The sequence below is a fragment of the Miniopterus natalensis genome, chromosome 18, assembly GCF_054644295.1.
Source record: "Miniopterus natalensis isolate mMinNat1 chromosome 18, mMinNat1.hap1, whole genome shotgun sequence".
NCBI lineage: Eukaryota > Metazoa > Chordata > Mammalia > Chiroptera > Miniopteridae > Miniopterus > Miniopterus natalensis.
Window position 1 is genome coordinate 38050434 of NC_142098.1, and position 68831 is coordinate 38119264.

General features: G+C 49.5%; 5 protein-coding genes across 6 annotated transcripts; 3 read left to right on the forward strand and 2 right to left on the reverse strand.

The window, feature by feature from the left end:
* Positions 1-4160: 4160 nt before the first annotated feature.
* Positions 4161-6401, forward strand: CRX (cone-rod homeobox). Its single transcript, XM_016216715.2, has 3 exons — positions 4161-4272; positions 4648-4799; positions 5757-6401. Exons 1-3 carry the CDS (start codon positions 4173-4175, stop codon positions 6399-6401), a joined length of 897 nt encoding a protein of 298 aa, XP_016072201.2. The 5' UTR covers positions 4161-4172.
* Positions 6402-11780: 5379 nt separating this feature from the next.
* On the forward strand, positions 11781-13890 carry TPRX2 (tetrapeptide repeat homeobox 2). Its single transcript, XM_087827444.1, has 3 exons — positions 11781-11835; positions 12784-12953; positions 13447-13890. Exons 1-3 carry the CDS (start codon positions 11781-11783, stop codon positions 13888-13890), a joined length of 669 nt encoding a protein of 222 aa, XP_087683570.1.
* A 5045-nt stretch (positions 13891-18935) lies between these two features.
* Positions 18936-27362, reverse strand: SULT2A1 (sulfotransferase family 2A member 1). 2 transcript variants are annotated; one of them, XM_087827278.1, is made up of 7 exons: positions 27227-27362; positions 25909-26117; positions 24227-24353; positions 22073-22167; positions 20934-21093; positions 20344-20364; positions 18936-19294 (listed from the first exon to the last, which is right to left on the reverse strand). In XM_087827278.1, exons 1-7 carry the CDS (start codon positions 27360-27362, stop codon positions 19182-19184), a joined length of 861 nt encoding a protein of 286 aa, XP_087683404.1. In that variant the 3' UTR covers positions 18936-19181. The 2 variants fall into 2 exon arrangements, with proteins under 2 accessions (XP_087683404.1, XP_016072211.2); XM_016216725.2 differs by lacking the exon at positions 20344-20364 and having other exon boundaries at positions 20916-21093.
* An 18678-nt stretch (positions 27363-46040) lies between these two features.
* BSPH1 (binder of sperm protein homolog 1) lies at positions 46041-51181 on the reverse strand. The gene is made up of 5 exons (XM_087827445.1): positions 51100-51181; positions 50176-50193; positions 48863-48892; positions 47180-47311; positions 46041-46786 (listed from the first exon to the last, which is right to left on the reverse strand). The coding sequence occupies exons 1-5, from the start codon at positions 51179-51181 to the stop codon at positions 46647-46649; spliced, it is 402 nt and encodes a 133-aa protein (XP_087683571.1). The 3' UTR covers positions 46041-46646.
* A 5470-nt stretch (positions 51182-56651) lies between these two features.
* Positions 56652-65284, forward strand: ELSPBP1 (epididymal sperm binding protein 1). Its single transcript, XM_016216728.2, has 6 exons — positions 56652-56721; positions 59447-59454; positions 59558-59687; positions 60910-61056; positions 64304-64462; positions 65127-65284. The coding sequence occupies exons 1-6, from the start codon at positions 56652-56654 to the stop codon at positions 65282-65284; spliced, it is 672 nt and encodes a 223-aa protein (XP_016072214.2).
* The last annotated feature ends 3547 nt before the right edge of the window (positions 65285-68831 follow it).

Below are 68831 nucleotides of genomic sequence, written 5' to 3' on the forward strand. Positions count from 1 at the left end.
GCGGCCGAGGACGCCCAACGAACCGAGCCACACGGGCCAGGGAGGGATTTTTTTAAAGCTCATCACCCCTGAAACCTTCCCATCAGTTGTGCGTTTCCCCACTAATTGCCCGTCTCCCCACCGAGCCTTGACTTCCTCCCATGCCTGGCAAGTGGTCGGGATGCCTGAATATTTGTCGAATAGATGGATGGATGACAGAAATAGAGTTGAGGCGACACACACCGAGGGCCAAGGTTTGGGGGCCGCAGCGGGAGGGAGGAAAGAGAGACAGACTGACAGCCCAAGGGGACTGGGAAATGGACGGTCACAGTGCTGGGAATTGATTTCGTGGGGACCTCGCTGCTCCCAGAGGCTCTGGCTTTCCCCTGTCCCATCTCATTGTCCCACTGCATGGAGGAGCCCCCCAGGGCCACCGAGATCTGACAAAGCAGGACCTTGAATGAGGCTGAGCTGGGAGCCTTGCCAAGGCTGACGTGGAGCTACGGAGTATGTGTTTAAAACTGCCCTTGCTCGCCATGCGGCCTCGGGCCCTTCACGGGACCTTTCTGAGCCTCAGTTTTCTCATCTTCGAAGTGGGGACAATGGTAAATTGTCACGATGATTCAGTCAGATGAGCCACAGCAAGCTCGTGTCACGGGAGGGGGCTGGCCTCATCCCACTTTGGGAGAAACCTGGGTAGACTTGAGGGTCAAGGCCAGGGCTCTGGGGCCTGAGATATCTGGGTTCTATTCCTGGCTGTGCCACACACACCTCGTGTGACCTTAAGAATTGACAGACAGACAGCCTCAGTTTCCTTATCTGAGAAATGGACATCCAGGCTCCGTGGAGCCGTGGTGAGTGCCCTAAGAGGCCACACAGCTTGGTGATCAGGAAGGCACAGGCTCGGGGGACAGGTGCTGGCTCAGGGGACTTTCCTCTGAACCCCGGTTTCCTCCTCGTGATATGGAATGATAACAGGAAGTTTTCACTGGGTCCCCGAGATCTTGTTCCGAGGCCCCGGGGACAGTATCTGAGCGCTTGGGAATCCCAACTGGAGGTCGTTCTGGTTGTCAGCTGCCTGACCTGGGGTGGGCACCTTCCTCCCCATCCCTCAGGCTGTTTCCTCACCTGTAGAATTTAATTTTATTGATTGATTTTAGAGAGAGAAACACTGATTTCTGGTTCCACCTATTTATGCCTCATTGGCTGAGTCTTGTATGTGCCCCGGCCCGGGATCCAAGCCCCAGCCTTCGTGTATCGGGACTATGGTCTAACCACCTGGCCAGGGCTTGTTACTCTCTGCTCCAATCTTCCCTTCCTGTCACTGTCTGAGGAGTGGCAAACCCTGGGCCCTGGAGGCCACTATCATTATCAACTGCTCAGCCTGGAGCTAACACTCTCCCCCCCAGGCTCTGATTCCCAGCCGTAGGCCGGATCGCCCAGGGAGAGAGCCGTAGTCTTTCCGGAGGCCAGTGCTTAGCAGGGTCACCTGGCGCCTCCGCAGTTTCCATGCCGAGGACGCCGGACGTGGATGCTTTTGTCCTGGGTGCTGCAAATTGTCCCAAGCAGGACACGTTCAGATTCTCTCCGTTTCCACCCTCTCCGGAGGTTCCGATGGGACATCATCGCTCCCTGGAGAAGAGAGAGGACACAGGGAACCCCGGCTGGGGCTGGGAGAAAGGGCCGTCAGGAGTCCTCCAGGAATCCTGGGTCCTCGCTTACAGCCTGTGTGTGACCCTGGGCAAGTCCCGGAGCCTGAGCCCAAAGATGTTCTCATCTGTAAAATGGGAACATAATAGTAAGACCGTCTCTACCTCCCTAGGCTGTGCTGAGGGCTCAATCTGCACAGAGAAGTCTTGGGTGTGAGTGATCTATGGCTGTGCAACAAATGACCCCCAAGCTTGGAAGCTTAAAACAGTAAATGTGCGCGATGGCATACAGCTTCTGGGAGACAAGAGTCCCCGAGCAGCATGACTGCGTGATTCAGGCTCAGGGTGTCTCATGCTGCCGTATTCAGATGTCGACCAGGGCAGTGGTTTCAGGCTTGACCGGGGGCTCATTCCCATGGCTGTTGGCAGGAGGCCTCAGTCCCTCGCCGCGCAGACCTCTCCATAGGATGGCTTGAGCACTGTCACTTCGGTGATGTCCTGTTGGTTGTCCACGTCAGCTCTGCTCAGTGGGAAGGACAATTCAAGTGTGGGAAGACTAGGGTGAAGATGATTGGGCACTGCCTCGGGCACCAATAGATTCTCAGGGGTTAATGTTTTTGCTTTTATTACTATTATTATCAGCACTGAGCTTCCCCATGACCTTCCTATAGGGTCCTACGTAATCTTAGTCTGCTTCCCCCCGTGATTACTTGTTCCAGTCACACTGGATTCCTTGTTTCTCCTACAAGAAAAACACACACAATTCCAGCCTCCAGGCCTTTACACCTGCTGTTCCCTCTGCCTGGAAAAGCCTGGACCCTGAGACCTTGCCTTGGCCGATACCAAGTCCTCCACTTGGCAGCTCCAAGGTCACCTCCTGACTGAGGACCCTTATGTTATTACCCTCATTTAATTTTCCTCAGGGTTCTTGAAACTCTTTTGGATTTTCTAAAAACATTTGAATTTTCTAAAAAAATCTGCTTCCTTGTTCACAGCCTGTTTCTCTGACTTGATGCTGGACAGAGATCCTGTGCGTGTAATTTCTTGTTACATCCCTAGTTCCTAGAGCACAGGAAACTGTCGAAAAATATCTGCCTCGATTTATAATAAGCAGAACTCTCCCGTCCAAGTGAGAGAGGAGACGGACGGGCGGTGAGAGGCGGCTGACAGAGCTGGGGACAGCCTTGCAGTGTGTCGTGTTCAGTAGGTGCACAGTCCTGCCCAGGCGCCGCCAGCTGCCGAGGGGCCTTTGAACCGGGGACGGGGTTCCTGGCTCAGGACAGCTCTTGCTGGTGTCCGGAGGAGCTGCGAGCTTTTCTGAGGCATCTTAGTGAGGACAAGAGGGGCCCTTGGAAAGGTCCTCATGTTTTTATCTTCCTTTTCTTGATTTTTTAATGTTTTAATTAATTAAATTTTTTTTTTTTTTTTAGAGAGAGAGCGACTTGCTGTTCCCATCATTGGCTGGTGCTTGTATGTGCCCTGACGGAGGATCAAACCCACAACCTTGGCCAATCGGATGGAGCTCTAACCAACTGAGCTACCCGGCCAGGGCAATGTTTTGGGAGTTTTTTGGGTTTTTTTAGAGTTTATTGTTTTTGTTTTTGAAAAGGTTACACGTATTTATGGTTAAAAAGTTATCCAAACTGTAAAAACAAGAGGCAGCCACTTTTACCCTCTCTGTGCCCCTCCTGGAAATGTCTTACACATAGACCAGCCTAAATAATAATAATAATAATAATAATAATAATAATAATATATAATCATTGCCTGTTTTAAAAATCACAAATGGCTATGTTGTACACCTGAAACCAATATATTGAATGTCAATTATAACTGAAAATTTTTTCAAGATTTTAAATTAAAGTAAAATAATAAAAATCACAAATAGCATGCTCAACACCATATTTTTTCTTTGAATATAAAAATATATATTGTATATATTATATACTTTATGTTATATATAACGAGGTAGTTTATGGTCTCTAAAACACACATACACACACAAAATTATAAATTTTAAATTGCAATTTAAAAATATTTCTTTCTTTTTAAAGAATAGTTTATTGATTTTTAGAGTGAGGGAGAGAAGCATCGATGTGAGAGCGAGACATCAATCGGCTGCCTCTTGCATGTCCCCCACCAGGGATCAAGCCCACAACCTGGGCATGTGCTCTGATCAGGGATCGAACCGGCGACCTTTTGGTGTCGGGGCCAATGCCCGACCGACTGAGCCACACCAGCCAGGGCAGGATCAGATTTTTTAAGGCACAGAATAGAAGAAGGGCTTTTATTTGTGGCGTCCGCTACAGCTTCAGCTCTGCTCTACAGACAGAGTCTCAGTGAAGCTTTGAGGACCCTTAGCAGTGGGCCATTTTTATAGCTGGGGAAACTGAGGCACAGAGGCCTAAGGTCACATAGCTAAGAGGCTGAGGCAGGATTTGAACCTAATCTTCCTGTCACCATGAGGTAGCTGGGGAGTGTCTGAGCCCTGCCCGCCCTTCTCTTGCAGGCCCACCGACCTGGGCCCCAGAGGCCCCGAAGATCATGATGGCGTATATGAACCCGGGGCCCCACTATTCCGTCAACGCCTTGGCTCTGAGTGGCCCCAGTGTGGACCTGATGCACCAAGCTGTGTCCTATCCAAGTGAGTACAGTCTCCCCCACCACCCCAGATGACTCCCATCGGTGGGGCCTCTGGGGCCCCTTGTCCTTAGGAAGAAGATGGCAGTCACAGGGGTGACATCAGGGCCATACACAAATGCAAAACACTCCTGCATGCCACTTGGAGGGAAGCATATGGACGTTCATAGAAATTCAGGATGGTGGTTCCTTCTGGGGTGAGGGAGTGGGGAGCGTTCTGGAAGGGGGACCCATTCCCTGGGGGGCAGAGTGAGGTCTAGAAGGTCAGGGCAGATGAGCACCCAGAAAGGGCTCCGTGGGGTCCCACATGCCCTCGGGGCCACACGCCAATGGGAGGCCCCGGTCACCAGGGAGTCCCATCTTCCTGTCCCCCACCCAGGCGCCCCGAGAAAGCAGCGGCGGGAGCGGACCACCTTCACCCGGAGCCAGCTGGAGGAGCTGGAGGCGCTGTTTGCCAAGACCCAGTACCCGGATGTGTATGCCCGCGAGGAGGTGGCTCTGAAGATCAACCTGCCTGAGTCCAGGGTTCAGGTGGGGTATCTGCTCCCTGGGCCCTCCCACCCCTTCCTGGGACCCAGAGTGGCGGGAGGAAGGAGAGGTCACAGAGTGGCAGCCAGTCACAGAGGGCCCTAAAAACCCTTCACCCCCCGCCCCACACACTATTCACTGGCCTTGTCTCTACCACTCTCACTCCACTTCAGCCCACTGGCCCCTGTCCTTCCTCTAACATGCCTGCCAAGCCCACTCCTGCCTCAGGACCTTTGCACTCTCTGTTCCCTCTACCTGAACGTTTATCCCCCATCACCCCGTTCAAGATCTTCACCAACCAACCTAGTCACCGTGCCAGTCAAGGAGACCTATACCGACGGTTGAATTGGAAGTTGCGATCTCTCCCCATCCCCCAACTCACTGCCCCCCCATCCTGCTCCATTGGTTCTTCCCCAGTATTTATCACCCTCTCAAATACTGTGTGATTTACTGGCTTCCTGTTTATTTACAATCTCTCTCTCTCAACTAAAGTGTCACCTTCACCGACGTAGAAGACGGTTAATGCGTGTTTATTAACTGATTGGATGAATGTATATGTGTGTGTGTGTTTGTATGACTATGTATGCACACATGATCGGATGGATATATGTGTGTATGTATGTACAGTTATATATATAGGCGTATGATTGTGTGTATGTATTGATGGATGAATGTATTTATGTGCATATAAATGACTGGCTGGGTGGATGGATGGATATATGTGTGTTTGCACGAATGTATATATACAGTTGTGTGTATGAATGATGATGGATGGACGGACGGACGGACGGACGGACGGACGGATGGATGGATGGAATGCCCCCGGCTGACTGTGAAGTGGAGAGGCGTGACTGGCACGTCTCAGCAATAAGCGGCATCATTCCTGGGCACCATGAGGGCTCTCCTGGGTCCCCTCCCCGCTCACCCCCCCCCCCACCCCGCTCTCTCCTCTGCCCCCAGGTGTGGTTCAAGAACCGCAGGGCTAAATGCCGCCAGCAGCGACAGCAACAGCAGCAGCAGCAGCCGCCAGGGCCACAGGCCAAGGCTCGCCCGGCCAAGAGGAAGGCAGGCGCGCCCCCGCGGCCCTCTGCTGACGTCTGCCCAGACCCCCTGGGCATCTCGGATTCCTACAGCCCCCCTCTGCCCGGGCCCTCCGGCTCCCCCAGCGCGGCGGTGGCCACCGTGTCCATCTGGAGCCCAGCCTCACCGTCCCCTTTGCCCGAGGCCCAGCGGGCTGGGCTAGTGGCCTCAGGGCCTTCTCTGACCTCGGCGCCCTACGCCATGACTTATGCCCCAGCCCCTGCTTTCTGCTCTTCCCCCTCAGCCTATGGGTCTCCCAGCTCCTTCTTCAGTGGCCTGGATCCCTACCTTTCTCCCATGGTGCCCCAGCTGGGGGGCCCAGCTCTCAGCCCCCTTTCCGGCCCCTCCGTGGGACCCGCCCTGGCCCAGTCCCCCGCCTCCCTGTCAGGCCAGAGCTATGGCGCCTACAGCCCTGTGGACAGCTTGGAATTCAAGGACCCCACAGGCACCTGGAAATTTGCCTACAACCCCATGGATCCTCTGGACTACAAGGATCAGAGTGCCTGGAAGTTTCAGATCTTATAGAAGCAACTGTCCATCTCCCTCCACCTCTTGCTTAAATCCGCCTCCCTGAAGCTTAGATACCGGGTTGGCAGCTCCGAGAAAGCAGCAGGAGCCAGCCATCCTGCCAAAGGCTGTGGCCGCTTCCATTTCCCGAGCAGCTTAACCCAACACAGCCCACCCCTTTCCTCCCTGGGGGGGCTCCTCCCTTCCCTGGGGCAGCTCAGCAGGGCTTGGTAATTCCCTCAACCCAGCACCATCTCGTACTGATTCAAACTGGCATTTTAAACCATGAGCCCCAGACTGGTGTTGAGAACTTGCCCCCAAACTAAATGAAACCAAACTTGCGCTTGACTTGGGGGTAATATTTAGGTTGGAATCGAGATGCCCTTGAACAAACAAGTAGGGAGAATCAATTCCTTTACTTTTCATGTGAGACACGTCTTTAGCATATGGCTAGAGATCCTTCTAGAACTTCCAAAGACAGACTGTAAGAGGCTTCATCATGGAACCTTAGGCCAATCATACAGTTAAATCAAGAACATTTATTCGGCTATTTTAACAGACTTCACAAATGTCAGGTTTACTTGGTAGATGAGGGGGGCTGTTTGCTCTGTATCTAGTATTTATTTCTTCTTAGTTTCGTCTTAAAGGTACTTCAGCCTTCATTCATCGGACACTGGGCACATTTGGTAGGAGAATGGAAGGCAAGTTGCCTGACCCGTGTCTAGTTTTTTCCTTTTGTTCTAGGATTGTCTAAAGGTGAAGTTCACCCAGACGTTGGAGGAACTGTGGTAGTTGCAAGGGGTGGACCACCTCTAGTTGTGGGTATGTCAAAGAGAATAGGAGGCGACAAGCTTCCCACCTATAAATATAAAAAAGCCGGAGGGGTAAGGACAGATTTGGAGGAAGGCCCACATTTCAAATAGATGATCCCTCTTTTAGATTCTTTGCTTGCAGTTTTGATTGTGGGATTGGACAACAGTGCTTGGCCTGGAGCAGCACCACATTTCTTTCAATATAATTTGACCCTCAGCAACAGCGACAGCACTGGGAGAATTTCAGAAGGAGTCAGGCATTTTGACACTCTTGGAAGTTTGGTGCTTTGGCCTCTGCCACCTCAGCCTGACTTGTCCTTTCATTTGTGGCTTGGGGGAGGCAGGAGCCAGGAGCCTTTCACTCGTGGCTTTCACAAGGCATGGGGTAGAAGACAGTAGGGTGGGAAGGCGGTGGTATGCTGGTAGACGGCTAACAACTATTGTTTGCCAATTTCTGTGGTGTAAATACTCCCACTGTGGCTAAGTTCAAGGCACCAATCTGAGGTCACCGAACTCAGAGTTGGGAAGAGATGTGTGTAATCTGTGTTTATGAGTTAGTAGGAGCTGGTTCCAGGCCCCCAGAGCAGGAAGAGGTATCGGGAGGAAGCCTCAGTGTAAAGAGAGGCTGGCAGACATCAGATAAATGTTCTGGGTTCAGGCCAAGAGATGTCTTCACATCTTCAGGCACAGTGTGATCACTAGGGGCCACAGAGATGTTTTGCTCAATACACCGCTGGGTGATCTCTTATGGGCCTGCGTCATGCTGGGCTCTGTGACATTAAACCAGGAGAGGCCCTGAATCCAGAGTGGGACACTGATAAACCAAGGAGGATGGCACATGCTGGGGTGCAGGATGGGGGATCCAGACAAAATTCACAGGGGACAGATGAGAGGAGACCACACTGTGCTCTGGATCTGTGTCTAGGTTGGGACCAGAGCGCAGTGTCAGTTATTCATTTTGTAGTCACTCCCACGCTCTGTGCCAGAGGCCGGGGTCCTGGGTGCAAACAGGACTTGGACACGCCCTCTCTGTGCAAGCAGTTCAAAGGCGGCTTGATAAGGGGGTTCTGGGAGGGCCTGATGGATGGATGTGGCGTTCTGAAGGAGGGTAGGGACACAAGAGACTCCTATCCTGGGGTCTTCTGAGGACTTGGCAAGAGCGAGGAATGGATCTGTTAGGAGGCTCCTGGGCTAGTCCCCGGAGCTGCGGTTCTCCAGCCATCGACGTCAAACGGTCTGCTCTCCAAAGCCAGGACGAGTGACAAGGGAAGTGGGGACAGTAGGAAGGGGCCACGGGCCCTCTATCCTTCCCTTTCTCACTCCCTGGACTCCTAGGTCCCCATCCCTGGCCCCTCTCGGAGTGAAAATGATTAAAACATTGAATCCCATTTAAAGTCTGGTTGATTGTTTTTATTTCGGTGGAAGGAAAAGCCAGAAAGGTAGAAACAGGGCGTGCTCTCTCTTCCCTCTCCCGCACCTTCTGTCTCAGGGGCCTGGGCCCCCACGGGCTTCCTCCGTTTCCCTTGCTGCCTCCCTAGAGCCAGTGCAGCAGGGCCGCAGGCTCCAGATGACCCGCCTCCACCGCCCCGGCCTCGCTGCGCCCCTGCGTCCTGCCTCAGTGGCCGCGACAGGCTGAAGGGTTCCCATCGACCTCTGCGGCTCCATCCTACCTCTTTCTCCCTCCACCTCCTGTCCTGGGTCATTTCATTCCCACCATTTCTCTCCAGTCCCTTCTCTTCTCTCTCTCTTCCCCTGGACCGTCTCCCAGGCTCCCAGGTCCATCTGTTTTTGCTGTATTTTTTGCCTTTTTCGTTCTTCCTCCTGCCCATTCCCTTTGCTTCTGACCTTCTGTGTCTCCACCTCTAGGTCACCTTTCTCTGCTTCTGTCCCTCTCCGCTGACTCCCAGGGGGGTTGCTAGGGTCAGACAGACTTGCTGTCCGAGCCGGGGCACAACCACTGCTGGTCACATGACCTTGGGCGAGTCATTTTCCCCAGCCTCAGTTTCCCCACCTGGGGCATCAAGAAGACCCACTTTGAGAGAATTAAATGAGATTATTATAGTAAGTAGGTGGTCCTGAAGACCGGTCCATGCTAATAATGTACACTTATTTATTTTTGTGGTTAAAACACACATCCCCTAAAATGCACCATTCTTTCCCATTTTGAAGTATGCCGGTCAGTGGTACTCAGTAAATTCACAGAAGACACCAGGAGCAAAAGGCCGCGTATTGTAGGACTCCATTTATCGGAACTGTCCAGAACAGGCAAATCCTTAGAGACAGAAAGTAGATTAGTGGCTGCCCGGGGCTGGAGGGAGGGGGCGGGTAGGGTCTGCTTAGTGGGTACCGGGCTTCTGTTTGGGTGACAAAAAAGGTCTGTACTGAGATAGAGACCCAGCAGTCCCACTCCTAAGTGTGTACCCCAAAGAACTGAAAACGTGTTCACACACAACCCTGTACACAGTGCTACTCTCAAAAACCAAAAGATGGAAACAGCCCGAACGTCAATGGACAGATGAACGGACAGCGAACGCGCTCGGCCGGCCGGAGCATCGCAGCCTCTGGAAGAAACGGCGCCGGCTCCGCGGGGACCCCGGCGGCATCCCGCTAGGCGGCTCCTTCCCACTGAACTGACTGGGGCGACACCGCTCGGCCAAGTCGCAGGGGTTTCGGAGCAGTTCTGCACCCGGTCGTCTCTACACCGTATGTGTGTTCACCGCCCCAAGGCAACTCTGAATGTTTATCTTAACCGGATTTTTTTTTTTTTTTTGACTTGTGCTGTGTCATTCGTGGCAGCTTTATTCACGGTGGCCTCAAACTGGACACTCCCCAAATGTCCATCGACAGGTAAAGGGAGAAGCAAACAGAGGTGACGCTGACGATGGGACATTCCTCAGCAGTTAGAAGCGATGACCTGGCCTGGGGGGGGGTCAGTGGGGGGAAACAGGGACATCTGTAGCACTTTCAACAATGAAGATTAAGAAAAGGCAATGGCCTGGCAAACAGCAACTTGGTGCACAGCACGAGCGTGACGGGGACTCCGGGTCCAGAGCCACACCTGCCGGTGACCGCGCCTGAAACTAGACGAGGGGCCTGCAGCGGCAGCGAGCAGCGGGTGTCAGCCGGCGGGATTCGCCGCAAGGGGATCTTTTTGGGTTAGAAATGTCCTATATCTTGCCCTGGCTGGCATGGCTCAGTGGTTACAGCATTGGCCCGCTTACCAGAGGGTCTCGGGTTCGATTCCCGGTCAAGGGCACACACCTAGGTTGCAGGCTCGATCCTTGCCCCCGCCTGGGGAGTATGCAGGAAGCAACATCCCTCTCCCTTCCACTTTCTCTCTAAAAAAAAAAATAAAAAAAAAAATCAATGGAAAAAATCCTCTGGTGAGGATTAACAATAACAAAAACAAAAATATTCTAAATCTTGATTATGGTGGTGGCTCCACGACTGTCTGCAGTTGTCCAAACTCAGCAACTGTAGGCTTCAAGTGGGTGGGCGTCACAGGATATGTGCTGCGCCCCAGTACACGGGGTGGAAGGGAGACCGGCGACTACCCTGAGCGGGTGCCGTCTGCCAGGCACGGGAAAGCCAGTCCCGAGCGCTCAGAAACCCCCAGGCGCTCGCTGCTGTGCTCAGATAGGCGGGCTCATTACCCCCACTTCCCAGGGAGAGACTGAGGCAGAGGCAGGCTGAGCAAGCTGCCCCAAGTCCACAAGCACCAAGTAGAACCGGGGCTCCCGGGCGTCTGGTTGGGATGCGGCCTCTCCTGGGGCCTGGCCTGCACCCTCCTCGTGGTCCCGCCTGCCACTCCCCCGGTTTCTTCCTTCTGGGCCAACCCTCAGGCCTGAGTCTGTCTGCTCCCTTTCCCTCTCCCTCTCTCCCCTCACCCCCTGGTGTTCCTCCTCCCTCGTCTGTGTCCCTCCCGATCTCTGAGACCCTCCCGGCTGTTTCCTTTGTCCCTGAACCGGGCTAAAGCTCTAATCCGATTGCCCAGCCCGCCCAGCCTGTGCAGGCCGCTGGAATTAGCAGGGATTAGCCTCAGGCCTCCACCGCGGGGGAGGGCCCTGCTCCGAGACCCGCAGCTTTCACTAAGCGATGCCCTCCCCCCACGCCCTCCTGCTGAAATCAAGCCTGGGACCCACAATAAGAAAAAATCACGGCCCTGGCCAGTTTGGCTCAGTGGTTAGAGCGTCGGCCAGTGGACCAAGCGGTCTCCGGTTGGATTCCCGGTCAAGGGCACTAAACCAGGTTGTGGGTTTGATCCCTGGTTGGGGCAAGTACAGGAGGCAACCAACCTCTCTCCCTCTCCTTCCTCCCTCCATTCCATTCTCTTTGGGAAGCAATGGAAAAAATATCCTTGGGTAAGGATTCAAAAAAAAAAAAAAAGAAGGAAATTACAAGGATCTTAGGCAAACTTTCAGGGTCTCAAAAGGGAGGAAACATTTCTCATTTTGTTTCATGAGGCCTGCATAACCTTGATATACAAAAACTGGCAAGAACAGCCCTGGCTGGTGTAGTTCAGTGGTTTAGATCCTCAGCCTGTCATGCAAGCGAGGGTCCACGGTTCAATTTCCTATCAGGGCACATGCCTGGTGGCCTTCGAGTGGGCTCTGAAGACATTCGAGGAGGCAGCTTGGAGGGTGGGCGACGTGGGGCTCCCAGGACTGGGAAGGGATAGGATGACCCCTGGGCACTGGCTGGCTGACTGGAGGGACCCTTTCCTGCGATGAGCACCCTGCACGGACAAAATGCCGGGTCCCCCTGAGTTAGAGCTCCCTGAGGGCAGGACCAAGGCTGTCTTGTCACAGATTTCCCAGCCCCCAGGACAGGGCCAACTGCAGTAGCTGCCCAATGAAAGAATTAATCAGTCACTGTGGCTCCTGCCCCGGGCTGGCTGAGTGCTGTGGGGAGGAAGGATGGTTCCCAGGACCCTTCCGGCGAGCCCTGAGGGTGGGCTTGAGCGAAGATGGTATTTAAGCTGCAGGCCTTCTGCACAGAGCCTCAAACGCAGACAGCGCCGCAGCATCCAGGATGCAAGAACCCGGGAGTGTCACGGGTGAGGGGGCCGACCGGGAGGGCTGGGGCACAGGGTGGCATCCTGTGGCTGACGCTGGAGGCTCCTGGGCATCCAGACCAGGACCAGCTTGTCTGGGGGGGCCCAGTGAGCTTGGGGATAGAATTAAACAGTGGCCCCTGCAAGTGTCGGGCGGCTTCAGTCGTTGAATGAGGGGAGGGGAGGGTGGGGTGAGGGGAAGCCCGCCTGGGGCCCCCCTGGCTGAGCCTGAGGCCGGGCCTGCCTGCCTTCCCTGGCTGTGGGGCCTGTAACAGTAACAATCCAGGCGCTGTTACCAGGCCCATTTCAGAGACGTGAACACTGACGCCTGGGCAGGGTCTGAGCTTCCTGCTCAGGGGTCTGAGTAGGAAGGTGGAGGGTCTGGGCCGCGGTCCAGACGCCACACTCTCGTCCAAGCCGCTGCCCTCAGGGGACCCCCTCTGCTCACGGGGCCTGGCCCAGACGGGACCCTCGGAGGGCCCTGGGGGGCTGGGGCTGCCTGGGGCTCCTCTGACCCTGTTTTCCCCTTGCCCAGGCTCCTCGCGGTCCCCAACGCGCACGAAGAGGCGGCGGCAGGAGCGCACAGTGTACAGCGCCCAGCAGCGCCAGGAGCTGGAGAAATTCTTTGAGAGGAACCGGTACCCGACCTACCAGGACCGCGAGACCCTGGCGGCCTGGCTGAACCTTCGGGAGCAGCAAGTCCAGGTGCGGGCGCCCCGCGCACCCGGGGTCACCCCACGGACCCGCGCCCGCGGCGCCTCCCGCACTGTAGGTGGAGACACGGAGACGGAGGCCAGGGGCCAAGTGTGCCCTGGGTCACCCCAATAGCAAGGGGTCACCGTGTGGACTCAGGCTGGGCCTCGAGTCCACCTCAGCCCTGTGTGGTGCAAACTGGCCGACAGGATCCAGCTCCGGCCGAAGCCCCTCGGGTCTCCCCAGGCCTAGACCTCAGGGCCCCTGTGAGCCCCGAGATCCTCTCAGGCAGGCAGAGCTCTTCCTGGCCCCTGGGTGTCCGAGCCCTGCTCCTCCTGCCTTCTGTGCCTCCCAGCCCCCCTTCCCCAGGCCACGGAACCCCGGGCCACCCCAGGGAGAGGTGTGAGGCGGGCCCTTCTCACCCGAGCAGCCTCACACCTGGGCAGAGGTGGGTGCTGGAAGCGTCTCCCCTCTGACACTTGCTCCCTGTCCCCTCTCCCCCCAGGTGTGGTTCAAGAACCGCAGGGCCAAAGTCACTAGGCTGCTGGGCCTGCCCAGGGGGCAGGGCCTGGGAACCGGCGGGATGCCCCGGGGCCCGGGAGTCTGCGCGCTTTCGGGCCCTGTGTTCTCGGAGGATCCTGAGTTCCCTGGAGGCCCAGTGTGCCCGGAGGATCCTGTGGTCCTCACCAGCCCTGTGTACCCCGAGGGCTCAGGTTTCTGCAGCCCCGCTGTGCCCAGGCCCTTCGCAGTCTTCCCAGAAGCAGAACCCAGCGTCTCCAGCCACAGCCAGGCCTGGTGGGACCCTGAGCAGGGCGCCCAGGGCTTGGTCCCCACTGCACCGGCTCCAGCTCCGGCCGCGGCTCCAGTCTGGCCTCAGGGCTCCTACACCTCAAGTTTCTCACCAGACCCCACTGTGACCCCTGATCTCACAGGGCTGAGCGCACCCTAAGACCCCTTAGAGGGACCCTCCTGCTCCTCCACGTCTGGGTACCAAGAAGGAGACGACTTCGTGGATGAGAAGGGCTGGGACCCCTGGATGTTACTGGCTCTAAGGGACTGTGTCCCCGCAAAGCCCTGCAGATCCTGCGGCACCAGAGGCCACTAGGGTGTCTGGCCAGTGCGGTGTGGCCTGAGCGCACCTCCATTTATCCAGCTCCGGGAGGTGGCCTTTGCTGTGTTCACTGTGTGGTCACCGCGCGCGTCCTGCGGGTTCTCAGGCCTGGGAGCGGAATTGCTGCCCCCCCCCCCCCCCAGCATTTTCCGCTTCGGTGCTGCTGCCTGGGAACTTCCCAGTGCAGCCTCATCGGCCTTTTAACTTGACCTGCATTAAACCCATGAATGTTTCTGGGGGTAACTGATATCTTTATACACCACTAAGTGTATTATTTATTCCTTCATTTGGTTGTTTACAGAGTCCTCACGAAGTGTTGTTATTTTAATCACCGAGGCCTTAGGTACATCTTTGTGTAGGTTAATTTCTAGTACTTTTTTGTTGTCTGACAGTTTGGAGGGTATTTTAAAAGCTGTCGTGTTTATAGGATTTGGTTGACATATTATTTTGTTATCAGTTGACTATTCTTTTGAGCCAGGGACCTGGCTCAAATTGTTAAAATTCTAATAACTTTTCCAGACATGGTTTTGGGCTTGATAATTTGCAAATTAATAAAGTGCATGGTTCTCTTGTAGACACTGTTTCCTGCAGAGTCCGTGCATGTTGCCCCTCCTGCGGTGTCCCTACCCCCACCCCAGCTCAGTGGGAGGCTGCTCACCCCTTCTCTCCGCTGTCTCTGCCTCTGGCTTCCTCTGCCACCCCCTTGTGGCTGTTCTGACCCCTGGGTCTCCTGCAGCTGGTCCTCTGACCCCCTCCAGGTCCCATTTAGCAAATGCTCCAATCCTCTTAGGCCCTGCCAGCCCAGGCAGACCAGAGAGAATTAGATCAGACTGGGGCGGGGGAGGACTCTTGTGACAGGCCCTGGAGGGGAGTGCTGGGGTCGGGGGAGGGGAAGACAGCCAGGAAAAAATGAAAGCACCTTCCTGTTTACCTGACCAACCCAGGTGGGGATTTTCACACACACAGAAACCACCGAAACCACAACTCCAGTCAGACCCTGACAGTGTAGGAGGGGTAGGGAGAAACTGAATTTTCCATCTATCCCAGGAGAGGGAGCTGAGGTGGAGGAGTCCCTGGGGGCTGGAGGGCCGAGATGAGATTCAGGTTCACACCCTGGGTAGGGGGAGGGAGGGTGGTGCCTCTGGGGTCCTCCAGTTACCTAAGGACCCTCAGTGAATAGAAACCAGATTAACTTTTTAACCAACAGAGACAGTTTGGGTTAAGTAGAAAGTAATTGGATTAAGTGAAACGGGATCCCTCCCACACCTCAGTTTCATTCCTTTTCTTTTTCTAGCAGTACCAGCTGCCATTCCCAATTGCCTAAACCGGGGACTCCACCATCTCCTAGGAAGCTCTAGCCTGCCTCTCCTCACAAGCCCAGCCTGTGCCCTGATGTCCCCAATGAAAGCACTGGACTCCCCCTCAGCTCAGGCAGGAGGGAGGAGGTGACTTCCTGAAGGCAGGTCTTGGAACTGTCCCATATGTGTGTCCTCCAGGCTGGTTCCAGAGTGAGGATTTCTCCTGTTTGCATATATGTAGCAAAAAGAAAAAAATTAATTAAAAAAAATTACTGCACCAGCAATCACATGGCTATGGGTAGCACTGTTGATCTTGTCGGGACCTGCGTGAGCCCTGCGATCCATAGTGGTCCATCACTGGTGGTTTCCATGGTGACCTGTGCAGATCCATTGGTCTCCATGGCATCTGTGGTAAAGATAGGAATCTGTGTGTCTTGCTCTGGAGAAGGTGAAGCTTTTAGACTCGGCCACGGTGTTTGTAGGAAAAGGACCCCCGTGTATAGAAAGGATTCACTGTACAATTGGGGGAAGCCCACACTCGGTTGCATTGTGGGTGCTCTGGGTGGAGATGGCGGGGGTAGGGGTGGAAGTGTCCTTGCCCTGTGAGGATTGGAGAGAGGGAGGAAGTCAATGGAAATCCGGAGAGCCCAGGAGTGAGGGAGCCAGAGGGGCCAGAAAGCTCTCTGAATTCAACGGGTCTCCGAGTCACAGGAAATACCCAGGGAACAGCGTGGGGTAGATCAGGACTCAGAGACATGATGTCCATTGTGCAGGAGGAACCAGTGTGGAGCAGGTGCTAAGAAGGAAACCATACCCAAGGGGCTGGAGGAAGAGCCTCCAGATGACAGCTCCTCATTTTAGTGTCTATGGACCTCCGCTTCTGGGATGAAAAGATGGGAATTGGAGAAAATTGAAGAGGTAACCCATTTTCCAGCAGCGACAAGTGGAGTCTTTGAGTGGCACACAGGACCGAGCACTATTAGAGTTGGACAGAATCATCACCTGAGAGCCAGGTGTGCTGGCTCCTCGGCCTGGCGAGACGAAGGTGGGGCATGCGACACCTCACCTGTCTTAGCGTGGGGTCTGCTCACAGGAGCCCTCCATCCAGCCAGACAAGTGACCCAGCTCCCCCAAACTCCAGGTCTGTCAGGGCCTGTCAGGTCCCTACAGGATGCCCACCGCAGGGGGACCTCTTGGTGTAGCCACCAGCTTCATCCCAGGTCCTATGGTTCTCAAACTTTGTCACCTGGAGTTTTAACATTCTAATGCCCCAGGCCAGTTAAGCAGTGTCTCTGGGAGTGGGACCTGGGCACCAGTGTGTTTAAAGCTCCTAAGGGGCCCTGGCCCGTGTGCTCGCAGTGGTTAGAGCCTTGGCCCACACACCAAAGGGCCCCAGGTTCAATTCCCGGTCAAGGACACACACCTGGGTTGCAGGCTCCACCCTGGCTCCAGTCAGGGCGGGTGTGGGAGGCAACCAATTAATGCGTCTCTCACAGCGATGTTTCCCTCCCTGTCCCTCCCTCCCTCCCTCCCTTTCACAAAAATCAATGGAAGAAAGTATCCTCAGGTGAGGATGAACACCACCCAAAAAAAAAAGCTCCTAAGGGATTTCTTTTCTTTTAACATATTTTTTCTCTTTTCTTTTTTCTTCTTTTTAATCCTCCTGAGGATACTTTCCCCATTGCTTTTCAGAGAGAGTGGAGGGGGGGAGAGAGAGAGAGGGAGAAACATCAATGTGAGAGAGACACATTGATTGATTGCCTCCCCCACGTGCCCCGACGGGGGCGGAGATTGAACCTGCAACCCAGGTGCGTGCACTTGACTGGGAATCGCACCCGTGACCCTTCAGTTGGAAGGCCAACGGTCTAACCACGGAGCATATGGGCCAGAGCAGACTAATGTAGTTTTAAAATTGTTGTTACAATAAACAACTTGCAAGAGACACAGCTGGGTCAGATCAAAGGTGTGGTTCATCAGGGGCACCCATAGGACTGGGAAAGAAGGGGCGTCCACATCGCTGTTTTGATGCCTCCTGGCCAGCAGGGGGCACCAACACACCACTCTCCGGAGCTGGGGACCTTAGGTGGGATGGGAGAGACGCTCCACATTCAAAGCAGAGAAAAGCAGAGAAAAGACAGAGGTACCATTATCTTTGTTTCCATTGGTATAATTTAAACCAAACAGAAAATGCTAATTTGGCAAGGATCTGAAACCATGGCTGGTGGGAATTTAAATTGAAACAACCCCTTTGGAAAACCAACTAAATCCTGACGCACATATGTCTTATGAACATTCCTGGGCGCATACCCAACAGAAATGTTCACCAAGAGATGTACGAAAAGGCACATTCAAAGGTGCATTAAGGATTATAAGCCCAGACTAGAAACTTCCCAAGTGCCCTTCAACGATGTAATGAATAAAGTAAATTTTGGTGCAATCACCCAATAAAATGTCTACGTGAGCACAAACACTTAACATGAAATCTACCATCTTAACAAATTTTAAATGCACAACATGGTATCGTTAACCATGGGTACAGTGTGGGTCCAACCCTCCAGCTGGTCTCTAGAATTTATTCATCTCGTATAACTGGAACTTTGTACCCTGTGAACAGCAATCCCTGTTGCCCCTCCCCCAGCCCTTGGCAACCACCACTCTGCTCTCTCTGAGTTTGACTCTTAGATTTCTTATCTAAGTGAAGCCAGGTACTATTTGTTCTTCTGTCTGACTTAATTCACTTAGCCTAATGACCTCCATGTTCATCCATGTTGTCGAAAAATGCCAGAATTTCCTTCTTTAAGGCTCGATAATCCTCCACTGCTGTAGAGACTACGTTTCCTTTGTCCATTCATCTGTCAAACATTTTCTGGGATAGATCATATGTTAGGCCAAAGCAGTTATGGGTTTTTTTTGTTTTGTTTTTTAACAAATTAATCCCTAAGAATTTATCTTCTTAAAAATTTTTTAAAAATATATATCCTTATTGATTTCAGAGAGAGGAAGGGAGAGGGAGAGAGAGAGAAACATCAATGATGAGAGTCATTGATCAGCTGCCCCCTGCACGCCCCCGACTGGGGATTGAACCTGAAACCTGGGCATGTGCCCTGACCGGGAATCGAACCGAGATCTCCTGGATCCTAGGTTGATGTTCAGCTGCTGAGTCACGCTGGCCGGGCCAAAGCAGTGTTTTAGGTAGGGAAAAGTTGGTAGGGAAGGAACCCAGATCCACCCACAGGAGAATGGGTCACTGAAATACATCTTAATACTAAATACTGAAGCAGTTATATAATCAACGTGGATGAAAACCACATATAAAATACTGAGTAAAAAAGTGAGTTGATGAATGCATTGTACAGTATGCCATTTATCTGAGTTCTAAAAGCCTGCATAGATACCATATATTGTTTATGATCAAACACCACATAGTAAGAGAATAGTGCGACGTTGGGAATTATATACTGTAAGGTCATAATAATAATAATAATAAATTGGGAAGATACAGGCAATGGAAAGAAAAGGAGCCTTCAGTGCTTTTGTAATTTTATTTCTCATTTTTATAAAAAAACACCCTGGGGCATAGCTTTGGGTAATACTTGTATTTTTTCTGTATCATTCTGTATGTATTAAATATCTGTTGAAAGCTGGGGTGCCAGGCAGTGAGTTAGCAGCACCCTGGTAATTTTTAACAATCGAGTCGTCAAAGTTCAGAGGTCTGATGATTCCAGGTTCCAGGACGAAGTAACAGGTTTTACGCAATTACCGCCAGCGGTTCACACGCCAGGGGCAGGAGAACAAACATTTCCCTCGAGGAGATCCAGGAGTCTTTCAACATTATTCCCATGGGAAGAGCTCTCGAGGGAGACCTGCCATCTTCTCCTGGAATATTTTATCAAAGACCTCAGCTTGGGCCACTGTGAAGTGGTTTTTCCAGTCCCCAGAAATGCCTGACAAACAAAATAGAGACTCACATCAGGTGCAGGGGTAGGTCTCAGATCCCCGACGCATCTCCCTCCGGATCTACTCCTTCTGCCCACGTGACGTGGAGACTGTAGCTAATACAGCAGAGAGGCCCACGGGCCTCGGTGGGCCTTTTTGTGCCTGCGGCCTTTCCCACTTGCGCTTCCACCTGCCTCGAAACCATTCCCTGTATTCTCCTCTCTCCCCGCCGGGAGTCAAACCCGAGACCTTTGGGTGCACGGGGCGACGTCCAGCCAACCGAGCCGCACGGCCAGGCTCTAACTGATGCCCCACACACCCTGCGCTTGAGGCAGAGCGAACGCCTGAGGAGCCAGAACCTCTGCAGGCTCCGCGTGGGTGTCCCGAACGCAGCACCGACGAGAGTGTGCTGTGCAGGCGAACCCGCGGCACCAAATAAGTTGTTTGCTTCCAAAATACAATCGTATGGTCCTGGCTGGGTGGCCCAGTTGGTTAGAGAGTCGTCCTGATACGCCAAGGTTGTGGGTTCGATCCCCGGTTGAGGCACATACAAGAATCAACCAATGATGCGTCAATAAGTGGAACAACAAATCGATATTTCTCTCTCTCTCCCTTCCTCTCTCTAAAATCATATCCTCCAGTGAGGATTAAAAACCCCCAAAACAGTGGTATGAAGGGCATAGGGTAGGTAGTCCCATTCCAAAAGGGAGGAATCAGAAAGAAGAAACGATTGTGGATCCCAAGCAAATCCAAACCCAGCAGATCATATTCCATTAGATTAAAAAAATTTTTTTAAGTATAGTTGGCGTACAATATTATATTAGTTTCAGGCGCACAACATAGCGTTCGACGTTTATATGCCTCATACCGTGTGATCATGGTAAGTTTTGTAGCCTCTAGACTTTAAGGCTCGGAATTAGCCTCTTTGTCTTGACGCCCTGACCTCCCGGCCCAGGGGGGGGGGGCTCCCAGACCCCTGCCCGGGTGGAAGCCCCCACCCAGTCGAGGTCTTCGGAAGCACTGACTTTCTTTCTTCCATGGATCCTCCTGGATGCACCTGCTCTGGGGAAGCAGGCTCCTCCTGTTCCACGCGGAGGACACTCTTCAGTCATCTTTCCCCCAAAGATATGAGCGCGACTGATGATTCATCACAGCGCCTGGCGGCAAAGGGCTCTCAGCGAAGTGGAAAAGTCTCTCCTTTTTCCAGCCGAGTCACTGTTCATACGCTTCTTTGTTCAGGACCCTTCTCTACACTCACTCAGCAATGGGGTGGCACCTAGACGGCCATCTGTGCTCCTGTCCCCATTCCCGGGTCAATCGCAGCTGCCAGGCGCGGGGCATTGCTCTGGTCACCGCTTGTAGAGCGGGTAACCCCCGTGTCAAATTCAGAGAGCAGGGGATCCCAATGGCCTAAGTCAGGTGACCCTCCGGGGCTGACCAAGTGTCCCCAGCCCACGTCAGTGCCCTGGCAAGAGACTCCCTGATGAGGGCCTGTGGGAAGTCCTCTGGGGATGACCGGTTAAAGCGGGTGAGTTCGAACCCTATCCCGGCTGATAGTGCCCTGCTGTCGTCACAAGGGTGCCCTCTGCCTGCTCTGCGACCCTCTGCACTCGGGCCATTTCCTTTTACCTGTCCTCATAAGTGAGCCCCGCTCCTCTAGGAGCCAGCCGCGCAGGAGCGTGTAATTGGACATGTTGTTTTCCCTCATGACCTGGAAGGAGCTGTTCTCGAGCAGCGAGTTCAGTTCTTCTGGCTCTAATTTCTTGCCCAGGAATCGGCAGATCTTCTGTACGGTGCTTCTTGTGTCCTAGCAGGAGGGAGGGCGAAGGGGAAGCTAAGAAAGAGAAAGGACATAGGACAGGGGAGGACACGGAGGGGGTGGCTGAGGGCGGGGCGCAGACATGACAGGCGCTGAGCTGAGGTGACCAGGAGGGGGGCGGGCAGACGGTGAAAGAAAGAGCGCACATGTGAGAAGGATGGAGTGGGCCTGAATTTCCCAGTGCTGAAGAGTAAGAGGAAAGCACAGGGCCCAGGGTTTCTAATGAGGCTTTTAGAAAGGCTTCTAGACAATTATGACGATTCAGCAAGGAGAGGTTTAGGGGGAGCTTGACAAAGATTTAAGGGATCGATTTCAAATCCTGGCTGCACCGTCAATAGTCCAGTTTTCCAAAATAACATCTGAATACCACAAGGAGTTTTATAATATTTTCTTATATATCATTTCAATAATTAGAACTTGGCTCATGGTACTGGAAGGTTATTATTTAAAAATGGATTTTATAACCAGAAACTCTTTACTTTGAATCAGAGATCTTACTCGTAGAGCCACAGTGTTTAAAATTTTTCTTGCCCTGGTCCGGTGGGGCTCAGTTGGTTGGGCACCGTCCTGTGCACCGAAAGGTTGCCGGCTCGATTCCCGGTCAGGGCACATGCCTGGATGGGCTCGGTCCCCAGCAGGGGGCGCGAAGGAGGCAGCTGATCCCTGCGTGGCTCTCACATTGATGTTTCTCTCTCTCTCCCTTCCTCTCTCTCTAAAATCAATAAAAAACCATATTTTTAAAACTATCAGATGAAACAAAGAAGAACACAAAGACAGAGAGCCTGGAGCTTGGGGGTGCCAACCAGAAGCGGAACCATGGAAACCAGGGAGCTTCTTTCACTCCTCACGACCCCTCACAAGGCTGAACTTCGGCCGAGAAGGGGAATGAGAGACACAGAGGGATGGGTGGGAGTTAGAGGGAGCGAAGATGGTGACGAGGCGGTGCGCAAGCCACAAAAACAGTTACCTGTATTAGCTCTTCATAACTCACTATCAAGAAGTTCTCCTTTCCTCTCATGGACATCCAGCCACGAACGTGGTCAAACCACGATCCGAATGCCACTGCACGGGGAGGCAGAAAGGGTGGGGGGCTGCAGACGGCGAGAGCGGGGCCCACTGCTACGCTCAGTCTCGTGGGCACACGCGTTCGCACATGTCTAGCACATTTACCACTGTCCCCGCCACTTGCCGAGCGTATGAGCTGAGTTCATTTAGGGCAGGCTGGGTACCCAGTTTTCTTTCCTTTTTTTAGTTTTAAAAACTGATTTGAGAGAGAGCGAGATTTGTTCACTTATTTATGCATCATCGGTTGATTCTTGTATGTGCCCGGACCAGGGATCGAACCTGCAACCTTGGCGCATCGAGACGATGCTCCAGTCAGCTAAGCTACCACCGGTGAGGGCCGTACCTACTTTTCAGGGGCCTCTAGAGAGGGCTTGCCAGAGCCCTGTGGCCTAAGGCGTGGCACTCTTGCTGCCCCCGATCTGTTTAGTGTTTAGATGTAGAACTTTCGGCTGCAAGGTCACTCTCCCTGCCCTTGCAGATATTTTTGATATTTTTCTGTCTTCCTGCCGTCACTGTTGTTATGGTAATTACTGTCCATTTGGAAATTATCTGCCTTTTCTCTGGCTTAAGATTTTCTCTCCTTTTGTTCCACGGCAGCTTTACTAGAGACCGGGTGAAGGTTTATTTGTCATAATTCTTTGTGAGGCCTCTGTGGTTCTTCAACCTGAGGTTTCATCAATGCAGGAAATTCTCAGTCACGTCTCCTTGAAAATCGCCTCTCCCTGTGTTTTACATCTTCTCAAGAGGAGAATCTTCTCACTCCGTCCTTCATATCTTAACTATTTTATGCTTTTTAGTGGCTGTCTACCATGCCTGAGCCCTTCTTGACCCCAGAGTGCGGTGGGGAGTTGTCAACAGAATTCTGCTCAGTTAACCTCTCCCTCAGAAACGGCACAGTCAGGCCGCTTTCACCACCTAGAGGCGGGATCGGGCACGGCGTGGGCGAGGGGGCGTTCTCTGGGCTTCACCACCCGGTTTCCCTGTGGCCTTAGTATCAGGGGACAGGGACCGAAAAGTTGAGCCAGATCAGCTCAATACAAAGTACGACTGTGGGCGCTGAAGGCTGACTATGCGGAGGGCAAACGCTTCAAGGATGTGTATTGTCCACGGGCAACAGGCCATTGCTACACAGCCCAGAGGGGCCTACGGCACGCGGTGAGGACACCCCCGAGTCTGTGACACTAACCTGGGTGGGGAGTAACAGTGACCCTGGTTATAAAGCCCCAGTGGGAGGGATGGTGGAGAAATGCTCATTCCTTAACGAAGGCCGATGAGCGGCCTACCGTGTGGCAAGCACCCCTCCAGGACCCGGGGTCAGCAGTGAACAAGCCAAGGAGCCCCCACTTCAGTGGGGAGACACACGGATCAGCAGTCAGGATACACACTCCTCGGCGATGAGCGCTAAGGGAAAGGAGGTGATGCTGGAGCTGGGGAGGGGCACTATTTTCCATAGTGTCCCCTAAACACAGGGCCATTTTAGCAGAGACCAGAATGAAGGCATTAATTAAGGTTGTGGGACTCAGATAAAGAGGTGAGGGGCACGGGGAGGCGGGATGGGAGAAGATGACATTTGGGGATGCCAGACTCATGGCCCTGGATGGGGTGGTTCCATTTATTTAATAAGATAAATATGCAGTAGGAGCAGTTGGGTTATGGGGAGCAATGCATGTCAAAAAATGGTGGCACTCTGGCTGGGTGGGTAGGTCGGATGAGCATCGTCCCGTACACCAAAAGGTTGCAGGTTCGATTCCTGGTCGGGGCACATCCCTAGGTTGCAGGTTCAATCCCTAGTAGGGGAGAGTACAGGAGGCAATTGATGTCTCTCTCTTTGATGTGTCTCTCACATAGGTGTTTGTCTCTCTGTCTCTCTCCCTTCCTCTCCCAGTATGGGCCGGCTGGGGGTCGTGATGGGAAACCTGAAAGGCTGCCTGGGCTCTGCCATCGCCACGGGCCCTGCCACCCGCCCTCAGGGACATGCGGAGCCGCTGGGGTGCGTGAGGTCTGACGCAGGACTCTGGCGCCCCCCAGCGGCTGCGCTTTACATATTCTCACTCACCATGCCCTTGGAGGAACCATTCGAAATATTGTTCCAGGGACTCCGGTCTCTTAGCCAACTTCGAAATAATCCAGAAAAAATAACCAGACACCAGGACATCTCTGGGATTTCTGATGAGATAAATCATCTGAAAGAAAAATGGGAACATGGAAGTTTCCCATCCTTCCTGATCTTCATGAAAATGGAGAAAACAGCCAATTCCTAGAAAATGCCTATTAACTGTCAATGGATTCTTTTAATAAGTTAGTTACTGCAGTCATTAGTCAAATATATATTTTAAAGTTCCAGTGAACCAGTCCCTGGGGTAAGACCAAGAACATAACAATGGGAGAGGAAAGCTTTGTCCCTTCCTTCTGGGATATTAGAGTCTACGCACAACGGGAAGCAATTGGGAGGTTTGAAAAGGCGAGTGGTGTTCTATTTATATACTATAGTTTCAAGATTACTAACAGGAGGAGGGGCTAATAAATTGGGCTACATTCACAGGTACTCAGCAGACGTTTGTATGGTCCGAGTCTAGCTATATGGCGCTCAAGGACAAACAAACTAATCTACAGAGCTGGAAGCCCGCGGGTGGTCTCCTCTGTGGGTGAGCACTGACTGGGAGGCCAGGGGGGAATTTTGGGGGGGGCCAAAAATATTCTACATTTGGATCTGGCAGGTAGCTACCTGGTTGGGCACACATATAAAGATTTGACAAGTGAGTGCTCCAGATTGGTGCACACACAGGCACACTCCTGTGCAAGAATCTTTTCAAATTAGTGTTTTGGATTTCTTTGGGGATGTAAAGTACAGTGTAGGAAAGACAGTCAATGTATGGTGCCAGGTGGGTACTAGACTTACCGGGGAATCAGTTCATAAATTATACAATGTCTGACCACTATATTGTACGCCTGAAACTAATATCTATTGACACCAACTGTAATTGAAAAATAAAAACAAATAAAAACTTCACTGCACTGTCACTCATTGAGAAATCTCCACGAGAAGAGAACATGATTATAAGCTCGCAATCTAATTTAAGCATGAAACATTTTTCAAAACCACAAATCAATCAGCACCTTCCAGGAAAGTGTGTTTCTAAAAACCATCCGAGCTATGTCAGGTCCCGGATTTCCACGATCCCTCCTGGGGATCACCGGTCGGCCCGTGAGAGGTTCGTGTGGCTGCTGAGCTCAGTAGAGAGCTGGGTGTGGAAGCCACGGGGGTCGGTAAAACCAGTCATGACGCCCCAGCACCCCCCCCCCCCCCCCCCGCCTCAGCCTGGGTTCATGAACTCCCTGCTTCCCCAGCGGCCACGCCAGGCCTGCTGCTTCTACGTAGGTGGAGGAGGCATTTATTTAATCAATCACGACTGGCTAATTATTTTTAGAGCAACAAAAGGGGGGGCATCTAGCATGTAACCCAGTTATAAGTTCTGCTTGGGTTTCAAATCTGGTTTTCTAAGAGTCTGGCATTGCCATTTTGCTTTGCCTCCGGCTTACGGCTGGTAGGATACACTGTGGAAGGGTCTGCACCCTTGACCTCCAGTGTGGACGTGGCATCGCCAAATGCAGACTCTCAGGCCCCACCCCGAGCCCACTGAGTGACATCGCAGCTCAGCCAGATCTCCGGGTGGTTCCCAGGCGCAGTGAGGCTGGAAAAGCCTCGATCAAGCATATCTTTCACCCCCGTGCACTGACCTTGGCCTTGGACTTGAAGACAGACTTGGGGAAGAGGTGGCAGGGCACGTGGGAGGTGATGAGACGTGGGCCCTCCTGATGCTTTAGGATTTCGTGCCCGTGTGTGTTCTCCACCCAGGGCGAGCGCTCCCAGATGGGCACGGACTGGACCCACGCGGGGTCCCCCTTGGAGTAAATCAGGCAGAGGATTTCGATCAGCCAGTTCGTTCCTGGATAAAGAGGGGAAAAGGATGGTCATTCATTTTTATATTCTGACTTTAAAAATTATTGTGATAAAATAGAACATAAATTGTACCTTCTTAACCATTTTCTTAAAAATTTTTTATTGATTTTAGAGAGAGGAAGGGAGAGAGAAACACTGACTTGCTGCTCCACTTATTCAAGCACTCATCGGCTGATTCTTGTATGTGCCCTGACCGGGAACTGAACCCGCAACCTTTCGGGGTGGGACATGCTCCAACCAACTGGGTACCGAGCCACCCAGCCAGGCCCAGGCTCTTTTCTTTTTTCTCCTTTTAGAATATGTCTTTATTGATTTCAGAGAGAGGGAGGGAGAGGGAGAGAGAAACATCAGTGATGAGTCATTGATCGGCTGCCTCCTGCACGCCCCCTGCTGGGGACCGAGCCCCAAACCTGGGCATGTGTCCCGACCGGGAATCGAACCGAGAGCTCCTGGTTCATAGAGGGTGACACTCGACTGCTGAGCCACACCGGCCGGCCCAAGCTCTTTTTCAATTTCTGCCCATTGTCCATGCCAAGAGCTTTACTGAAAATATCCCTTTTCGTGAAATAATTTCACATTCATTCTTTTCATCTCAATTTAGACGCTATTTCTTCTACTTTCCATTTTTGGCTCTGGGAGCTGCGTTCTGGCCACCTCTCCTGCCACTTTCATTCAGATGTAAGTGACAAAGAAAACTGTGCACCGCTACAGTGTACAGTGCGGTGACCGGCGCAGGCACGCGCTGGGGACCGATTGTGCAACCAGGCTGCTCAGCGGGCCAGCTCCCCACCTGAGGACTTTCGCTCCTACCCCTCGGGAAGGACGTCACTGGCCTTCGCCCTCCACGTCTCCCACCAAGCACCACGGCTACCTTAGGCTTCGCCCCCGGGGGGCCCCTCGTACCTTCCATTGCCCCTCTGGCACTCATCTGCCTGTGTCACTGCCTGGCCAGATCCTTTCCCCTGAACGTGAGTGGCATCGGGGCACAGCTCCACCCCCCAAACACTGCACGTCGCTGCAGGGAGAAAGCTCTCCAAGCGGAATGGACGGCTGAGGGCCACAGGCGCAGCCTCGGTGCCCGACCCACTTCCTCACCTGATTTGGGGAAGGACACGGTTAAGACATCTTGATCCTTAAACACAAAGTCCTCCCGTATGGCTCTCAGGTGCTCAGGCGTGCAGTCCACCACGGGGAAAGGTATCCCTTCAAACCACACGTACCCGTCGGACATGACCGCGCGCTCTCGGGCCGGCGCCTGGTCCCAGGCTGGGGCGGCTGCCGGGAGGTCGCCTCTTATACTAAGGACGAAACAATCATTAACCTCCGGGCTGGCTGAGGAGTTTGCCCGCTGATAAGAAGTAGACGCTGCAGCTAACAGGTGACCACAAGGTTGACGCTGTTGAGCAACCGTGAAGTCATTCAGAGAGCACTGGGGCAATCCGAGTTTGAACCCATGGGAGGCGACCAGGAATTCAACAAGCCCGAGGGTGTAGAAATGTGGGGGAATTAAAAATATTTTTAGCCTTGGACGGGTGGCTCAGTTGGTTGGAGCATTGTCCGGTACACCAAAAAGGTTGTGGGTTCGATTCCCGGTCAGGGCACATACCTGGGTTGTGGGTTTGATCTCTGGTCGGGGCAGGTACAGAAGGCAACCGATCAATGCTTCTCTCTCACATCAATATTTCTCTCTCTCCCTTCCTCTCTCTAAAATCAATAAAGACATATCCTCAGGTGAGAATTAATAAAAAATTTTCAATATGCTTTATTTTTAGAACAGTTTTAGATATGTAGAGAAAGTACAAAGATAGTATAGAGAGTTCCCATAATTTATACTTTATTCAGAATTCCCTAGTTTACACCTAGTGTCATTTCTCTGTCCCAGGATCTCATCTCTTCTTAGGCTCCTCTTGGCTTTTGAGGGAGAAAGACAAGAAACCAGACCACATCTAACAGTATATTAAGAGCACGAAGGTGGAAGCGAAGGGCCCTGGACACACGTGGGAGCCCTGGACGGCGTGGCTCAGTGGTTAGCGCGCCGGCCTGTGCCCCAAAGGGTCGAGGATTCGATTCCCGGTCGGGGGCACCCACCTAGGTTGCAGGGGGATCCCCCTCCGGTAGGAAAGCCTGCGGGAGGCAACCAATCGATGTGTCTCGCTCACATCGATGTTTCTCAATCTCTGCCCCTCCTCCCCTCCCCCTTCCCTTCCACTCTCTCTCAAAATCAATGGAAAAAATATTCTCAGGGTAAGGATTCACAAAAAACAACAACAACAAAACACGTGGAAGGGGCACCTCGCTAAGGTTTAGGAAACAGGCGACCTTCCAAAAGAAAGTGATATTTAAACTGTTATCTCAGAATCCAGTGGAACTTAGCCAGGCAGAGACGGAGCGGATGCGTGTATTAGGCAGAGCGGATAAAGGTCTGATAGTTACATTTTTACCAAACAGGTAACTGTCTTATTTTTTCATTCAGTATAATTTCATTCCTTCTAATCGCCAAACAACTCCAGACAGGAATCATAAGGATACTGTGACCGGCCAATAATCATTGGGAGCCGGCACAGGTCAGGAATAGTCTGAGCACTTTACACAGGAAAGTATAAACCGCGACCCTGACTGTCCCAGGAAGCCCTGTCCCCCTGCCCACCCGCCGAGCCGTAGGAAACTGGATAACCTTCCAAGAATGATTAGTGGCAGACACTGGCCGAGGTCACACATCTTCGTTCTTGTTAAGCTTGTTATCTGTAAGCTGCTTGCTTTGGGCCCAGTCCTAGGTTATTTAACCCAGTTTGTTTGTTTGTTTTTTTAAACTGATTTCAGAGAGAGGAAAGATAGAAAGATCAATAATGGGAGTCATTGATCCACTGCCTCCTACTGGGGATCGAGCCTGCAACCCGGGCATGTGCCCTGACCGGGCATCGATCTCTTGGATCCTAGGTCGATGCTCAACCGCTGAGCCACACCAGCCAGGCATTTGCCTCGTTTTAACATCCAAAGGTTTGAGGCATCAGGCATGGGATGGCAACTCCAACTCCATTTTAAAATAGCTCCGTTTATATTATTTTTTACGACACAAAACTGTTGAATCTGAAAAAAAAAAATCCTGATATTTTTGTACAGCTTTTTACTCCAACAGCCTGGGCCCAGAGCCTGCAGGATGGGCAGCTATTTCTACTGGGGAGGCAGAGTGAGCGCGGACATTCGGGCGGGGAGTGAGGGGAACAGAGCGAGGCCTGAGGCCTTTCTTTGTCCCCAGGGCACCTGCGAGGGGCCACTGCAGGCACTTAGGGAGAGTCCCAGCTCTTGGAACAAAATGTTCCGGCATCTGAGAGACAGAGCAAAGTATCGAACTCCGCTCCCTACCGCATGACACTCAAGGCTGGGGAGTGGCTGCTTAGTGGGCACAGGGGTTCCTTTTGGGGTGATTTTTAAAAGTTTTATATCTTTTTTAAATTTTATTGATTTTAGAGAGCGAGGAAAGCAGAGAGAGAAACAGGGACGTGCTGTCCCGCTCATTCACGCGCTGCTTCTGGTCTGTGGCCCGCAGGGGACTGAGCCGGCCACCTTGGGGCGCTGGGCCGCCCGGGGTGCGATGAAGCCACCTTGGGGCTGGAGAGAGGTGGTGGCACAACCTTGCGACCGCACTCAGCGCCGCTGAATCCCATGTCATGGACCCCACCTCCCCAGAGCCGGGTGCCTTGCCCTTGGTCATGCGACCAACTGGAGCGGAAGCTCCGTTCCTCTGGGAATTTAGTTAATTGCCCGAGACGATGCTGCTCGCGATTCATCCGGACCTTGGCTGGAAGGCAAGCTCTTCCCCGCCGACGCCTGCGGGCCCCGCGCCCCCCCGCGCCCCCCCGCGCCCCCCCGCGCCCCCCCGCGCCCCCCCGCGCCCCCCCGCGCCCCCCCGCGCCCCCCCGCGCCCCCCCCGCGCGGCGTGATCCCGCGGAGCTGCGGCCGGGCCTCCTTTCAAGAGAAGGAGCCGCCCACGTGCGAGGGGGTCGCGTCTTTATTGGTGGGGAGGATCCGGGGAAGGATATTGTTTTGAGAGGCGGCTGGGGAGTCCCGTGACTTCTGTCCCTTCTGAACGCGGGGACCTACCTATAAGCTGCGGGAGGAAAACAGACGTGAGGCCCGCGCCCATCTGCCCCGCCCCCCCAAGCGCCCCGATGGGAGATCTGGTCCACCCCCGGCCGGCAGAGTCGGGGCGCAGGGGGGAGCGCTTCTCTCACCCTCAGATGCAATATGCATTAGTGATTATTTTACTGCCCGATTATTTTAATTGATTACTGGAACATAACCTAGGTGGGCCGTTACTGGAGCACATTTATTAGAGCAATGACTTTCAGTGGTAAGGAAGCTGTTAAAAATGGGCAGCCTCACCTGTTGTCTGAGGATAGTTTAGAATAACTTAGAATTTAACACACACACACACACACACACACGCGCACACACACACACACACACACACACACTCTTAACATGCACGTATCCACTGACCCAGGGTTTCACTCCAATAATCTCATAGTAATACAAAAACGCCCTCACACACTCACTCGAGAATCAGTGAGGCACCCATTTGGTCAGGATCGTAGCAAAATATTAGAGACCACCCCATTATGCTTTACTAGAGGAAGAGTGTGTCCCTATTTGGAAATTTGGTGAACGCGTGAAGAAAGGTGACGTAAATTTAGGCAGGCACGTGGGAAATTCTCCCTAATGCAGGTCAAGGGGCAGGGCAAAGGGGGAGAGCACAGCCCACGCATGTTCTAAAAGACCCTAAGGATGTTGGCAGGGTGTAAATGCACCGAGGAAACCTGGAGACTCCACCTGAACTGTGGGCCGGGTTTTCTGGGGAGACAGAGAGCAAGAGGGGGGAAGCTGAGGAATAGTAACATTTCACTTCCTCTCTTCCTTGCTGCTTCAATGTTTATTTTTTTTAAAATAACTTTTTATTCGTGTTTTTAGAGCCAGAGGAAGGGAGAGAGATAGAAACATGGATGAGAGAGAAACATCCTTCGCTCATGGATCAGCTGCTTCCTGCCCGCCCCCTACTGGGGATCCGGCCCAGAGCCCGGGTATGTGCCCTGACTGGGAACTGAACCAGCAACCTCTTGGTGCACCGGCGATGCTCAGCCACTGAGCCACACCGGCTGGGCTGTGTTGCTTCGATGTTTAAATGAGCATTTCTTCACATATTACTTGTGCAAATCAAAATAAATATTTAAAAGATAGAAGTGATGCATGCATACAGTTACAAATATTAGCACAGAAAGATACCCAACTGGAGCTCAGCAGCAAACCAGTGCAAATGTGACCACTTATTTTTATTTATTTTTTATTTTTTATGCCCTCACCTAAGGATATTTTTTCCATTGATTTTGAGAGAGAGAGAGAAGGAGAGAGAGAGAAGCATCGATGTGAGAGACATGTCGATTGGTTGCCTTCCGCACACATCCAGACTGGGACCCAAGATCAAGCCGACAACTGAGGTATGTGCCCTTGGTCAGGAATCAAACCTGCAACCCTTTGGTGCATGGGCCAGAGCTCTAACCACTGAGCCACACCGGCCAGGGCAAATGTGACCATTACTAATCTTTCCTTATGCTTATCCATCTGGAATCTTTCTTCTGTATTTATAATATATTTGCTACTCTCTTAAAATTTTTGTGTTCCTTAAAGTTGTCTCCCTTGAAACTGAAGAATAATATCAGTGGAACCTCTTTAAAATGGACTTGGAGCTGCCACCCCGGAGGAAGTGTCTTGCATGTCTTATGCCTCAAATCTTTTGATAGTAAACAGGGCACAAGAACCTTGGGATGTGCCTAAAGCAACATTGTGCCCCAAAGGACTGTTTGCAAAGAGAACAAGAAAGCAGATGCTATGACTACCGGACTCAAAATCAAAACCATTGTTTAGAACGAGCGGCACTATGTTCGCTTATCTGCGCCGATAGAAACGCCTTCCTTGTATTGATGTAATCAGTCCCTTTCCCTGTCACAAACACCCCTTGCCTTTGTCCCCCAATCGGAACACTATTTGCGGTTCTGCCTGAATCGCTCTTCTTACTGATCTCAAATAAATGCTTGTTGCCTCTCACATCGACCTTTCATTTTCAGGTCAACACAGAGTGACGTTATGTCGTGAACAGAAATGCCTGCGCTGTCTGCCTGGGTTTAGCTTCTCTACTTCGCTGAGCTTCTCCTCAATTACAGCTGATGCCATTCAAGCACTTCCTATCACTACATGGCCCGCGCCTTACATATCTGTGCGGTTGCCCATTGTTTTCTGTGGGATACATAGGGAACGTCTGCTGACCCCTGATCCGAGCCATCACTACATCATCTGGACCCCAATTTCCCTTTCCATTAATCCAGAGGGTTTCCCCACTTTAAGAGATCTCAGGGCCCCCACTCCATCTGCCCCCAGCCAGCTTACTTGTAAGGGGAGCATTGCTTCCATTTCCCATCTCGATCGTAATTCTTGGTGAGTGCGCACCAAGTCCGGTTTAGAATGTAGCCGTCCCAGGTGCACGTGTGGAAGAGCTTCCTTCTGAATAAGAAAGGGAAGGTGCACGGGGGGGGGTCTGCAGAGAAACAGAGGAGCGTCCGAGGGTGGCCCTGGCGGTGTGGCCCAGCACCAAAAGGTTGTCGGTTCAATTCCCGGTCAGGGCACATGCCCCGGTTATGGGCTTCATCCCCGGCAGGGGGCGTGCGGGAGGCAGCCGATCGATGTTTCACTCTCACATCGATGTTTGTCTCTTCTCCCTTCCTCTCTCTCTACATTTCGATTAAAAAAAATTTTTTTTTAAAAAAAATAAAGTCTTACAGTTGACCGTTGTGAAACGAACAGTGTGTGCTTTCCAACCAAACCAAACTGCTTTCAAAGGGGTTACAAGTGTAGTAAAGTGAGGATTTGGACTCTGTTTTATCTAATATCCCAAATCGGGTAGCCCGTTCCTGTCAGCTGCTTCCCGGATCCGAGCGCCGGAGACAGTCGGGCGGAGGGGCACTCACCAGTCCCCGTGCAGTATCGCCACCTGCCCTGGAATTTACTGTCCAGAGAACACCAGGCATAGTCGCTGCGGACGGTGGTACAGCTGTAGTGGATTACATCGCCATACATAAATGGAAAGATACAGGGAGTGTTAATATTATCTGGAAAAGAGAAAACACGCAGAACAGGGGTCACTCTTACCCAGGGAACCGATGCTCCACTGCCCCCAAGTCACATCTCCAGCCTCGCTAACTCCCTTCCCTGAGCACAGCACAAAACAGGAGCAAGGATCAAAGGGACCCTTGTTTCATCTGGAGCTGGGAGCCGACCGGAGCAGGTGGCTTCCTTTCCGTGCAAGTCCTCCAGGGACTGGACACCCAATCTCCTAACCTGAAGTTGTGGCCTTTCTTATAGTCCCCTTTCTCCCTCTCTCCTAGAAAAAGAAATCCTTTAGCCTTCTGAAGGTAGCCCCTAAGTCTCTCTCAAAGTGATTCACTTCCCTCCACACCCTTTGTCACCACCTAGCATTGTGCCTTGACTGCAGCAGTAACTTACTTCTGGGCACCTCCAACCTTTTGCCCCACGGTTCCGCACACACAGGAAGGTGTTCTTTCTTACACACAGACCTGACCCTGCCACTGACCTATTGCTCTTAAGACAAGAAATGGCATTGAAATGGCTTAGGATGCCCCGCTTGATCTGGTTCCCAAAACACCTCCAGCCTCACCTCGGACCATCTGGGACCCCTGCTTGGCCGCAATGCCATGCCCCTTGCCTGTTTAGCTCCTCTTATGTTCAGCCTACATGTGAATCTCCTTGACACTTCCTAGAACATCCAGACTATGCTAGATCCACCTGTGCTGAACTTCCTTATTGGTTCCCTTGTCTTCTGTTTATTGAACACGTAATGACCTGTTCAGAGTCTTTCTCATTTGTCAGAAATGACCACAGGTTTCCTGTTCAAAGCTAGACCCATATTATCAACTGATAGGAACTGGTACAGAATAGAACCTTAATCAATATTAGTTGGCCCTTCATAAGCCTGAAAAATTTTTGACACAAGATTCATTTATTTTTATTATTTAGCAAGTATTTATTACTTATTAATATATACTATATATTTATTATTTAATAATATTATTTTAAACAATGTCAGAACTTTTATTTAATTATTTAACTATATTGTTATAATATTTATCATTTAACATTTAAAATTATTATTTCACATTTTTATTAGCATTAGTTATTGCTATGTTCATTATTAATGAGCTATTACTTACATAATAAGCTATTATATAGCTTACTCTGTGCTGAACATGTTTAGAAACGATTTACAGACACCAGCACATTTAATGATAGCCTTACTTCAGTCCAATGACTTGGTTACTGTCATAAGGTTCCTCCCAAGTCAATGTGGGTCCTCAGCATGGGGTGCCTACACATAGAGAAACCCTGCTGTCTGCTGCTCTGAAAACTGCTTCCTTCTGACCCTAAAAGCAAGAGAGCTGATGGGCTATGTTTCCCCACCATACACTCTAGGCAATGTTGGCCAAAGCCCCAAACAAGTAATTGCTGATTGAAATCATTTTAAAAACCAATCAATATATTTGTCACTAAAGTTCCCCTTTCACTGGCTTGACTATCCCCATAAAGTGTTCCCACATCTTTATTTCTCTCTTGAAATTCCCAACTTCATGAGAGCTATAGGTTAAAACTGAGCACCAGCTGTCTACACACAGATCTGGTTCAACTCTCCCAAGAATGGAGACACTGAGGCACAGTTATCTAAGGTAAACATATATGAGCTCTATGATTAACTTTCTGACTTAAAAAACAGACATAAAGGATCACATGTATCTGAAATTGGTCCAGAAAAGACCAATCTAAAGCGAGAGAAAGCAGACTAGTGGTTGCATGGGAATGGGAGCAGGGGTGAGGGCAAAGGAGCACAAGGGATCTTCTTGGGGTGATGGAAATGTTTTAGAATTGGATTGAGGTGATGTTTACACCACTTTGAAAATTTATTAAAAATCCTCAAATGGTACATTTAAAATGGGTGAATTTTATGATATGTAGGTTATACCTCTACATAGAAGGCTGTTAAAAGTAACAACCAACCAAACAACAAGACCCACAAGTGCGGATGTTAGTACCAAAGGAGAAGAGAGTTCTTTTCAGGGGTGGGGGAGGAGGAAACCTGAGGAGGCTGGCTGAAATGGATCTTGAAATACAGGATTTGGCTGCTATGATGAGGGAGGGCCTTTCATGCCAGAAGAAAAGCAAAGGAAAGAGTAAAACAGCAGGAAAATGCAAGGAACTTTCAGGAATATAATATTGTTTCATAAGTGGGGGCCAACATATGAGATGTTAACAAATAAAAAAAATGTATTCCCACCTGGAGCCGGAGGGTGTAAATGCACATTCAGTTCTGAAAGAGAAAAAACTGGGTAAAATTCAGACCAACTCCCAAAATACTCGATTCCAAGACTAATGGCTATTAAAAGTAACTTGAAGTTCATGTAGCCAACTGCCCTCCCATTGCAGAAAAACCTTTGCTATCACCTTTTGGATGACTTATGATTACTTCTAATTGGTGAAGGGGAGAAGGGGTCTCACTTGTACCCATCACACAGCCCATTAATTCAGTCTGAGCTCCGACTCTTCCAAAGGTCTTTCTTTGAGTAAGTCAGAGTGACTCCAGTGCCACTCAACTTCCACCCATTGGTTGAAATCCTGCAAGCCTGCAAGTTAGAAGGACCATTCTAGCTTTAACCCACATGTCAACATTTCAGCAAAACAACCGATTTGTTCAGTGTGAGAGCACTGAAGATTCCCAGCAGCCTTGGTGATTGTTTTGTTTTGCTTCCTAGAAAATTTTGCTCTTTTATCATCCTGAGCCTGTTTCAGGGAGTGTCTTTTTTTTTTTTTTTAGATTTTAAAAATTGAATTTTAGAGAGAGAGGAAGGGAGAGGGAGAGAAACATCACCTGCTTCCTGCACACACCCCCACAGGGGATCGGGCCCCAAACCCTGGCATGTGCCCTGCCCAGGAATCAACCAGCAACCTTTCGGTACAGGGGGTGATGCCCAATCCACAAGCCACATCTGCCAGGGCTCAGAGAGTGTCATGAGAGCATCACCACCATAAAGCCAGGTTAGACCCCGTTAAAGACTAGAAAGGAAATATGAAGACCTGTTATCCAATAACATTAGCCGATCTGTAATTGGCCATTGCTATATTCCAAGCACTGTCCTCGGCTGACCTTCGCTCTAGCCCTATGAAGGATTATAATTGAGAAACTCTCTTCTCCTGCCATCGCCCAAAGGCTTGCAGATGAGAGGCCACAGGCCACTGAGAGTGACCAGAATCTATGTGGCCCCTGACTGATGGGAACTAGGTTCATACTCAAGAAGCCTGACTCCTGAGCCTGTGATCTGAACACAATGTTGATATTATCTTGGAGCTGTCACTTCTCTGTGCAAGTGACTGAGTGCATGGGCCTCGCCTCCTTTACCTTTGATATGAGTTATTAATTTATAGTTTTCGTCAGACTACCTGGGAGCTCCTGTGCAGGGAGCGTGGCATCTGAGTTAGCTGACAGTGGCCCTGCTCTTCAGAAAATAGCTAACAAGATGTCAACATTTGAAATTTTTATCTTTTTATGTTATTTTATTTTATTATTTTATTTCTGTTAATCCTCACACAAGTATATTTTTTCCATTGATTTTTTTGAAGAGAGAGAGGAAGGGAGGCAGGGAGGGAGGAGGGAGAGCGAGAGAGAAACATTGATGTGAAAGAGACACATTGGTTGGTTGCCTCCCACACTTGCCCTGACCGGAGCTGGGGAACAAACCTGAAACCCAGGTGGGTGCCGTTGACCAGAATCGAACCTGAGACCCTCAGGCCCACAGGCCGAGGCTCTAGCCACTGAGCAACACTGGCCAGGGTAACATTTAATTATTTAAAAAATTTTTTTCCAGTTATAGTTGGCATACACTATGATATTAGTTTCAGGTGATTAGACATTTAATAACTTAGGAAGTGATCACCCCACTGTCTAGTGCCCATCTAAGGGGCCGACGTGTTTGAAGTTGTGACATGAACGACCATCACGGGGGTGTCCTAGGTCCCGCCTCTCTCCTTGGCGCCTCATGCTCCTGGTCTTGGGGAACCCCGCGCTTGCAATGCCCTGGAAGGGGGCATTATTATGTGATATTTCTAGGTTATGTATTATTACGATGATCTCCGCTTTGTAGGTACAGAAAGGGAGGCTTGGGAGGAAAATGGCTTCTTCAAAGCCACGGGACTGAGAAGCAGTTTAAGTCCTCAGGCTCCAGAAACTGAGCCTCTAAGGTAACTCTGCCTTTGAGGGGCACTGTTTCTGACCCCAAAACTCTTTCTTTTTTTTTTAAATCTTCACCCAAGGACATTTTTATTGATTTGGAGGGGGGGAGAAAAAAACATCAATGGGAGAGAGAAATATCTATCAGTTGCCTCCCCTACGCCCCCAAACCGAGGATTGAACTCGGAGCCTTTTGGTGCCCGGGAGGACCCGCCAGCCAACTGAGCCACCCAGCCAGGACCCCAAAGCTGGACCTCCTCCCTGTGCAGGTTAGGCCCCTTTTAGGATGAAACCATGGCACCCAGCCTGTCCTAAACACCAGCAGTCTCTGTGTGAGCTTCCTGCTCTGCCCAGTCGCAGCTGCTGACCTTCAAAACCCTTCATCTCCACGCTCCTTAATCCCCACGGCCCTCCGCTCGTTTTACAGATGAAAGATCAGAGAGATCCTTTCACTGCACCGCCGTCCACACTGTGAACCCTGGGTGCGGCCTGGACTCCCGCCAGCGCCCTCTGGCTCCAGGGAGAAAGCGATTTCTTTTAGACTCCGGTGTCCCCACAATGGTCCTTTTCAGTCACTAATGTTGCTGATCATGACCAGGGCTCAAAGGCAAGTTTAATACCATTTCACTGCCTTTTCTTTTTTTCTTTTTTCAAAGAGAGGAAGGCAGAGGGGGAGAGAGAGAGAAACATTAATGTTGACAGTCATTGATCGGCCGCCTCCTGCACGCCCCCGACTGGGGATCAAGCCCGCAACCCGGGCCTGTGCCCTGACCGGGAATCGAACCGGGATCTCCTGGATCCTAGGTTGATGCTCAACCGCTGAGCCACGCTGGCCCGGCTCACTCCTTTTTTACACAAAGGACCCTGGCCTCCATACCGATGATCTGGAAACTTGCTCCCTTAACAAAAGGTCTTGGAGAACTTTCTAAAGCAATATCCGATAAGCTTCCTCTTTTTTAACGGCGCTAAGAACACCTAAGGTGAGATCTGCCTTCTTAAGAAATGTTCACGCGCTCGGGCCGCCCTGCCAAGCCCAGGCTGTGAGCTGCACACGGGTCCCTGGCCGGCTCGTTCCGCAGGCCTGGGGCTCGGCGCTCCCTGAACACCTCCCCCTCCCTTCGCCCCAGCCCGGGCAATGGCCGTTCTCCATGTCCATGACTTTGACTATTTTAGACACTTCGTAGAAGCCGACCCAGGCAGTGTTTGTCCTTCTGTAACTGGCCTATTTCACTCCCCATATTGCCCCCCGGGTGATCCACGTTGTCGCAGCCTTCTCGATCTTAGCAGCTCTGACCGTTCCACAGATGAGAAGGCTGAGGCTGAAAGAGAGGCAGGATTACTTGCCCACGGTCACCCAACCAGCAAGAGGAGGAACAGGGATTTGCACTCAGGACTCTCCAAATCCTCTGCACCAACCACTGTGCTATATTTAGAAGACATTAGGTGCCCTGGCCTGGTGGCTCAGTTGGTTGGAGTATCGCGTCGAGCACCATAAAGATTTGCGGGTTTGATTCCGGGTCAGGGCACATACCTAGGCTGTGGGTAAGATCCCCAGTCACGGAGTGTATGGGAGGCAACCTATTCATGTTTCTCTTTCTCTCTCTAAAAAAAAAAATCAATAAAAGCATATCCTCAGGTGAAGATTAAGAAAAAATAAAGAAGAGATATTAGGGACAATGGATAGAATCTGTTTCCTGCCAGTCTCACCCCAAACCACTGCCTCCTAGACCTAGGCCTCCCCTCCTCCTGTGTCGTCTCCCCCTCCCCCCACTTGCCATCTCACCTGCTTTCAGCCCAGACATACAGAGAGCCAGGGACATCCAGCCCACCAGCTTTCTCATCGCCTCCATTTACCTGCAGATGGCCCACCCTGAGCGAAGGTCGCCTCTGGCTTTATACTCTCCCATTCCTGCCCCTCCTACTTGAGCGGGCACAGAGGCTGATTCCAGAGCACCTGGTCCCCTGCCCTGGATCTCAGGGTGCACACAAAATCAGGAACATCTGTCTGGGAAGCATCTGAGAGCTCGGTCCCTGGACCAGCGCCATCCCCCTCACCTGGAGCTCGTTAGAAATGCAAATCCTTAGGCCTCGCTCCAGGCCTCCTGAAACACTGGGGAAGGCACCCAGGCATGGGCTGTAACAAGCCCTCCAGGTGAGCCCGATGTTCGCTAAAGTTTGAGAACCACCGCTCTGGCTTGATACTTTCACAGTCATTTCTTCTCCCCTCCTTCATTATTTTTTTAAAATGAAAGTCTGCCCTGGCCAGGTGGCTTAGTTGTTTGAGCATGATCCTGTGCACCAAAAGGTCGCGGGTTCGATTCCCGGTCAGGGCACATATCTGGGTTGCAAATTCCATCTCCAGTTGGGATGCATGCTGGAGGCAATCAATCACTGTTTCTCTCCCTCTCTCTCTCCCTAAAAATCAATGGGAACATATCCTAGGGTGAAGATGAAATTAAGAAAGAAAAAGAAAGGAAAAGAAAGTCTAGCAAGAAAGGCAAAGCCAGAGTTAGCCTCCTGGAGGAGTGAGCCTCAGAGAGGCCAGGCATCCTGGCTGCAGTCTGTGGAAAGGACAGAGGGGGCTGGGGAGAGCAGAAGGGGCCAGAGCACTTCATAAGAGAGAGAAGAGCCCTAGCTTGTTTGGCTCAGTGGGTAGAGCATCAGCCCTCGGACAGAAGGGTCCCGGGTTCGATTCTGGCCAAGCGCACGTACCTCGGTTGCAGGCGTGTTTGGGAGGCAACCAATCAATGTGTCTCTCACATCGATGTTTCTCTCTCTCTCTCTCTCTCTCTCTCTCCCTTCCACTCTCTCTGAAAAGCAATAGGGGGAAAAAAAAAATCCTCAGGTGAAGATTAAAAGAGAGAGAGAGAGAAGAGGTTGGAACAGTGAGAACCAATAAAGAGGCAGGTGTCCTAGTTGGATCCCCCAGGGCAACCCAAGATAAGGAACTGAGGGTCTTGAAGACCAAGCATGGTGACAGCCATGAGAGGGGAGGGGACTGACTCATCTCCCCCTGACCTCAGAGAGGCGAAATCACCTCTCACGGTTACGTGGCTTGAATGGAAGTGGGAGAGCGCAGATTCATCAGGCAGTCTGACGTCAAGCCTTCCTGCTCTCCCCCACCCCATTGTCAGGGAGGCCTTACAGGGTGCATGTGGGAGGCAACCAGTTGATGTGTCTCTCACATCAATGTTTCTCTCGCTCTTTCTCTCTCCCCTCCCACTCTCTCTCCAAAAAAATCAATGGCAAAAATATCCTCTGGTGATTTTAGAGAGAGAAGAAGGGGGAGGGAAAGAGAGAAACAGCCATTGGCTGCCTCCTGCAGGCCCCCTACTGGGGATCGAGCCCACAACCCCTGGCATGTGCCCTGACTGGGAATGGAACTGAATAGAACTGTTGACCTCTCCGTGCATGGGACGGTGCTCAACCAACTGAGCCACACTGGCCAGAGCCCACTTTTGCTTTCTAAGCCTGCAGACAAATCTCTAAAATGTTTGGGCTACATGCATTGATTTGAGAACTTAGTGACTATTCTTTTTCTTTCTTTCTTTCTTTCTTTCTTTCTTTCTTTCTTTCTTTCTTTCTTTCTTTCTTTCTTTCTTTCTCTTCTCTTTCTTTCTTTCTTTCTTTCTTTCTTTCTTTCTTTCTTTCTTTCTTTCTTTCTTTCTTTCTTTCTTTCTTTCTTTTCTTTTCTTTTCTTTTCTTTTCTTTTTTTTGAGTTAATTACTTTCCATCACACCATAGTATCCAATCCACAGCTATCACTATCCAGGATACATACAAACAAATTCAGTGGGAGTGTGAGACAGTTTCCCATCTCTTTTATTTAATAAGCTAAAATTTGTGGCTGATATTTGAGCTTTTGCTATTTATTAGGGAAAATAGTGCATCTTCTCTCTCTCTCTTGGTGAATTTTACAAAATGCTCTATAACTTCTCCCAAAGATAATGAGAATTTATATTCCTGAATTTCATGATTTATGGAGGTGGTGCTGAATGCATGCTGAGTGGGCGAGGCACATTCTAGAGAGTCCCCCCCCCCCCCGCCAGCCTGGAGGCACGGCCAGGACACTCTGAGCGGGACCCAGAACACCCAGCCCACGGGAGGGTCGAGGTGGACGCCAGAGACACCCATTATTCCCTTCTTTGCTCAACTGAATAGTCATTAAGTCCCAAGGCACTCAACCAACTGTGATCAAATATTTTTCATAACTGAAGTTGGTATCTAGCCAGTGTTGTGGGGAAGGCTGTGTGAGGATGAAAGAAAAAAACCACCAAAGCCATAAACCCAAGTGGCAGAGTTGGACATGGACCCCAGAGTTCCCTATAAATAGCAGGGGGCTAGAGAGAAACGAGCAGAGGCTCCAGCCAGCATACAGGGGACTATGTGGGGCTCGGTTTTATCTTCTGCAAAAATGAAAAGCTAGAGAGGGGGGAAGGGGGAGGGGGAGGTAGATGAGGGTATAGGGTGGATAAATGGTGATAGAAAAAAAATTATTTAAAAAAGGGGGGGAGGGGAGAAAAGCTAGACAGCCCTGAGTTTGGATTCAGAATGTCAACTTGCAGTGCCAGCCCTGGAACCAGTGGGACTCCATGAGCAGCGATAGCAAACAGACTAACTTTCAAATCCTGGATTTCTTACTTATTAGTTGGGAATGTCAGCTAAATAACTTACCTGCTATCTTTCACGGGAGAGCTTTGATAGCTATGGTTCATAGACACACAGCATGAGGTGAATAGTTGGTGTTCAACCTTCACTGGTACTTGTTGCTTTTAAGAGTTGAGTAACTGTAGATAAGATACGTAAATCTTCCTGGAGCCCTGTGTATTTATCTGCTAGGGCTGCCACAACAAAAATGCCACAGACTCTGTGGCTTAAAAAACATGCATTATTTTCTCACGGTTCTGGAGGCTAGAAGTCTGTGATCAAGGTGCCAGAACATTTCTGGTGCAGGCTCTCTTCCTGGCTTGTAGACGACCACCTTCTTGAAGTCTCCTCATAGGACCTTTCCTCCATGCTTATATGGAGAGAGTTATCTCTGGTGTCTCTTTAGGGGGTTAGGGTATCAACATATGAATTTTTTGGGGGGGCACAATTCAATCCATAACACCCTGATTTATCTCTGCAAAATAAGATCATTGGTCTCAGCCTCGTTCACGAGTTGGGAAAATCTGAAATCACTGGCATGAATTCAGTCAGCATAAAAAGCTAAACTGTCTCGATTCTTGGAAAAGTCAAACCATATGCACATGTAGATAGTTAGTTCTTAATTTTAATCTATAGCTCACGGAGCTGAGAGTTTCAAGAGAGACGGGGGAATTCACGGAAGAGTCATGAAGACAAAGCAGATAGGAATTTTGTTAAGGGTCAGGAACGCCCTGGTTTAAATGTAATGCCCACCTCTTTCTCACTGTGAGACTCTAGGCAATTGGCTTAACCTCTTTCAATCTTGTTTTTCTCATTTAGAAACCTGGGGTCATCAAAATAGTCTTTATTGTCCTGGCCAGGTGGCTCAGTTTGTTGGAACGTCACCAAAAGGTTGTGGGTTCAATTCCCAGTCAGGGAACATACCTAGGTTGCAGGTTCATACAGGAAGCAACTGATCGATGTATCTCGCTCACATCGATGTTTCTCTCTCTCTAAAAGTCAATAAAAACATATTTTCAGGTGAGGATTAAAAAAAAACCCTCTTTATTTTCCCCACCAAACCTGCTCATCCTGTCCTTCCTTCTCAGATGCATGGGTCACACTGGAGTCATCCCTGGGTCCTCTCTCCCAACCTATATCCTATCTGTCAGCCAATCCTAAAGACTTTACCAAGGAAATATATCCTGAATCCAGCCTCTTCCCATCTTTCTCCCCATGTACCACGACAGCTGCTAACCAGTCCCGTCCCCCCCCCCCCGTTTACCTTTGCCTCCCCTTCATTCTCTCCACACTGTAGCTAGAGCGAGATCACATTGCTGCTATGATGAGGATCCCCGACAGCCTTCTGTGACACTTAGGGAAAATGCCAAAGCCCCTACTGGATCTGATCTCTGATGTTCCCCATCCCTCACTCAACCCAAGTGTCCCTCCCTGCTTTGCCTCCAATGCACCAAACACAATGCTGTCTCAGGGCATTGACCTCTGTGTGTCTGTCTGCCAGTGTGTCTGTCTGACACCTTGATTTTAAAATCTATAAAGCAGAAACTGGTAGAACTGCAAAGAGAAAAGGGTAAACGGAAGGGAAAGATCCCCTCGGAGGCTGGCTGGGGAGGAGAAAAAGGAGGGAGACACTTTAGGGTATTACAAAATAAGATAAAACCAAAAAATGGAAGGAAACAAACCTTCCCGCCTGAAGGCACCCTTCCAACAAAAAGGGATCCTTGAAACAAACTGCCCTCCAACTACCTAGACAGCAGAGGGCGCACGTGAGCTACGAATCTTACAAACGACTTGAAACCATCAACTCGGGCTGTGAAATTCAGACATGCGCAGAGCCCTCTTTGTAGCTGTCTATTTCTAGCTTTATCTCTGTATCTATCTCTACATCTATCTATTTTTCTCACAACAGTGCCGCGGGGTAGAACAGAGACCTGGGGAAGATAATAGAGATGAGTAAAGACTGGGTTTTCCACAGGGATTGGTGGACACGGGACCTCAGTTCGAGCTCTCGGCCGGGAGAGCGCCACCATCCACCGTGCTCTGTTCCGCCTCATCGCTAGATGGCGCTCCAGCCAACCGAGCCACGCAGCCGGGGCTACACTGCTTTTTTTTTCCCCCATGACGTCTCCTGCTTGAGCAGGTGTGGGATGAAAGGGGAAAGAGTCTATGAACCTTCGCTCCCAGGAGAGGAGCCCCAGGTGAAATGTCATTGCCAGGGGCCATTTCATGGAAATCAGAAAATTGACCTTCTAAGAGGTCACTGGCTTCTCAGGGTGAAGGTCACTCCCAGGTGGGGCATTTCGGGTGTCCTCGCAGTTGTCAGAGAGAAGACCAGGAACAGGGGTAGTAAGTCCTGTGAAACAACGGCCAGGGAGGAGTGAGGGAGCCCGTCAAGATACCCAATTTTTGCTTTGGTGCACCCAGTGAGAACCCACGCCATGTTAATACCCGCGCAAGATCAGGGAAAACAGCGAGCCCCTTCTGACGGTGGCATGACTCACATTCACAATGCTGTGCAACCACCACCACTATCAATTTCCAAAAGGCTTGAATAACCCCAAGAAACTCCCCCAGTCACTGGTAACCTCAAATCCACTGTCTCTATGAATTTTCCTGTATAAATGGAATCTTACAATACGAGGTCTTTGAGGTCTTATTTCACTTAGTGCAATGTTTTCAAGGTTCATCCATGCGATAGGATGTATCACTTTCATTGATTTTAAAAATATATATATATAACTTTATTGATTTCAGAGAGAGGAAGGGAAAGGGAGAGAGAGAGAAACATCAATGATGAGAGTCATTGATCGGCTGCCTCCTGCACGCCCCCGGCTGGGGATGGAGCCCGCAACCCGGGCCTGTGCCCTGACCGGGAATCGAATCTTGATCTTCTGGATCCTAGGTCGCTGCTCAACCACCGAGCCACGCCGGCCGGGCAGTTTCATGGCTGTTTATGGCTGAATAATACCGCATCGTGGTGATCTACCACATTTTGTCAGTCACTCTCTGCTGATGTTTCCTCCTCTGTTGTGAGTAGAGCTGGAAAGACAATGGATGTGGGAGGATTCGCTCAAGCCCCTGCTTTCGATTGGTCTGAGTATGTGCTCTGAGTGGAATTTCTGGACCATGTGGAAATTCTGTTTAGCTTTTTTTTTTTTTTTTTTAAAAAGAATGTTTTTAAATTTAATTTAATTTTTTCCATGACCATTTGTCCCATCTATGCTCTTTTCCACCTCCACCCACCCCTCACCCTGTTTAACTTTTTGCTTTTATTACCATTTTACATTGTAAGAGCCTCATAGCCATGTAACTCTTTGAAAATTAGTTAGTCCGCCTGACTCATAGTTTCTGAAAATGGTGACAAGATTCACCTCAGGGGGTTGTTATAAAGTTGAGTAACAGCAGGCAGAGCATAGCATCGTTGCAGTTGTTCAATAAACTATAATCGTGAAGACACGAAACTTGCTCATTTCTTGAATGGCCCCAGAAGTGGAGGACGCACCAGAGGTGAGCTGTGAGCTGCCACGCACCCGGCTCCCGCCGTCCAGGCTGAGCTGCCGATCCCCACGCCGCCTCCACGCCACGTCGACACTAGATTCCTCCCTCAGGTCCCACCTCCGTTGTCACTTACTGTTTTCTGTTGTCAAAAGAAATTCTTGCCCTGGCCAGTGTGGCTCAGTGGTTGGAGCATCGGCCCAGGCACCGAAGGCTCTCCGGTCAAGGGCGCATACCTCGGTTGCAGGGTCCCTCCTCTGCCCTGGTCAGATGCGTGCAGAAGGCAACGAATCGGTGTGTCCCTCTCACATCAATGTTTCTCTCTTCCCCCCCTTCACCCCTCTTCCACTCTCTAAAAAGCGATGGGAAAATATCCTCCAGTGAGGATTAACAAACAAAACAAAAACAAAGAATTCTTAATTAGGGTAATGCATTTTATAATAGACTTTATTTTTTGGAGCAGTTTTATTGTTTTTTATTTTTATTCATTCATTTATTTATTTTTGCAAGAGAACATTTATTTGGTAAAATTACAGAGGTGGAAGAAGTAGTTCCTAGAAGAACTGGGCTTAGGAAACAAGTTACAGAGGCAAAGAAAGGGCCCTTAGAGCTTGGAGTAAGGAGGCTAATGGGAAAGCATGGGGGGGGGGGCACAGGGAAAGGCACAGAGCTCTCCTGGGCTCCCTGGCCCCGCACAGAAGCACAGTCTTCCCCGCGACCAATACCTTTCACCACACTGGGACATTTGTTACAAGTGATGACATGACACCTCATTATCACCCACAGTCCACACATTTTTTTTTTTTTTTAAGGGCCTAATTTTACTCGCTTAGCAAGGAAGAGTGCTGAGGTGAGAATATAGGTTTCCTTATCAAAAGCCCATGAGCGGAATCAAAACCCCAAGTATTTACAGCCAGACCACCTTCACATCACATCTCAGAGAAGGGCCCTAGCTCCGCCTTTCCCAGCAGAAGCTGCGGATTCTTTCCCATGAGAACGATTGCGCCTCTCCAGCCCTTCTGCCCACACACAGCATCAACAATATTTCCACACTCTCTCCTTGTTATAGTTCTGGGTCAGCGAGCACCATTTTTTCCCAAATGCTTCCGAATCCTCGGTACATTCCCAGTAGATCATATGTTTGAACCAGAAGGGAAATATACATTTTGCGAGGTCTACAGAGAAGAAAGAAGCCATGGGAATAAGAAAGCTTTCTTTTTTGTGTTTCCTCTTCAGCCTCACACATACACACACACACACGCGCACACACACACACGCGCGCACACACACACGTTTCCCACCCTGTTCTATTCCACCAAAAACATACGGCATCAGTACTGGTGGGGGACTGAGGTTCTGCTAAAAGATTTCTTTGAACAGGATTGAAGCACTCATCTATATCTTTGGTGTAATGTGGTTTTCATACCACCAGAGACCTGCAAACGACTTATTTTCACAATTTAATTCACTGCACGACCCATTCTGAGAACCCTCTTGGGGATCTCGGCGAACCTCATCTCCAGCACCCACGGTGACCACCTTGGGGTCTCCGGAGGCAGGACACTCACCTTCCTCAGAGCAGTACTTCCAATAGCCTTTGAAGCTATGGGTTAAGGAGCACCACTTGTGTTTTGCCTTCATCTTGACGCAGTCATAGAACACCCCGTCTTTGTAGCGGAAGGGAAAGAAACATTTGCCACCTAGACAGAACAAAAATTCTGGGAGGATTAGTTGAGATGTTACAAAGTTCCTTTCCCCCCAAGGACGCTGCTGCTCTGAATTCAGACCCGCTGCCTATGGTTCCAGAGAGCTGTGGACTTTAGGGGAGCTGTTGGGTCTCCACCAATAAAGGTTTTGTGTTTTGTTTTTTTAATATGTTTTTATTGATTTTAGAGAGATAGGAAAAGAGAGGGAGAGGGAGAGAGAGAGAGACATCGATGTTAGAGAAACATTTGTCAGTTGCCTCCTGTATGCCCCCCACTGGGAACCAAATTGGCAACCTTTTGGCGCATGAGAAGACACTCCAGCCAACCGGGCCACACCGGGCAGGGCTATACACTTTTTAAATGTTTACCTTTATAATAGATGATTCTTGTCTTGCTTTAAAAGATCTCCTGGTCCTTAGAGCCTACCTACATTTCCTACATTTTCTTCTTAAATTAAATGATTTTATTTATTTTACATTTAAAATTGGATTAAAGAAGAACTTAATCCAGTTAAGAGAATTAAGATGCAAGAGGGGAATGCAGCTTAATTTTCTTCCAAGTAGCTATTAAATAATGATAAATCAATGATAAAAATAAACCACCCGTACATTTAAACATCCATACATTTAGAACCATGATTAGATTCTAATACGACATCCTGGGATCCATTCTATGTGTTCTTCAAGTTTACTGAAAGGTAAGATAGATGGTGGTAAAATGAGCAGGGTCAGCAGCCATCATGCATCGGAAAATATTACTTATTATTATTATTTCACTCTTTCTAGGCTGATACCATGCTATTTTTTAAAATCCTCACCTGAGGGTATGTTTTTATTGATTTTAGAGAGAGAGGGAGGGAGAGAGAGAGAAATGTCGATGTGTGAGAGAAATATTCATTGGTTGTCTTCTGAATGTGCCCTGACTGGGGATCAAACCCAAAACCTAGCTATGGGCCCTGACTGGGAATTGAACCTGAAACCTTTTGGTTTATGTGTCAACGCTCCAACCAACTGAGCCACGAGGCCAGGTCTGATTCTATGCTATTTATATTACTATATTTATGGTTTGTTTAAATACCTGATAACACAAGTGCTTTTTTTTTTAATCCTCACCTGAGGATATTTTTTCCATTGCTTTTCAGAGAGTGTGGAGGGGAGAGAGAGAGAAACATCGATGTGAGAGAGACACATCGATTGGTTGCCTCCCACATGTGCCCCAACTGGGGCCAGGGATGGAGCCTGCAACCGAGGCACATGCCATTGGCCAAAATCGAACCCAGGACCCTTCAGTCCGGGCCAACGCTCTAACCACCGAGCAAAACTGGCTAAGGCACAGCACTATCTTTATTTACGATTTTCTTAATTACTATTGGACATTATTTTCTATGAATTTTCACATTTCTCTATTAGATTGGTGGAAATGAAAGTGTACAGACATATAATGCCAGTTGGAATTGAACCTGATGATCCTTCGGTGCTCAGGCCAATGCTCTAACCACCGAGCACACTGACCAGGGCAATAGTAAAAGTTTTATGATCAACTTACCTTTCCTTTCCGGAAAGTAAGGCTCAATTTCTGAAAAATAAAATTTGAAGCTGACATTTATTTCACTCTTAGGTCTTCCAACCAAGAACATCCCATCTTTTAAAATTTGCTTTATGTTCTTCAGTATGATTTTATTTACTTCACATAAGTCTTGCACATTTCTTGCCGATTTAACTCCAAAGTGGTTTTCGTCAATGACGTAAAGTGAAATTTTCATCATTTTTCATCAATGTAAAGTTCTTACCAGCAAAGAGAAAAACTATGGATTTTGTATGTTTATCTTATATCCAGCCACATAGTCAGATTCTTTCATTAAAACTAGTCAGTCATCTTACTAGTGTTCCTAGGGATTTTTAAGTTTACAATCATAAAATAATCTTGTCTGTTATTTTTTATAGGTTTACGGATTATTTCCTTTTGCTAGAACCACCCCTCCCCCCAATAATGTTAACTAGTGCTGGTCAAAATAGACACCTCTGACCTCTGTACTTTCCTGGTTTTAGTTGGAATGGCATTCAGGTTAAGAATGTTCATTTTAGCATAGTTAATAATAGTACAAAACATAGAAACCAATCCAAAAATATTCATCACTAAAGGAATTTTTAAAACAAAATATAGCTTTATAACATTATACAGGAAAGATGAGATATAAATAGACATGGAAATTTCTGGACTTCAGCTGTAGGTGACAAAAGACATTTCCTATTTCATTATGTTCTATAAGACTACTTTTGCAAAAAGAAAAATCACATTTTAAAGTTGAAATATTTGATCACTCAAAAATATTAACAGTAAAATTTACACTAAAATTATGATTGCTCTTGTTTCCTTTTTCCTAAACTATTTTTAACATAAAATGTACTTTTTCTTATATACAAGGACATAAAATAGCAGTTTTTAATGAAAAATGCAATTCTTTTTTTCACTCGAATGATTTTTAATGTTGTCCCTTTCTTTTTTTAAAATTTATCTTTATTGTTGAAAGTATTATAGATGTCCCCTTTTCCCCCTCCATTGATCCCCTCCACCCTGCATCTACCCCACCCCCAGGCTGTCCCTGTATTATTGTCTGTATCCATGGGTTATGCATTTATGCAGAGAAGTATTTTTTTTTAATTTATCTTTATTGTTGAAAGTATTACAGATGTCGCATTTCCCCCCGCATTGATCCCCCATAAAAGTCCTTTGATTAATCTCTCCCCACCTACTCCCCTATGATTCTTACCAGGAAAAGAAGTATAGTATTCAATGCCTTCACATTTTATTGCAAACTATAAAAAGAAACTGTAATAAAAGAGTTTTGATCAACTCACCTATAGTTGAAAAATCTTCTGAAAGACACAATTTTAAACAAACATTTATTTCACTAGATTAAGCCTTTAAAATAAAATAAAAATAAAATATTTCACCAAATGATATTCTAGTAAGAATAGTAATATTTTTAAAAAATGTTTTTATTACTTTTTAGAGATAAGAGTAAGGGAGAGGGAGAGAGAGACAGAAACATCAATAAGAGAAAAACATCGACTGGCTGCCTCCTGCACGCCCCCTGCTGGAGACTGAGCCTGCAACCCGGCATGTGCCCTGGCCGGGAATTGAATCTTGACTCCAGGTTCATGGGTCAACGCTCAACCCCTGAGCAACTAAGACTCTTGACAGAGAAGTAATATGCAGAAAAATATGACACTGATATTTCAGAAGGCCAGGCACTAACACTGGAGACATTTAAGGACCATCTTAATTAGTTTCTTTCACTTCTATGTTCTTTTTAATGCACATACAGAAGTGAGATCCCATTTAAAAAAATTTTTGTCCACGTCAAAAAGTGTTCTTTTTCAGTAAGCATAAAATAAAACTTCTACTTGATAAGAAAGGCGTGACCATAGTTAACCCGAGAGCATCTTTTCTTTTTCTGTTTTTTTAAACCTTTACCAGTCCCCCCAAGTTTGATGTTATCTTTCAGCGCAAAGGCGGCCCCAGGAATACTTAATGTCCTATGAAAAATGTCTCTCACCGCCATGGGTGACCCTGGCCCAATCTTCCGTTCCCATTCGTTGAGCCCCCCCCTTCTTTAAAGCCTATTAGTGGGTCACGTCTGTTAACTGAAAAGACCTGAAAAATATAGAAAGCATCTTTTTCTGTCTCAGAGCGCCTGAAAGAAGCGTGGCCCTGCCCTCCGCGGCATCGCAGGCTTGATTGTGGGGGGCCCGAGCCCCCCCCTGCCGCGGGCGCCTCACCTCTCCTGGCGACGGAAACGGCGGTGACCACGCCGAGGAGCCCGCAGGGCCAGGCCCGCAGGAGCCCCGCGCGCAGCCCCATGCTCCCGCTCCCCAGGACCTCAGCGCCCCGCCTCCCCCCGCCCCGCCTCCCCCTTCCCCCCCTTTCCCCTTTGGCCCAGCTCCTCCTTCGCCCCTCCCCTCCCTACTCCTAAAGCCCTCGCTTCTCAGCTCCTTTCTCCTCCCCCTCTTCCTCCTCTCCCTTTCCCTCCCCCTCCCTCTTTCCCTCCCCTCCCCTCCCCCCTCCCCCTTCCTCCCCCGCCTCCTGCTCCTCCTGCCCCTCCCCCACCCCTCCGTCTCTCCGCTCTTCCCTTCTCCTCTTCTCCTTTTTCACCCCCCCCACCCCAAAGCTAGACCCCTTTGCATAGGAAGAAATACAGGGGGGAAACTTAAGATAACTGGCACTTTATATAGACAAAGGTGTCACCCCAATAAATGCAATAAAAAGGGGAAAGAATAAAGACAGACGAGGATTTGAAGAGTCCTGATGAGGAATTTCAGGTTGTTGCCAAGACGGCGATCTTCACGGATCACAGCAGCAGTCACAGGCGACGAACCTGCCTGAAGGCCGGGCCTGAGGGCCCCGGAGAGGCCCAGGGAGGCGGCCCGGAGGCGCGGGTCTGGGGCCCGATGCCAGCGCGGAGCGCGCCCCGCGGCCCCCCGCGGCCCCCCCGCGCCCCCCGCGCCCCCTCCGCGCCCCCTCCGCGCGCCCCGCGCCCCCCGCGCCCCCTCCGCGCCCCCCGCGCCCCCTCCGCGCCCCCTCCGCGCGCCCCGCGCCCCCTCCGCGCCCCCTCCGCGCCCCCTCCGCGCCCCCCGCGGCCCCTCCGCGCCCACTCCGCGCGCCCCGCAACCCCTCCGCGCCCCTCGCCCCCTCCGCGCCCCGCAACCCCTCCCGCAGGGCCTGCGCTCTGGGCGCCCTGCAGGGCTGCAGGCGGCCTTGCGGTTCTCAGGAGCAGGTGATGCGAGATTCACAGTCGCTGATGCACTTCCCAGCTGTGAACAGTGGGATTAATTGTGGATTCTGAAACACACTCTCTTGTATTATTTTTTTAAAAATTTGCTTTTATTGATCTGAGAGAGAGAGGAAGAAAGAGGGAGAAGGAGGGAGAGAAACACGAACGTGGGGAACATGGATCAGGGTTGCCTCCCACATGCCCCAGACCCGGGGCGGAACCGAAACCGGCCACACGTGCCCGGCCCGGGAATCGAACCAGCGCCCCCTGGGTGGATGGGATGCCTCCCAACCCGCGGAGCCCCGCCGGCCAGGGCTTCCCGGCATCATTTCTACGTCTAAGGTGCGTGAGGTTCACTCGCCGCGTATCTAGGGCGCAGACTCACGTTTAAAGGTAAATAGTGACGTAATGAAACGAGCGCGAAAGGTGCCTGTCAGCATCTTACACCGGGAAGGAGCCTTGGTAATGCCCAAGGTAACTGACTGCTCAGAGCCCGGGACTCCGGGAAAGGCTGAGTAGGCGGCTGGAGGGTCTGGCCGAAAGTCAAGGGCACAAGGTATCCAAGTGGTGAGACCTGGAGACGCTGAACAAAACGCAGAGAGAAAGAGCCGCATAAAGAGGCGGGAAAAGAGACGAGGGCCCGGAGGGAGAGGGGGAGGGGAGGCGAAAGATGGTGCAGGGGACAGAGAAAGAGGTAAAGGCAGAGACCGGGACCGAGGCCGGGGGGCGGGGGGGGGGGGGGGGGGGGAGGCTGCACCTGAGAAAATGAAACCTCAAACCTCTGATCCTGAAAACACCCAAACCTGGGAAATGAGAACATGGCACTAGAGGGACAATAAGGCCCGAAATGCACTGCTCTGAGCCCCACTGTCCCCACCCGTTGGCTGTATGGCTTTTGGCAAGTCCCTCAGCACATCTGTGCCTCAATTCCCTCATCTGTGAAACCCAGGAGTCTTATTTGGGGTCAGCAGCACCACTGGATGAATCTCTGTGGCACCCCCCTGAAAGGCACCGAGGGAGGGCTTATGGGCATTGAACGAATTTTTTCAGAATGACAGAATAGAGTTTCAACATCAAGAAAAAGCAGATCGCCCTGGCCTGTGTGCTCAGTGGTTAGAGTGTCGGCCTGGGCACTGAAGGGTCCCGGGTTGGACTCCCAGTCAAGGGCACACACCTGGGTTGCAGGTTCGATCCCTGGCCTGGTCAGGGTACGTGCGGGAGGCAAGCAATCCATGTGTCTCTCTCACATCGATGTCTCTCTCTCCCTCCCTCCCTCCCACTCTCTCTAAAAATCAATGGAAAAAATATCCTCGAGTGAGGATTAACACACACGCACGCACACACACCAAGAAAAAAGAAAAGAAAAAGCAGATGACATTTTTCCGAGAGCTAGTTTCTCCCCCGTTCATTAATATTCTTGCCGATGACTCCAGCCCCCGCAAAGGCCCATCAATATACCCATGATTGAATTTTATGGGCCTCATGAATATGTACGAGCTCATGTTGGGGCATCGTGAACCATGGGGCCACCCCATCCAAACTGGCCCCATCGATCGATCGTAACCAGTCACTGAAAAGCCTCCTTGGGGGAGCTGCAATCTCGTCCTGCAGACAGGTTGGGGCCAAAGCAGTCGGGCGAATCCCCAGGCAACCCCGAGGTTGTGGGAGCAGAACCCGAAGGCGGGCTCGCGGAGACAGCTAGGCCCGCGAAGGGCTGCAAAGGTACAGCTCGACCTAGAGACCCAGGGGTGTGAGCCGCAAGGCCTGGGGCCCCCGCACGAGGGAGGAGGGACTAGAGCGGCCTGTCCACCGGAGGAAACAACACAGGGCCGTCTAGACCACTGTAAATCTTTTTGTAGCCACATCTTTTTAAAAAAGTAATAAGAAGCAGGCGCCATGTATTTTAATAATATCTTTTGTTGAATCGTGCTATCCCAAACCTTATCATTTCAACCTGGAATCGACACAAAATTTATTGAGATATTTACATTCTTTTTTCATACTTTATCTCAGAGTCCAGTACGTGTTTTATGCCTATTTTACACAAATGACAAGGAGAGCTCACCACATTATAGGGTCTCAAGACACAAGGACACTCGGGTCCTGAACCCCAGGAGGGGAGGGCCGGAGAAGGCGGGGAGGTGGCCTGGGGGCAGGTGGATTCCTTTCTCCGTTAAGAAACGAAGGAGCGGGGTCCGCCTGTGTCCTAAGTTTGGGGAAAAGAGATGGAAGAAAAGGGAACTAGTCTGGACAGATTGCCCATCAAGGTCTCAGTGGTGGACTTGTGTCTTCGTGGCTCCACCCTGCCTCTAAGGCAGCGATGCCCCAGCTTTCTCATCTCATGGCCCGTAAACCCATTGCTAAATTTCTGCTGCACACCAAAAACATATTTTTGGCCGATCTGACCCAAAAAATGGGTGTGATTTTGATTCACTCACACGGGACAGCTATCGTGTTGGCTGTTGTCTTTTTTATTTCATTTGACAAGCTAAGGGACAAGCGGTCAGTGCCCCACGTTTTAAAAAGTCTCGCTGCTCACGGGTGGAACGTCGCGGCTCGGAGGTAAGGCTCGCCCCTGCTGTGTGACGAAGGAGGACGCTGAGGCGCAGAGCTCTCCCAAGGCCCTGTCACAGCGTCCTCTAAAGGCAGCCTAAGCACACGCTGGGAGTGGTGTGTGCACGCATGTACCTGTGTGCATGCGTGTGCGTGTGTGCCTGTGTGTGAGGAGCTCTCACACTGAGGTTTTGTTTCAGACATGGAGCCACTCGCTGCTGGGACACGCTCTCCAGCGACCTTAGGCCCATGAGCTCCTGTGACTCAGCAGCTCCCGTAGCTGGGTTCTTGTCGCCACTTAAGAGTTGAGAACGTTGCAGCCCGGAGGTCAGAGAGCTGAACGGACCTTCCCAAGGGCGCCCAGTAGCTCGAGGTTAACGAGCTCAGTGAGGTGCAGCCTAGAAGTTCTTGGCCAGACGGGATGGAAGCGTGACGCAGTAGGAGGTCAAGGGCATAGAGCAAGTGGCAAAGCGTGACTCTCCCCTGGCCCATCAGTGCCCTTAACACCTGACTTGTGCGCCCTCACCATTTGCGGAGGACTTTTTGGCATCTACTGCACTTAGATTAAGATCTTGAGGTGGGTTTCATTTTCCCGCATTTGATGACTGGGGGACCGTACCATGTCTGACTGAGGTTTGACTCCAAAGGCACAGCGCCCCTCTTTCTGAGCCACCAACAACAGGGTGACAGTGGCAGGGTGCCAGCCCCAGCTCCCCCAGGGCCTGGGACAAAGGGTCCTCCAAGCACTTGAATGTCCTCCGCCCTAAGGGGAATGTTCCAGACGTGGGCAACTGGCTATTGAGGCTCACTTTACGGTTCAATCACTGTCTTGGACTGCCTCCAGATTATCTTCTATTCATATCCATGCCTTGATCCAAGTGGACTCATTAACATTCTAGAATGTCGGTCCACAGCAACTCCTCGCATTGGCGCAAAATCCTTTATGGCACAAAGAAGAAAGCCATGCAGATGTCTGAGTGGGAGGGGGAGCATCCCAGGCAGAGAGAAGAGCAGGTGCAAAGGCCCTGAGGTTAAGCCAGCTCGGTTTGTACAAGAAACAGTGAAAAGGTTAGTGAAGCTGGGGCGGATCAAGGGAGGGAAAGTGAGAATGGATGGGCTGGGAGAGGAAGGCCATGGTGTGGACGGTAGATTTTATTTATAAGCTTGATGGAAAATTTGAACGAATGAATGCCACCTCTCCCCACTTTATCCCTCCAATGGGTTCCAGTTGCACTTAGGATAAAAAGAAGGCTCTGCAGGGCCCGGCCCCGTCCACCTCACCAGGCACCTCTCTGGCCTCCCTCCTTCTTGCTCATGGCCCCAGACATGCCGACTCGACTTGTTCCTTGAATACAATTAGCTCTTTTCCATGTCGACTCTGCCTAGATGAGTCTCTCTCCCTCTCCTGGGTTGTTTCTGCTGAGAATGGCATATTTAACTGGCATTGAGGAAGGGGTAAATAGAGCTCACAGAAACCGTGGTTGATGAAAGTAGTAAATGCTGATCCAAAAGGTCCTTTAATATCCAGCCAAGGAGATGAGTGATCTGTGGGGATGGTTTAAGGCTATAATTAAGGTTCCCATGGTGAGGAGAGCCCTCAGAGCCATTTATGTGGGTTAGAATCCTGCCATCTTCTCACTGTGTAACCAACGCAGGCAGATTACTTGGCTTCTCTGAGCCTCAGTTTTCTCACTTGTAAAATGGAGGTGAAAAACATCTATCATTTGATTTGTGAGAACCAAGTGGCATACAGTGTGTTGAGCGTCTAGCCTGGAATATAGTAGGTTCTCCACAAAAGCTACATCTCTTCTTTCTATCACACCTCCCCTCCATAATGACAGTACATATATATTTTCTCTTCTGTAAGAATGTTAACCTTTATTACTCTCTGGGGATGGAAAGAGAAAAGGCATGCATGACATCCAACTTGGGAATTAGTGGAAGAGGGAAGGGACCCATGGGAGCACAATTTTTTGTCTTCAACCCAGAAAGAAGAGGCCGGCCAAGATGAACCGATGGTCCACTTGTCTGTTGGGATGGACGGCCTTCCTCCTCTACACCTACGAGATAAGTGGAGGTGAGTATACCGGGAAAAGATGGGGAGGATTTGGAAACCAGAAAGAGTGAATGGGCCAAAGTCACGATTCCTGGGTCCAAGATGGCTTAGTGGGAATCTCAGACAGACCTGGGGTTTGGACCCTCTCTCTCTGTGTGACCTTGGTCAAGCAGTGCGACCTCCATGAGGTCAGTTCTCAACCTGTGAGAGAGGAACCATGGCATTTACCTCAGGGGGCTCTTTTGAAAGCTAAATAGGATCATGGACACAAGCACCTTTCATGATGCTCAGCATGCGGTGGGGGAAATGCAAATACTATGTTTATTAAAAAGGGGGGCTCTATCATTTCAGCGGGCTGAATCCTCACGCGAGTTATGGCGAAACATTCTCTATGGTTAGGATCCTTTTCTGCCTGACAAGGCTCAAGAAACACTCTCATACTCATGCACTTTGATTCCACAAAGTCCTTTTTCAATGATCATATTCTATATTCCAGAGATTCCTCACTTGGGGTAACTGGGCAAGCAGTAGAGCCCAGGAAACCCTGGATTTGTATCGAAAAGGTGTGTATTTATCAGGGTAGTGAGAACAGTTATTGTAACGAACTGCAGCGTATCAGAAGCTTAAAGCAATAACATTTTATTTCTTGCTTCTATAAAATCCAATGAGGGCGCATCTAGTCGGCGGGGATACAAGCTTCTTCCATCTTGGGGTTTCGCCATCCCCCCAGGGCTTCAGAATGCTCTGTGGATTCTTTGCTTCAAGCTGATAGACAAAGACCAAGAGTCTGGAGGATTTCAGAGGAGAGTGGGTTTTTGGGGCCAGGCCAGGAAGTGACATCCACCGCTTCCTCCTATTTCCAGCCACCGGAACTCACTAGATACCTAACTGCAAGGGAGCCTGGGAAATGCAGTTCAGCAGTGCACGTGGGAGGGAAAGGAAGCTGGTTTTGGTGAACGCACAGTGGCCTCCACCAGAAGGGCATACAAACCTTTTCCTAGAGAGAAGGTCTGGGTTCTCAAAGCAACCCGGCAAGTCCCGAAAAGGTTAAGAGCCCACAGTTTATTCACACAGTTAACAATGTGCTTGATTGAGCGTCAGCTTTTCCACTTATGATGTCATCCTGGCCATGCCTTCCTGAGACCACACTGACATCCCTGTGCTGAAACTCGGTACCCGAAAGTCCCCCTCTGCACATATTTATAAACTCATTCATTCCATACATGTTTGTTGGGTGATTCCTAAGTGCCAGTCACAGTACTACGGGCCAGAAGCGTAGCAATAAATAAAACCCAGGCCTTGCGCTCAGAGAGCTCACAGTCAATGGGAGTGACAGATATAAAAACAGATAATTATATTTTTTTAAAAATTGGTGAGTACAGCCCTGGCCGGTGTGCTCAGTGGTTAGAGTGTTGGCCCCGGCACCGAAGGGTCACGAGTTCGATTCCCAGTCAAGGGCACATACCTGGGTTGCAGGCTCAACCCCGGCCCCCAGTTGGGGGCAACCAATCAATGCGTCTCTTTCACAAGGATATTTTTCTCTCTCTCCCCTCCCCCACCCTCCCTCCCTTCCACTCTCTCTAAAACTCAATGGAACAATATCTTTGGGTTAGGATTAACAACAACAACAACAACAACAACAACAACAACAACAGCAGCAGCAGCAGCAAAAGGTGAGTGCATTTGCAGAGATCAGCTCAGAGTACTACAAGAGTGAGGAAGAGTATTGATCTAGACTAGACCAAGTCTTCATGGGGGAGGAGTGGGGAGAAAAGCCAGGAAGAGGGGAAAGGCACTCAGGGCAGGATGGAGGCCATGAGCAAACCCCAAAGGCCAGAAAAAGCGTGGAGTAAGGTCAGGGACATGTTAGCCAGAGAGGAAGAACAGAGAGGTCAGCGGGGCCTGGATTATGGAGGATTTCAACTCAGTTAAGAAGATTAGACCATCTGCTGGATTACTTTGCACATGGCTAATAGTGTCTATTATGTGTTGACTCTTACCAACAACCCTGAGGATAACCTTAATTCTGCATACAGGGGGCATCTGCCTGCCTCCCCTTCATCACCAGCATCCCCTAGACTCAGTGATGTCCATCACTGAGGAAAGTCATCAGTGGTGATGACGATGATGACAATGATAGCTGACATTTGTTGAGCAGCAGTCATGCCCCAGGTACTCTGCTAAGCACTTTCCAAATCTTAACTGGTTTAAAGTTGGCAAAACCAAGACCAAACAGTTCCGAGACCCAGAAGAGACCCAGAGGTGGAAAATGCAATATTACTCAAGGACCCCTAATTGTATTAACCCATTGGTGAGGTTCAAAGACGGAGTTCTGCCTTTTCCACTCGCTCCCCAAACACCCCTTGTCCCTGTCATGGTACTTTACCAGATTACCCAGGGTAAGGATCTGACCCAGAACAAGAGGGGCCTAGGCAGGTTCAAGGCGAGGCTGTGTCTTGTCCACCCATATTAGTAGCAGACCAACTATGTAACAAACAACTCCCAGATGTCAGTGGCTGAACTGAACAGAGGTTCAAGTCTAACTCTTCTAACGCTTCAGTGTGGACGTTTGGTGGGGGGCCTCTTTCGTTGTGATTCAGAGAAACAAGATCCTTCTGCTTCATGGCTTCACGGACCTGGGGCCTCAACATTCTCTGCAGGTCATTCATGAGACTCTTCCCTGGTACTCTTGGTCCAAACATCAACTGGACACGCCCTTGTGCATCCTGAGGAAGCTGGGTGGGAGGTCAACACGTGCAGCCTTCAGACACTGCAGGAGCCAAGCCTAGGATCCTCTCTGGTCCGGCATTGTGCCCAGTCCACTCCTGTTTTGTCCTTCTGTCCTTCAGATGGCAAGAGCATGTGTGTCTTTCCCTTCATCTACAAGAAGTCTGCTTACTTCTCTTGCATCAGAAGAAGCAACTTATGGCCTTGGTGTGCAACCAGAGCAGTGTACAATGGCCAGTGGAAGCTGTGCTTTATAGAAGGTGAGCGCAGCCATATGGTCCCCTCAGCGGGTTTCTGAAAGTGGTGGATTACCAATGAGACCGTGTGAGTGTGGAGAACAGGGTCATGTTTTTGCAGACACGTTATAATATGCACGTGTGTGCGGAAAATACTCTAGGAAGCCAAGCACTGAATGGTAATGCTGGATATTGATGTTCACCACGATCGTGTTTAAAACGGTGCTCTCTGAATGGAATGATTGTAAGACCAGGGGACCAGAGAAAACAGTTGTATTCTCTGTCTCTTTCTTAATTTTCTAAATTAACAAGGAAAAAACCCCCTAAACTATCCAAGAAAAGGGAATTGAGGGATTCTGTTTACTATTTTCCTCAAATATATAAAGAACTCATACAACTCAATAGGAGGAAAAAGAAAGACAACCCCTCACCTTGATTTGCAAAGATTTATATAACCTTGCCCTTCTCTGTCCTCACCTTCTCCCCCTCCCATCCTTGCCTGCTGAGCTCCAGCTCCAGTGGTTGTCACACTTCTCAAATATTCTGAACTCCTTCTAGTCTTTAAACTCTTCACACTCTTATTCCCTCTACATGGAACTCACTCCCCCCCAGATGTTTGCATGACTGACTCTCTTCTCAAATGTCACCTGCTCAAGGAAGCTTCCCTCACCCCTTCATCTAAGACAGCCCCTCCTTCACTCCCAAGTAACCAAGATTCCCTCATTGTGTGTGAGTAAATCCACCCATCAAAAACATAATGTCAGAAACTCTATTTTTTGTGCTACATTTGTGGTGGGAAATTCAGTCTATTTTACAGAAGTTGCTATAAGGCACCAGCACTCACGTGATAACTTTACTATATTTTACTTCACTGACATTTAACATTTTTTTGTAATCTCAACAGTTTTTGTATATCAACATCTTGACTTCATCTGTTGGTCATAAACCATTAAAAGCCTTTGTTTTGACTTTATTCCTACAGATCTTTTGGTAATTATAACAGATTAGTTTTTTAAGACACTAAGTTCTGTTAACAGGTGGGGGCACCATGGATTGAGATCGGGAACTCTATTGGAGCAGATTTGAAAGCACATGGAGTAGGCTTTCTTTACTAAAGCTTGATGAAATGAGTGTATAAACCCAACGTTTGTCCAGTGCTTTGGTGGTTGATTGATTGATTAATGATTCTTGACTGTCCTGTGGATGACTAGAGAGTCAAGCCACTCATGGACTGCTTTCCATACAGATTACCCACGATGCATCTTCCCCTTCATCTATCAAGGAAAGTCCTACAGGAGCTGCATCAAGGAAGGCAGCTTATTTGGAAAGCTGTGGTGCTCAGTCACCTCCAACTTTGATGAGAAGCAGCAGTGGAAATACTGTGAAGTCAACGGTAAGGCACTGGAGCAAGAATGGACTGTGTGGTGGAGAGGATGGTGGAAAGCAATGATCCTCATGAGGGGATGGTGGCAAGGTGGAGAGCAGAGCACTAGGAGAAATACTTCTAGGGGCAAAGGGTCTTCTCAGAGAGTACACTATGACAACCACAAGGGACATAAGTGTCTTGAGGCCATGTTCTCCTGAGTCCCCAAAGCCAGCAGGAAAAACCAGTTATCCCAAGAACCGAAACCATGAGCAGTGGTCCTGATACTGGTTTTTAAGTATTTCTGTTTCTAGAAATGACAATAACCATATTCACCTGGTGCCAAACCCTACTTGCATTTCAATGCAGTTTAACATTTAATTTTAATTCTGCACCTCCTCTTCATTTAACAATGTCCTCCATTCATTCTAGTACCCTCTCTGTATTAGACTGTGATCCAGGAGCCCTATACACAACATCCCATTGAATCTTTCCATGAAAGCTCTTATGAGATGTTATGTTCCCCCTATTTAAAAAATAGTCCCAGTAAAATAAAGTCCTGACCAAAGTTACACTCCTAGGTAATGTCTGAGTTAGAATTTGAATTCAAGTTCATAAGGATCCTCATGTTTTCTCAGTAAGCATGGTCCCTCCATAGGGAAATGAAAATGCATGCGAGGTGCTATCCATGAGCACACTTATTCCTGTATAAAATCCTAATTATGTTCTTTCCTTAGCACTCAAAAAATCCTAATGCCATATAAAACCTAATTTTGTCCAAGCCTAGTCATCCATAACTCTAAATCAACCCTATCCTTAAATCTCACCATAACTCTGTCCTATCTCTTAACCTAATTTTTCATCCAAGTCTAACTCTGTCTCCATTTCCATTCTTGACTCTAAATTCTATCCACACACCATAACTTTAGGCATTTTGAAATCCTAAACTAAATAAATGAATTAAGACACCAATTTTATGACAATATTTTAACACTGTGTATAGTTTTAAACCCACTTCAAATTTTATTGTAACTTAACTCTAACTTAAGTATCTAAACTTCTGTTTATCTTTCATGTGATCCAAGCTCCTTAGACCCAAATCTGATGGGGTGATATAACCAAAACCCAGGTTCGGCTGCCTGCCACAATGAAAGCCAAACTCATGAGACAGGAGCTGGTGCGAAGGAAAGTGGTTTATTCAAGTGCCGGCTACCTGAGAAGATGGGGGGGGGGGCTCTCATCTCAAAGCCCATTTCAACCTCTCAGTGCAGGCAAAGGTTTTTATAAGGAGAGAGGGAAAACAGAACAATGCAGGCAAAGGTTTTTATAAGGAGAGGGAAAACAGAACAATGAGATCAAGGGAAGGGGAGTTCTCCATTGAGGAGACTACGTGCAGACCAGCACAGTCTATTCTGATAAGGACCTTGAAACTGGTCAAGTAATGGTCTGGTGTGCATCCTGCTGGTTCTCATCATCCTGGTTTTATAATTGAAGTTCAGCAAATTTCCCAGAGCTGGGATGACTGAAGGTGAGAGTCTGTATATTTTGAAGTTAGTTCCTAGAATTCTTTCTTTTTAAAAAATATATATCTTTATTGATTTCAGAGAGAGGAAGGGAGGGGGGGAGAGAGAGATAGAAACGTCAATGATGAGAGAGTCATTGACCAGCTGTCTCCTGCATGCCCCCACCGAGGATCAAGCCCACAACCTGGGCATGTTCCCTGACCAGGAATTGAACCTCGATCTCCTGGATCATAGGTTGGTGCTCAATCATTGAGCCATTCCAGCTGGAAAGTTCCTAGAATTCTTATACAAACATGCTGTTTATCTACAAGCTAAATATTAGTCAGAGTCAGCATTTACAGAAACAGCATCAAAGGAATGGTGGGGTGGGTTATGGTGAGAAATTAGAATTTGCTTAAATAACCAAACAGATGCCCAAGAATAGGCCCTGGAAGAAAAGAAACTCTTTAGCTCTGGCTTCCTCCACTACATTGGGAAAGTTATTAAATCTCTTGTTCAGTTTGTTACCTGCAAAATGAGGGCATTGAGGCTGACTTCAAAGGTTTTTATAAAGACTAGAATTCATTTTTAATAAAAGATCTGTCACAGTGTTTCAAACATACCACATGACTAAGAAATATAAGTTTTCCACCTTGCCTATCATCTGAGCCAGTAGTCAAAAAATGAGCTTAGAGGTTAGACCTGAGTGAGACTCCTGCTGTTGCCACTTACCACCTGTGTGATCTTGGGCACATTAGATAATAAAAATAATAATGGCCATAATATAGTGAACTTTTAGTAAGCATTTGCTGTGTGCCAGGCATTGTTCTAAGCGCTTCACATGCAATAACCCATTTATCTGCCACAACCCCTATAAGGTAAAAAAAAAAAAAAAAAGAATTGACCAGTAGCCCCATTTTACAGATGTGGAAACTGAGGCTCAAAGATGTTCAGTTGTTAAATGGCAGAACTGTGATTTGACCCCAGGAAGTCTAAGCTTCAGAAATTGTGCTTTTAATCACTAGTTAGTACTACCTCTAAACCTCAGTCCCCTTAGTTTAATTCTGGCTTCCCTTAGAGCCCCACCAAAGCAGCCTGTTAATTAGGCAATGCTGAGCTTGTTGCATACCAAAGTAAGGGTGATTACTACCTAAACAGTGTCTTAATAGCATCTTGGAAGGAGGAGGGCAATGTCAGAGTGTTAATGAGGTTTTGGGGCCTTTCAATGTGGGGATGTGATGAGGATTGGGTATGGATAATAATATAATAGTTTAGAGCTGGTGGTCATGGCAAGGTGAAGTTTCTAAAAAGGATTCAAAGTGTCTTGAAGAGTAAATAGTCTTTTTAACATTTTTTAAAAATTTATTTTCAATCACAGTTGAAGAGTAAGTAGTCTTTTAAAGCAATTTATTGAAAAGTTGAAAGGTCTAACGTTTATTTAAATGATTTTTTAGCAAGATCCTGAGATGAACAATATAGTTATTTGCAACTTTTATCTTCCCGGGCAAGAATTTCGCAGAATAGTAGAGCTGTGTTGTTGAAGCCCGTGGAACAAGAAAGCCTTGTTAATGTAGACAGTAAACTGTGTGGGTGTCAATGGTTTGGGCTCTCACTTACCTGTAAAGTGTAAATAAGAACATCACAAGTTGTTGGGGAGTGTTCAATACTATATTACCTTTCATGAAGCAAAGCATGGCCCATAGTTGGTGTGTGATGAATAGAAACCCTTCTCATCGCCTATTCTTGACCAGTAACCTTTGCATGGTCATTTTCAGAGTTTGGGGGAAATTCCTTAAGCAAGTCCTGCGTCTTCCCCTCCATCTACAGAAATAATGTAATCTCCGAATGCCTTGAGGACGAAAGCAGCAGGCTGTGGTGCCCAACCACAGAGAACATGGACAAGGACGGGAAGTGGAGTCTCTGTGCCGACACCAGTAATCTGGGCACGGGGATTGGGTGCGGGCGGGCCCTTCATTCGTTTACTCAACAAATACCTACTCCAGCCCCACTGGGAGCCAGACACTGTGCCTGGGCTCTGGGGATACGATGACCATTAAGGCAGAGCTCTGCCCTCGTTGGTTTGATGAACAAGTAGCAAAAACAATACTATTTTTAAGGGTGTGGGGTTTTTTTTCTTAAAAAAATCTATTAATAAGAAAACTAGGGTAGGAAAGCCAGTTCAAAGGATGTTAAGAAAAATACATATAGTCAGTGAAGAAAAGAGTGCTGAGCAGAAGCAAGATTGCTAAATTAGATACAAAAGCTGTTCATATCTAAGGGGCTATCAAACCTCTGGGGTTATCTTGTCTACCAGACAGAAATTATTGGCATCTCTGTTGAACAAAAATTATTCACAAAATATTAATCGTCTACAAGCTACAGAGTTGGGGCCTCCAATCCATAGCAGATAGGTAGTCAAACAAAGTTATATTTTCCTAGAGCAGCCATCTGCAAACTCGGCCTGCCTATGGGCCAAATCTGAACCAACTCTTCTTTCTTTTTTTAATTGATTTTTTTTTTTTTAAGAGAGAGAGAGAAACATTGATGCTGTAGCGTAAAGTCCCGGGCATAACCACTGTCTCCTCTCCTTCTCCCAAGGAATTACATCCATGGTTCCTGGCTATCCCTGCCACTTCCCATTCATCTATAAAAACAAGAATTATTTTAACTGCACTACCAAAGGATCAAAGAGAAACATTTTATGGTGTGCAACCTCTTACAACTATGACCGGGACCGCACCTGGGTGTACTGCTAATGCAAAGGTAAGACAGGCAGCACCCTGGGTTCTGCAAGAGCAGAACTATCTTCTTGCAGGTCCCTCTCCCACCAAACTTACGGCAATAGAGGTGAGGTGTGGGCGCACACTGTCCATTGACTGACTGGCTCCCATGAGCCAGGTGAGGGGCAGGGGGTGGCTCAGCTGCTTCTGACTGAGTCTTGAAAGTCAATACAGTTTATATTACATTTTGAGTCAATGGATACCTGTGACCTAAACGCTGGCTTTGGATTTTATTTTCAAGGGGAGGAAAAACATCTTCAGAGGAAGACAGGTCAAGTCTGGAACCAGCTTCATCTTTTTCTCACCATCTTTCAAGCTTAGATAATCACTTTTAGAAATACCCTGTCCACTATCTTGCTTAATCACTTGGTTGCTTGTGAAAAACAGAGGGAGAATGTAGCCTAACCACCAATAAAGGAGCCTGAGATGAACTTGGGCTGCCCTTTCTGCCTCCTAAACTGAGAGATATGGTGAGGGATGCGAGTGTGTGGTGACTGTGTTGGTGAGACACATGGTGGGGAGATCAGATTTTCAACCCAGGGAGCCTTGGAAGTAAGTACAGCCTGCTCTCTCTTTCTAGAAAACTCTGATTTGAATGGAGCATTTGTAGGCACTTATTTAATCATTAATAAATAAATTAGTAAGTAAACAAAAGGTAGGAAATTCATTGCAAGGCCACCTCGATGAGTCCTTCCCCATGACCATTGCAGACATCAATAATTGATTACAGAATCTGTTTCCCTGGGAGCCCAGGTGCAATCTCATGTTCTCCTCCTCCTTCCCCTCCTCCTTATACTCCAGCTAATTCAACCACCTTGCCTCTTTCCCCAGTTCTCTTGGTATCTCACCACCCCACTTTATCTTCCTCAAAGCATCTTCCTGATCTGAGGTTCTCTTAAGTAATTCTTTTTCTTCTCCCCTCACCCTGGACTATAACCGCAAAGAAAGCAAAGACCTTGTCGCTGGAACCTAGAATAACCCCAGGCTTATAGCACGGACAGGCACTGTCCAGTACAGTAGCCACTAACCACAGGGGGCTATTTATTTTTTAATATGTTTTTTTATTGATTTTAGAGAGAGACGAAGGGACAGGGGGAGAGAGAGAGAGAAACATTGATGGCTGCCTCCTGCACTTCCCTTACTGGGGATTGAGCCCACAACCCAGGCATGTGCCCTGATCAGGAATCAAACCAGCGACCTCTCAATGCATGGGACAACTGAGCCACACTGGCCAGGGCCACACTGGGCTATATGAACTTAACTAATTGATAAAATCAATAATTTATTAATGAAATGTTAACAACTTAATACAAGAAAAATAAAGCTCAGTTTCTCAGCCTCACTCATCATGAAGCAGGATAGTAAGAAGCTAGGAAAATTCCTGGCGAGTGGAATGGGGAAACTGAAACAAGATAATTAAACAAGGCCAAGCAATTTGAACAACTTAGAGCCAGCTAGTGAATTGCAAGACTTTATCTTCCCGAACCAAGGACACTTGAGAGCAAACTGTTTATCTCTCTCCCCCCCAACCAGAGAATATATAGCGTAAATTGACTTGGTGGAGAAGAACACAGACCCAATTAATGCCATTTGTGCCAGCCAAACCCAAGGACAGATGAAGTCAGGGGAACAAATAACAAAAACCCCATCAGAGCCAGACAGACCCAAGATAAAACGAAAACAGTAAAGCGGACCAGAGAATAATCCCAAACTCCACTATACCCTCATTTTGACGCATCAGCATATTAAAAACACATGCGGAAAGCTGATGACTATTCTGCTGAAACCCAGCCCCTAAAATTCTGGCCTGCGGAAGGGAGATAAAACCCTGGAGACAAAAGGTACCAGCGCTGGCTGGCTCTAAGCACACCCCTGTCCCCTCTCGGGCATGAACTTTTACTTCCTCCTGAACCCTAAGGGACACCACTAGACTTGCAGCCAAGGGAGCAGTGGGCAGTGGCAGCTTGTCCCGGGTTTACATGCCCCATCCTGTCTTCTAGGTCCCCTTTTTCTCTGACTTTCCAGTGAGCTGACAGCAGCCCCACCTTGGCTCTCTTCTTTCCTATGTTTCTAGGAAGCTGAGGCAGAGCACTGCCTGGGCTCTTTCCTGTTGCTCTCTCCTAGGCTCTATCCTAAGCCCTTCCTTGTTTCACTGTCCCCAGCTTTAATAAACATACTCTCAAAATCACCTGGACTTGTGTTGCGAAATCTTTCCTGCGTGAAGGCAAGAACCCACACACTACTGGCTGGACTCAGGGCCTGGTCCCTGTCTGGTGACATTCACATTTAATACTTAATAGTCACATATGGCTAGTGACTGCCAGAATGCACGACACAGATCAAGAACATTTCCATCACTGCCAAAGAGCCTACTAAATTGTGTAGCTCTAGAATAGAAGCTCCCTGAGGTCAAGAACCTCATCACTGCTCTATTTCCCTCACCTGGGACAGTAGGGACTGACTGGGTGAGTCAGTGAGTGGATGGGTGGTGGGTGAGAGTACAGATGCAACAGATGGAGCTGGGATGGGAGGCGGAAGTTGACTTTGAAAGGCTCATCTGGACTGTATCACTCCTCTGCCCCAAACCCTCCAAGTTCCTTAAAACAACCTCTAAGAACAGGCTCCCGTGACTGAACCCCTGGTCCACTCTGACCCCCTTCCTGTTGGTGGTGGTGGAAAGAACACCAGGTGTTAGACTGGTGGGGTCAGACCAGACCCGGGTTCAGCAACCTCAGTACTTGAGTTCTGGCTGGGAAAGAATTCAGAACCAAGACTCAAACTGTAAGAGAGCATTTATTTGGAAAATCACGGAGGTGGAAGAAATGAATGGTGGAAGAAACGAGCTCAGGAAACAAGTTATAGAGGCAAAAGAAGGGCCCTTGGAGCTTGGGAGTGAGGAAGGTAATGATAACATGCCTGGAGAAGAGGGAGGGGGGAGGGAAAGGCATGGGGCTGCTCCGGGGAGGAAGAGCAGGCCGGGTCCTCTGTCCTAAGGGTTTTAAGGGAGGAGATTTTAGGGGAGGTCCCAGGGGAAGGTCTCAATAGAATATTCAGCAGCTTTCCAAGTGTATCCTTTCAGGGTATGGTCTCCACTGATTGATTGTTGGTGCCAGGGCGGGGGTCATTATCCGACGCAGCTGGTCCTGAGGTCAGCGGAGGCATCAATTGTCTGGTTTTGCTGATTTTCTGGACTTGGAGCTGAAATACAACTGAGGCCTGGATGTCATCTCTAAGCAGAAAGGTCTGGGGGTCCAAACCACATGACCAGTGATAAGCTAGGAGAGGATAGGTCACCCTGGGGGCAAGATCCCACCCTATGATTGTCCACTGCTAGGCCCTTAGGGCTTTCCATCCTGGTGACCTTCTGTACCTGGCTCACCGTTCGGGCTCTGCTCACGTCTGTCTAACTGCCCACCACACCCCCCTCTCCAGCCACCCTGGTCTCCTTGCCATTCCTCCAGGCACATTCCTGCCTCGGGGCCTTTGCACTCACCCTACACTGTGTCCAAAATGCTCCCCAGGC

Bases quoted from the DNA above. Each gene is read 5' to 3' on its own strand.
- SULT2A1 (XM_087827278.1), bottom strand. From the start codon at position 27,362: ATGTCCGACGGGTACGTGTGGTTTGAAGGGATACCTTTCCCCGTGGTG. The intron at 24,354-25,908 runs GTCAGTGCACGG...TTTTTCTTTCAG, and splicing joins TCTTCAAGTCCAAGGCCAAG to ATGATTTATCTCATCAGAAA. The intron at 22,168-24,226 runs GTGAGTGAGAAT...CTCCCCGTGCAG, and splicing joins ATGGTTCCTCCAAGGGCATG to TGGCATTCGGATCGTGGTTT.
- CRX (XM_016216715.2), top strand. From the start codon at position 4,173: ATGATGGCGTATATGAACCCGGGGCCCCACTATTCCGTCAACGCCTTG. The intron at 4,273-4,647 runs GTGAGTACAGTC...TCCCCCACCCAG, and splicing joins CCAAGCTGTGTCCTATCCAA to GCGCCCCGAGAAAGCAGCGG. The intron at 4,800-5,756 runs GTGGGGTATCTG...CTCTGCCCCCAG, and splicing joins TGCCTGAGTCCAGGGTTCAG to GTGTGGTTCAAGAACCGCAG.
- TPRX2 (XM_087827444.1), top strand. From the start codon at position 11,781: ATGCCTGGTGGCCTTCGAGTGGGCTCTGAAGACATTCGAGGAGGCAGC. The intron at 11,836-12,783 runs GTGGGCGACGTG...CCCCTTGCCCAG, and splicing joins TCGAGGAGGCAGCTTGGAGG to GCTCCTCGCGGTCCCCAACG. The intron at 12,954-13,446 runs GTGCGGGCGCCC...CTCTCCCCCCAG, and splicing joins TTCGGGAGCAGCAAGTCCAG to GTGTGGTTCAAGAACCGCAG.
- BSPH1 (XM_087827445.1), bottom strand. From the start codon at position 51,181: ATGGGGCTGCGCGCGGGGCTCCTGCGGGCCTGGCCCTGCGGGCTCCTC. The intron at 47,312-48,862 runs GTAAGTTGATCA...TGTTCTGTCTAG, and splicing joins TTACTTTCCGGAAAGGAAAG to GTGGCAAATGTTTCTTTCCC. The intron at 46,787-47,179 runs GTGAGTGTCCTG...TCTTCTCTGTAG, and splicing joins GAAGTACTGCTCTGAGGAAG to ACCTCGCAAAATGTATATTT.
- ELSPBP1 (XM_016216728.2), top strand. From the start codon at position 56,652: ATGAACCGATGGTCCACTTGTCTGTTGGGATGGACGGCCTTCCTCCTC. The intron at 59,688-60,909 runs GTGAGCGCAGCC...CTTTCCATACAG, and splicing joins GAAGCTGTGCTTTATAGAAG to ATTACCCACGATGCATCTTC. The intron at 61,057-64,303 runs GTAAGGCACTGG...GGTCATTTTCAG, and splicing joins GAAATACTGTGAAGTCAACG to AGTTTGGGGGAAATTCCTTA.